The sequence below is a fragment of the Erpetoichthys calabaricus genome, chromosome 2 (assembly GCF_900747795.2).
Source record: "Erpetoichthys calabaricus chromosome 2, fErpCal1.3, whole genome shotgun sequence".
In the NCBI taxonomy this organism is placed as follows: Eukaryota; Metazoa; Chordata; class Cladistia; order Polypteriformes; family Polypteridae; genus Erpetoichthys; species Erpetoichthys calabaricus.
The window spans coordinates 40,616,212-40,688,300 of record NC_041395.2 but is presented as its reverse complement, the minus strand read 5'-3'; the positions used below and the strand labels follow the sequence as shown (position 1 = coordinate 40,688,300).

Below are 72,089 nucleotides of genomic sequence, written 5' to 3'. Positions count from 1 at the left end.
AAATGTTTAACTCTACCAACTAACATTGTGCTGAACGTCTGCTGCTTGTCTCACCCTCTTGATATTTTCTGGTGTTCTTGAAGCCCTCAGTGGTCTAACAAACATGTCGTTCACACTACCAGTAGATTCACATTTATCAAACTACTTTAAAATTGTGTAACAAGATGGACTTTTTCCTTACCAAGACATGTTAATGTCTTCTTTGTACCTCAGTTGCAGTTTTAGACGTAATGTATGTCGTGAGGGTGAACACACAATGAAGGACCAGCCAGATGTCCATGACCACTGAAGCTTCATTTAATATAAAACATTTCCACAGCACTCTGTAGTCTCATCCTTCACAAAACCCCAAAAGTCATCACATGCTTGTGTCACATCAGCTATTTTCATGTTGACATTTCAAAATAGCACCACGGTCGCTTCACCTCACCAGCCCGTCTGTCATTTCTGCCTCTCTCCACCTTCCTTTGCTGCCAGTCGTCTCAGTCTGATTGTTTCACTGTTGCTGAGATGGGAGGTGGAAATGCTTATTTGATTTTAGTGCCACAGAAATGAAAACTCTCCCTGATGCTTTAACGGCATTTTCTCACATACTGCACTGTGGCAAATAAGGATAAATAGCACAGAATGTGCACTTGGACAAACCACACCAGCCATCACACACATACTCTAGAGTCACGCAATGACCTGGACACTTCACAGCTACTTCAAGAATAATACAGTAATGAGCACCAAGACAGAAATACTGAGACACTCTCAATGAGTGTTAAGCCTGATAACAGACGTGTTTATTTAACAAAAAATAATTCACAGCCATGCTTCAGAAGAATCACCTTCCTGTTGTTAAGACCGTATAAAACACCTTGTAACATAACAGTTACTGAAACTAGCCACTGCTACTCTGGTGCTCTTTCTGAAGTTGTGTTCACTCTCCCAGTGTTCCCAATCGTCTTCCAGAGTCACATGCCATGTCTTTCTCTATATTTCCCTCTTATTGTCTGCAATGCTCAGTTAATCCAATGCCATGGGAATCTCCGCTTGCCTTCTTGAACATTCCTGGGTTTGTAAGGTGTAACATGAATATTCCTGGGAATTGTGGAATGAAAAGCTCAGGGTACCTGTGTGACATTTCACTATCAAATTACCCATCCAGCCCCATCTATCTTTACGGTAATATACTGGATACTACAATACAGTTGTATCCATAACCAGCTGTGTGTTGTTACTGTGATCTCGCTTGCAGTTCCCATAAGCATGTTCATCCACAATTGGGGAAACAATCTTTATGTGCATACTGTCACACCAACAACTCAAGGAAAACCAGTTATCTGCATGAATGCAGCTTGTTTTATTGTTATCTCACGTTGAGTTGTGGGGAAATGTATAAATCTGCTTATTATCTCACACAGTTTGAGAAATAGTAGGCTGTGACATACCCAAATCATTAAAATTACTAAGCTATTGCATTTCCCATGGGCAAAAAATGTAACGTTACCAACAACTTCCATTTTGGCTGATAGAGCAAGGCTTATAAATGTGGATGGAGCAATCACATGGCGTACAAGATTTGTTAAGAATATTATTCTATCTCTGTCAAATCCATAACTTTTTATTAGTTCGACATTGGCCAGCATTTGCAAAACATTCTGCCTTTCCCAGGATGTGTATGCCAATCTCTGACTAAATGCCATCTTCTGGCAGCTCCTTGCCAGTTAGGGCAGCTCTTGAGGTCTCCCAAGTCCTGGTGGAGTTAACAGTAGTTTCTTAAACTTGGAAAATCGATATAATGTTCTTATTCCTACTCCTAAAGGTACTGTATATCCAAATCTGCATCACTCTTTAGCCAGTTAGAACCATTTTTGATATTTTGATAAACTAGGGGGCTTCGCTCACCAACCCCCCTGCCTGCGCTAAGCGCCAGCCACTTCGCATCTCTGACACTCATTTATGTGGATTTCACGTTCACCAAACAACAAATCTTTTAATTCTCGCAGATACACCTCTTCATTGGGAAGAAACACTACTTTTCCCTTACAGCAACACAAATCAGACGATCTACAAGTCTCTGACTTAAAGTTTAAAGCCAAACAATATCTACATACAGTACAGTTAGGTCCATAAATATTTGGGCAGAGACAACTTTTTTCTAATTTTGGTTCTGTACATTACCACAATGAATTTTAAATGAAACAACTCAGATGCAGTTGAAGTGCAGACTTTCAGCTTTAATTCAGTGGGGTGAACAAAACGATTGCATAAAAATGTGAGACAGCTAAAGCATTTTTTGAACACAATCCCTTCATTTCAGGGGCTCAAAAGTAATTGGACAATTGACTCAAAGGCTAATTCATGGGCAGGTGTGGGCAAGTCCGTCATTATGTCATTATCAATTAAGCTGATAAAAGGCCTGGAGTTGATTTGAGGTGTGGTGCTTGCATGTGGAAGATTTTGCTGTGAACAGACAACATGCGGTCAAAGGAGCTCTCCATGTAGGTGAAAGAAGCCATCCTTAAGCTGCGAAAACAGAAAAAAACCCATCCGAGAAATTGATACAATATTACGAGTGGCAAAATCTACAGTTTGATACATCCTGAGAAACAATGCAAGCACTGGTGAACTCAGCAACGCAAAAAGACCTGGATGTCCACGGAAGACAACAGTGGTGGATGATCGCAGAATCATTTCCATGGTGAAGAGAAACCCCTTCACAACAGCCAACCAAGTGAACAACACTCTCCAGGGGGTAGGCATATCGATATCCAAGTCTACCATAAAGAGAAGACTGCATGAAAGTAAATACAGAGGGTGCACTGCAAGGTGCAAGCCACTCATAAGCCTCAAGAATAGAAAGGCTAGATTGGACTTTGCTAAAGAACATCTAAAAAAGCCAGCACAGTTCTGGAAAAACATTCTTTGGACAGATGAAACCAAGATCAACCTCACCAGAATGATGGCAAGAAAAAAGTATGGAGAAGGCGTGGAACAGCTCATTATCCAAAGCATACCACATCATCTGTAAAACACGGTGGAGGCAGTGTGATGGCTTAGGTGTGCATGGTTGCCAGTGGCACTGGGACACTAGTGTTTATTGATGATGTGACACAGGACAGAAGCAGCCGAATGAATTCTGAGGTGTTCAGAGACATACTGTCTGCTCAAATCCAGCTAAATACAGTCAAATTGATTGGGCGGCGTTTCATGATACAGATGGACAATGGCCCAAAACATACAGCCAAAGCAACCCAGGAGTTTATTAACGCAAAGAACTGGAAAATTCTTGAATGGCCAAGTCAGTCACCTGATCTTAACACAATTGAGCATCCATTTCACTTGTTGAAGACTAAACTTCAGACAGAAAGGCCCACAAACAAACAGCAACTGAAAGCCGCTGCAGTAAAGGCCTGGCAGAGCATTAAAAAGGAGGAAACCCAGCATCTGGTGATGTCCATGAGTTCAAGACTTCAGGCTGTCATTGCCAGCAAAGGGTTTTCAACCTAGTATTAGAAATGAACATTTTATTTCCAGTTATTTAATTTGTCCAATTACTTTTGAGCCCCTGAAATGAAGGGATTGTGTTAAAAAAATGCTTTAGTTGCCTCACATTTTTATGCAATCGTTTTGTTCACCCCACTGAATTAAAGCTGAAAGTCTGCACTAAAATTCATTCTGGTAATGTACAGAATCAAAATTAGAAAAAGTTGTCTCTGTCCAAATATTTATGGACCTAACTGTACTTCTGTCATATGTCCCTATATTCGATCTCTTTTCCCTGTTCTGTTATTTAACTGAGTAATAATTTCCATTTGTTAGCACTAATGCGATCAGTTTTTAGAGACTTTCGAATTTTAGTAATTTCATTATCTCTAACCTGCTCTCCATGTGTTTCGCGCCGTTTTCGAACCTCTTTACAACGTTCTACTTTGTCTTCTACTCTGTCTTTTATTTCTGACCCCGCCTGGAGCTGAGAGCGCAGGAACTGTGTCTGACAATAGCATTCACACGAGTGAGAAGTGATTGGACTGTGGGCGTGATTGTAAATGTTTGAGAGGTGGACGGGACTTGTCAAAAAGTCTCGTCTCGCGGGACCTGAAATTATCTCTGTGAAAGTCTCGTCCCAGGATTTCCTTTTATAATAGAGAGATATGGTGGTTTAATCTTCAGGTTTTTCCTAGATCTGTGTCAGTTTGGTTTGGGATCTCTGATTTTCTCCAGCATCCCAAAATTGAGTGTGGTAGTAAGTTCTACCTCCATATATTTTTGGGCTTAGCTCACTTGTGTGTTCGTTCTGGAGTCAAGTCAAGGTGATGGAGCTACTACCTCCCCAATGACATGAATGATCCATTATCATGCACCTTCTCTTTAGGATGGTGGCCATACTCTCCTGGCACACTGTTTGAAACAGTTTTTGGCCAAAGGATGCACATAATAGTCCTTGGGCCTTTTGTGTGGAATATTGACAGCTTATGCAGGAATGTTGATCTGCTTAGTTTCCCAAAACATTTGAACGGCGCTCTTAGAAAAGAGAAAATCAACAATTTTGGAAATGTCTGCTGTTACACAAAGAGAGCAGCAACAAGCCATGGAATTAAAGTTTAATTAACGACAAGACTCTGTACTTAATTAAGCAACTGGTTGGAATGAAAATGGTTGGAGTTGAAGGCCCTGACTTAGTTGGTCTTCTGTTGGCTCACTCACTTCACATTTCATTTCTGTTTGAGTGCGATTTAAGGAAAGAAATGAAGAATTCAAAGGAACTATGAAGAAATTCAGGGGAACAAATCTTAAAAAACAAGTCAATTAAAATCAATTTCAAAATAAGCTAATTAGCAGCAAAAACAGGTCGCTAATTAAGAAAAGGGTTAGAATGAAAACCTGTAGCCACTGGGGCCCTGCAGGACTGTACTTGGGGACCCTTAAGCCATATTAAAGTGCTGAGCTTCATTTTGGTGTAGGTGCTATGCTGTGATGACCTCCAAACATTGTTGAGTGTCCCAAAATAATTTCCTGCTTTGTTTAATCTGATCTGGATGTCATTGCTTGCTCGTTTACATTTCCTGACTAGACTTACAGGGGTTGTGAAACTGTTATGGAAAGGTCCACCCCATTGATTTTAACTCATTCTGGACTGAAGATATTAAGGGTCATGATTTTAGTTACTGTTTGACTGATTTCCAGTCCTACTTGCCACTGAAAGATGTTAAGAGAGTTGGTCTTACCCTGCACGTGTTAATACCTGTGTGAAAGCAGCATGTGGTCACTGGCAAAGTCAGAGTCCTAAATGTGTATCTGATGCCTCTTGGTTCATCTTCAGTTGTTCACTGCACTACCCAGTCAATGACCAGGCAGAAGAGCAACGTGGACATCACACATCCTTGTCTTACTCCAGTCTTCACTTTAAACCAAAGGTTGCTTTTTCTTACACTGCAAGTGAAGTTGGTATACAAACTCTTGATGAGTAGAGTGAATGAACTCTTGTGGTATTCCATTAGCTTGTAAAATCTACCACTCACTTTCCATGTGAATGCTGCTGAATGCCTTTTGTAAGTCAATGAAGTTTATGTACAGTTGTCTTTGTCACTCTGTATATTGCTCAATAATGTTGCCCAGTGCTAAAGTCTTATCAGAACATTTTCTTCCTTTGCAGAATCCAGCTTGTTCTTTGCTGAACTGCTTGTTGACTGCATTAGAAATATGCTAAGTAATGATCTTTGCAATTATCTTGCTTGAAATGGAGAAAACCAAAAGGGTAGTGGAACAGAAGTGAATCTTTAGTTGGGATCTGGAGGTGATAAAGAAAGTGAACTTTAGTGTTACGGGTCACAACAGAGTGCTACATGAAAATTGGATGATTGTCCAGTTTCCAGTTGTCTAAAGGGATAAGACATGCAGCCAGGAATAGGATTTTGTGCCTTGGTTCATGCTTTATAGCAGGGGTCTCCAACTCCAGTCCTGGACAGCTACTGTGGCTGCAGGTTTTCACTCTAACCCTTTTCTTAATTAGTGACCAGATTTTTGCTGCTAATTAACTCTTTGCCTTAATTTTAATTGATGCACAACTTAAGGCCCCTTCATTATTTCTTTTTTCCTTAATTAGCAACCAAACAATATTAAGACACAAAATGTACCAATATATAAACAACAACCTGCAATGCAACCATCACACAATAACTAAAAATAAAGAAAGGTGAAGGTCTCAGTAATGTTGATCTGCTCAGGTCCACAAAACATTTTGACAGCGCTCTTACAAAAGAAAATAAACAGTTTTGGAAATGTCTGCCATGGCAGAATGGGTGCCATGGAATTAAATAACGGATTTATTCAGCAATGAGAATTGACTTCAAATTAAGAAACTGAATGAACTGAAGATGGTTGGAGTTTGAGGCCCCAGCTTATTTGGTCATCTGCTGGCTCACTTCACATTAAATTTATGTTTAGGTGCTGTTTAAGGGAAAAAAGAATCAATTCAGCGGTCCGAGTCTCATAGAGTAAAAGTCAATTAAAATAAAGGGAAATAGTTAATTAGCAGCAAAAACTGGTCACTAATTAAAAAAAGACTTAGAATGAAAACTTGTAGCAACAGCAGCTCTCCAGGACAGGAGTTGGAGACCCCTGCTTTATAGGATGATCTGAAATGAGAAGGAAGCGATGCCAGCTGATGGGTTTGTTGGTCATAATGTGCAGTCTAATGCAAACCTTCATACCCACTGGTATTGTTTCTTACAAGAAGAACTTTGAGGCAAGAGCTGTGGCAGACCATACAATCTGAATTAAGGTGTTGCAGAGAACAGTGTGAACAGGCCAGACATTTGAAGTGTTAGGGGGTGCCACTGGGGGTAAAAGTACGAGTTTAATCCTAGTGATTGTAACTGTCACACTCCATCAGAGTCCCGACCTGATCCATACTAGTTAGACAACACTCAATGGCACCTTTAGATCAAAAGCGTGTAGGGCCCAATGATCCAGGACAGCATGGCTGGCTTTACACAGTCATTTGTTATTTTGTCAGCCTCTCTGGTGTTTTGGTAAATTCCTTCTTAATTTCCACATTTTAATTTTATGCAATCAAAGATTAACCACCCCACCCTTTCTGTCCTTTACCAAATCTTAACGTTTTACATTTTTTGCCTAACTACACCCATAGAAACCACAATTGCCCCCCTTACCTTCTTATAGACAGGCAGGTGCCTTTCCTAATCATGTCCAGTCAACTGAATTGACCATAGGTGGTCTCCAAACAAACTGTAGAAAAATCTCAACACTGATCAATAGAGTGGGCTTGACTGCAGCCAAAAATCAAGTGCAAAGCAAAGGGTATGAATACTTGTTCTTATGTGAATGTGATATATCAGTTTTTTATTTTTAATAAATTTCCAAAAATGTATAAAATCCTGTTTACGCTGTATAACTCTGGTGAACTGATTGTTGCTTGGAGAGAGGAAATTAATTTAAATGATTTTAGCATAAGGCTGCAACGTAGCAAAATGTGAAAGAGTATGAATACTTTCTGAATGCACCGCACCCACTCCGCGCTTCCTGCAGCACAGAAACACTACAACAGTGCACCCTAAACCCGGTCTCTGCACTCTACACGCTTCACCACTGCTTCCCCTTACTTTTAGACCCTGGCCCCCTTGATAGCTTACATCAGTCCAATACCTGAACTTACTGCTCAAGTGCCCTCTCACTCGTATCCTTCCATCCCCTACTTCACAAGCACCTTTCACCACTGTATTGTCACACCAGCACCCTTGGACCACTTTTAGCATTGCATCCCCTCACACTTCTGCATAATCACAACTCTGCTCAGCTACACTTCTCCACACTACAGTATACTCATTCACTCTCATTTCATTACTGCTTCCTGGATGATCTACACCTTATCATCGTTTCCGCTCTAAAATAAGTCACCAATGACTCCTGCTTTCGACATCAAGGCGTTAGAAATGGCCACTTTCTCTTCTTTAATCCGGTGCTATCCTCCAATTGGCTGGTCTTCCTCAGGAGCATCACTGAACGTAGATGCTGTCTCACACAACAGACCGCAACTTTTGTAACTGTATTCAACGTGGGTGTCTCAGCCTCCGCTCCATTCCTGCCTTGGACCCCTGGTTACCTTCAGCTTCCTTTTCTTCCAGTGGTGACAGAAGCCTAAATGTATTAGATTCCTTGATGCTGACTCACAAATACCCCAAGATCAACATTTACTTTTCTCAACAGAATGCAGGGTGGGTACGGAAAGGAGAAAATCACACCGACTGCGCGAAGCCGGGTGAGGTCTGAATGGGTGACCTGCTCTCGGAGGTTAGCACCAGGTCATGTGCCTAACTGGAGATTACGTCACTCGCTCTCTCACTCACACACACACTCCCGCCTCGTGATGTCATAATGGGCGCGACGTCAACTAACGGAAGAGAGGTGGGTGCCGCCCGCTTAATGTGAGCGCAGGCAGGTAGGTACAAGCCAGAGAAGAAATTATGACAGCATGAAAAGAAAAGAAGAAAAAAAGTTCGAACGTCCTGTTACTATGGAAACAAGAAGCGCTACAAACAAAAACAGCAGAGCCGACAATAAAACTGACGCAGAGAGCAGCAAGTGTGCAGTTAATCACAGGGACAGAACGCCGCAGCAAACTGTCACGTAACAGGTGAAGTTGATTTTTTATTTCAGGAGGTGAAAAATTAGCGCTCAGGAAATGCCGATCCATGCCCATCCCAATATGGGTCTTCTTTATTGGGCTTCCTTTTTCTCATGTGGAGTTTTCCACAGTACAATCTGAGGTGACGAGACCTGCGATTTACAGTGAGAATTTGTAAAACTGCACGTCTACTCCACTTTTGTTTGCATTTCTTATTAGTAGCATCCTAAACTCGGCCAAATATATATATTTTTAATTTTCAGTAATAGTGCAGTGTCCCGAAGCCTGCCCTGACAAACACTTTTGAGAATGTAGAGAGTTTTTAAAAAGGCAGTGTAATCTGGTGTTAAAGGAGATGGACTGTAAAAATGTCACTAAGCTGCCGCTATGGCCATTTGCAATCCACTTAACCCGCCTTATTTTAATTTTAAAAGATATGCAAAATCAATGGTAACCAGCTCAGTTGTAAATCACCTCGAACTGTGCAAAGGGACTATATAAAATACAGCAAAATTGTTAATTTGTAAAAAAATGGCCTAGATCAAATACATGAGAGGGTGGATAGATATTAACAGTATTTTACAATTCTTAGAATACATTTCCTGAAACTTTTCACCCTTTGTTCTCACTAACCACAAAACCAAATCTTCACACTACATTCACAAAACCTCTGACTGGTCTGACAAAATGAATGGACTCAAAAACCCATTATCTCTGCTCAACACCAAACACAGCTTTCAGATCCCACCCAAACCTGAGAAATATTTAAATGCTACTGAGTGAGCGTTCACTACACACCAAAATTTTTTTTAAAAATGCCGTTCCAAAGAGTTTATGGGCATAGAGGAAAAATGTTGATTATGGATATGACCTTTTACAAGTTAAGTTACAGTACAGGAAACCAACTGCCATAAAAGTCTAAATCAAAGAAAATGTATTGTTTAGCAATAATATTTGTTCACAACTCAAAAAACTACGCATAATTACTGTATGCATAGCAGGGGTGTCAAACTTCGGGCTTGGAGGGCTGCAATGGCTGCAGGTTTTCATTCTCACCCTTTTCCTAATCACTGACCACTTTTCACTGCTGTTTAATTTCTTTTGACTTCATTTATTGGCCCTGTTTTTAAGGACTCAGTCCTCTGAATTGATTCTTTTCTTCATTAAATGGCAGCCAAACAGAAATGAGATGTGAAACGAGCCAAAAGATGACCAGCTAAATAGGGGCTTCAGATTCCAACCAATTTCACTCCAACCAGCTTCTTAATTAGAAGCTGATTCTTGCTGTTAATTAAACTTGTTATTTAATTCCATGGCTTGTTGCTGCTCTCATTCTGCCACGGCAGACATTTCCAAAACTGTTGATTTTCTGATTTTTCTAACAACACCGACAAAATGTTTTGGTGACCTGAGAGATCAACCTTACCGAGACCTTCATCTTTCTTTATTTGCAGCTATTGTGTGATGAGGATAGGATAGCTGGTTATGTGTTTGCTTGTTTTGTGTTTCATTATTGCTAGGCTGCTAATTAAGGAAAAAAAAACAACTAAGGGGCCTGAGTCTCGTTAAATAAAACTAAAGCAATAGAAGTTAATTAGCAAAAATGGTTCACTAATTAAAAAGACGGTTAGAATGAAAACCTGCAGCCAATGCGGCCCTCCAGGACTGGATTTTGACACCCCTGCTGTATAGCATTTGCAGTTTTCTGCACTACAAAAAATTTCACAAAGAGAAAAAAATCCAACCTTAAGATATATTATAGTGGAAACGCTGTACAACAATAAAGTTTTGCCAAGTCAATACCCCACCCAAACGTTATTTTTATGTGTTATTTACCCCATTTAGTTTGTAGTGATGGGCAAGGAGAAATTGTAATCTCATGTTTTCATGAAGCTTTTTTGATAGCATAGAAGCCATTAGTGACTAATGCTGCACAATGGCAAAGAATGTGAAAAATGAAAAAAAAAAAATCTCACATTACTTGAGTTACATAATCCACATGTCAGTTATCCAGTCGTGTGTGCAAAACACACAAAATACAAGCTAGTTTTCTAAAATATTGTTAAATAAACAGTATACCCCTGGAAAAATCAGCATGCATCATAAACAGGAAACTAAAACCTCACAGAGTTGACTTTTTGAATTGAAGACCCACCTCTCCCCTTCATTCATTGGTCAAGAGTCCTGTCTTCATTTCAAAACCTAAATCCCATGAGGCATTAATTTCCTGTTTATGATATGTGCTGAATAATGTGCAACAACATAGTCAAGGTGATAGATAGATAGATAGATAGATAGATAGATAGATAGATAGATAGATAGATAGATAGATAGATAGATAGATAGATAGATAGATAGAAAAGGCACTATATACAACAAATAGATATGAATGGCACTGTACAATAGGTCTGAAAATCTCAATGCATGCTCAATAATCCAGGTAAGGAAATCGGGGAAACCAAACAACCACTGGTGAAGCGGATGGCACAACACAGAAGAGCTACCTCGTCAGGCCAGGACTCTGCAGTCTATTTACACCTACAGGACAGTGGTCACTCTTTCAGTGATGAAGATGTGCACATCCTGGACAGGGAGGAATGCTGGTTTGAGTGAAGATTCAAGGAGGCCATTTACGTGAAAAAAGAACGACCATCTCTGAACCGACGAGGGGGCCTAAGGGTACATCTTTCACCATCTTACAATGCTGTGATTGCAGCCATTCCCCAATTCTCTGTGAATGGTACTCATGGCCATTGATCAATGGACAATTTGCATATCACTGATCACACGGCCCATTGTTAGTCAATGATGCTAGTTTCGGTCATTGTGCAAAGGTACTGTTTATAAGGTTGGAGAAACCTGCAGTCAACTGAGACTGAGGAAGTCACTTGGATGAGTCATATAATGTACAGTGTCTCCCTGGAAAAGAACTATGTCCAGATGAACTGAATCAACTTTCTAGAATAGGTCCGAAAGACACTCTATAATTAATAGATAGATAGATTTCATAATCTAATTAAAATTAATGCATTTCAATGGCAGAAAAATATAGTCTAACCAAACGTTATGTTTTAATACCTAAAGGAAGGAGGTTAAAAAGACCAACAGTAGTACTGCTTTGAGCACCTCCATAAAATCAGCCTTTTGCTGAAGGTACTCTGTAGGTTGACCAGGATTTCGTGCGGAGTATATGAGGCCAACATCTTTCTGTCTGCTGCTGCATCCACAGAGTCCAGGTAGGTTCTCAGAACAGAGTGATCTAACTTGGCATCTCTTGTTCTACTACACAGACACATTTTTAAATATTTGTAAATCTGCACAAGCACTCTAGGTCAGTCTTAGAGAACAGTTACGTATATTGCATTGAACAAGCAGACTCCACAGAGAAGAGGCACTAGTTAGGAATCATACCAGGGTCCTAATGTTGCCCGAATCCCTATTTTGTACGTGAATCAACATGGTTGATTATGGAAATGTGATTTTAATGCATAAGATAGTAATAATTCAAAGATGCAGTCCTGTGAAAAAATTAGTCTTTCAGTTCCATCAAAAGATCAACGTGCCCTAATAGTGCTGAAAGATTACATTTGTAATTATTTATTTAATTAAAGAAATACCAGAAAAACTGATTGCAACTGGCTCAGGTATGCGGTGGTGTTTGCGTCGTCAGAAGAAAACTCATCTCAGCTTTTCCTCTGTCTGCCACTCAGTCACTGGGCAGTAATTATCTGTGAGTATATCAGTAAAGTTTCAATCTGGACTTTGACTTTGATTGTCCATTTCTTCTCCTTGAACCTTCCAGTTGTTGTTTCCCCTGCATTTTCAATTATTGCCCTGCTGCCGCAAAAATTCTCAGACTCATCTCACAGGAAAAACAGTGTGTGTCCAGCCATAGAGATAAGAAAATTCTTGATTTGCTCATGGGAGAGGATTTTCATTCCATTTAATTGAGAGGATGATGCTACTTCAGTTATAATAACTGACAATATTAACTGTATTTTATATTGCAGTACTGTATTCAGATTAAATATGAAGTCTAGCAAATGTTATTTAGTAATACTAAAATTATTATACATGTGCTAAAAGTATTTCACTTCCCACAGTGGAATTTATTAAATACTTTATTAATATTATATATAGAATTGTTTCTTGGTTTTGTTATAACTGGCAGAATTCTAGTGCCATCATGTATTAAAAGTACTAGTTATAATGAGCAAACTGTACTGTATTTTTAGTTTCTCAGAAAAATTAAGAGCTATTGTAGCATTTATAGTGTTATTTTTAATGTGGAAAATTACAAGCCTTAATTGTTATTTTAGCAGCATTACAGTTATCAGTATTTTAGTTAATAATTTAATAACATAACAACAGTAATATAAACCGTGTTATTACATAATGGTAATGATTTAGTACAGTTCTGTAGCAAAGTCTTGTGAATGTTATTGATAGTATATTCTTATTCATATATTCTGTCATTTTACTCCGTCCTGGGTATGACGTTAATCTGCATTCAGTCCTTCAAGCAGCTTCTCCAAGTTACAGGGAAAACTTGGGGGTTGATGGCAGGATTGGCACTCCAGCCACTATAAAATACCTCACACTGTCTCAGTGTGGTGCGGAGTTGTCACCCGTTGCATGGCTGCACTTGGATCTCAATCCGTGTGGTTCGCCCGTGTCGTGTGGTGGGTGCAGCAACACTCTGTAATGAGCGTATGCTCTCAAGCTGTCTTAGCTCAACCAAGTGTCTTATTCATCGATAAATTGGCCAATGCCCTTCTTTTCCCTTTTTAGGTTAATTCTGGCTGATATTATTAACATAAATATAATTTTTAGGGTTAGTACTCAGGCTGATTGACTGTAGATTTTTTTCTAAATGTGAGGAAAATTAATAATTCTGTATGTAACTGTAGACTGTAGTAATATCATAATATCATCAAGATTATTAGCTACATTAACATTGCTTTTCTTGATGGCTCCTATATTATTACTATTAGCCTTGTTCTATAACAAAGTATGAGTACATACAAGACTACATATAATATCAGTAATATTGAAGTGTGATCATTTTTTTTAGCTATATTGTGTTACTTTTGATTGTTGTACTAGATTTTTATTTTATTGTCAGAAGGAGACTGTTCGTGTGGTTTGCTGTGTGGTGTGTCCTGTTTCTGAATTGCTGGAACTTATCCTCATTTAGAGTTCTGGGGGGAGTGATATGGAGCAGAGCTGTTCTCATTTTATTTCTTCCTTATCCTCTGTTACTGAGACACATTACTGGTTACCCTTCACACTTTTCAACAGTTAAATATAGGCTGGACACAAATACAGCCTTCTAAGGAAAACTCAAAACCTAAAAATGAAATTACTAATAAACGTGAAATATAAAAACTAAAGACAGGGAGACTGTGATTATTCATTAAATATTTCAATTATCAATCACATATTAAAAAGAAAAAAAAAGTTTTCACACCTTAAGTTTTATTGAAGTCATACCAACCTAGGCTACAGAAGGGCGGGTTGGAAAGGTTCAGTACTTCATTACAGTTATGGAAATAAGACGAGAGGAGTAGGGATTTTTAATTCATAAAGCAATTCTGTGGTCTTTGAGGTAATTTGTGAGTCAGAAAAGCACTATATTACAGTAGTGGGAAACTGCATGACACTATAGACTAATTTCAGCTAACCTGTCATGATAATGAATTTATAGCCAGTGTTCTTTCTTTAGTTCTCAGTATGTGTAATCACAGAGTGTTACCTATTACAAGAACACTGCTTTAGATTACTCATCTACTCAACAGCAATAACATCATCTCAATAATTTTACATTTTTTAAAGGATCATAAACTATGTGAACCATGGAAACTGACAATATTTACAAAGGTGGAGAATATTTAAGCTGAAAGAGAGTATTGTTTAAGGACCAGGAGATGAGAGAGGGCTCACCTTCAAAAATTATTCACAATTTGAAATTGAGAGTTAAAATTATGTGTTATGAAAGCCAAATTACTAACCAAAAAACCAAGTCAAAGTACACAAAAATTCCTAACTCTCTGAAAAGTTTATTGACTAATTGTCACGCAAGGTTCACGTTTTACAATTTGTGACTGTGTACCACCATCTTAAGTAGGTGACAGCACGTGATATCATGACATGACGACTTTCAGTCACGTGGAAGCAAAACACAAAGTAGCAGTAACCAACATGGCTGCAGCCAAGAAAAATCACACAAAATGATAATAAACTTAATAGCAAGTTCAAAATGAAAATAAAATAAAATGTATAATGAAATTAAAATTCTTTACGGATAAAAAACTCAAATCACAACAGAAATATAGTACTAAAATTTTGACTCAATGCCAGCTTTCGGACCTCAGTGCCGGTACCACCAAAATTTCTCCAAAGCAAATAACAGATGACTGCCACAATCCCTTAATATCAAATTTTATTCCAGCCTCCCTGGTGCAACGCCCCATCATGCTTCACTGTGCAATGCTTGCCTCATGATCGCATAAAATGGGCATCAAAGCAATAGAATGGTACTGGGATACGCCCTGTGAAGTCTCAATCACGTCAAAGCATTTGTGGAGGGGTTTGGGTGGTGTCCATGAAGTCTCAATCGTGTCGAAGCACGTGGCTTTGTGAAGTCTCGAGCACACATGAGCAGGCTTTTCTTTGACTGCTCTGGTGGGAAGGGGTTTATGTGAAAAGCTGACATTTAATTCTGGCACCGTAAGTATCAAAATGCTGGTACCGCAGCATTTTAAAGTTTGGATTTTTCAGTACCGGTATACCGCGTGACCCTATATAGCATATCAGAGTTTTTCACTACATAATCTAGTCTTGTAATAATGCCATTTATTTCGCAGTAGTATTTTGCAATTAGTGATTTAATCCATTTGAAGTGTAATGTATTGTGCTAACCAGTTTGTTGTCCTGGGCACAGTGCTGGTCAGTGGTTGACATTCTGGATTATGTGCATTGGTGTAGACTTTAAACTTTTATTAAGACCGGACTCTAACTGAAAATAGTAATTTGGAAAAGAATGAAAAACAGCTTGGATCTTCAAAGGACAGCATCTATAAATGATGGTAAGCAACTGTTGAACAGCTAGAAACATTTGTTTTAACTAATAAGAGTTAGGAAAACATATTGAATTGAAATTTTTCTGGTGAATTTTGTATAAAGTAGACTGCCCAGGAAGCTAAAGCACACTCACAGTGCCTTTAGTCACCACACTTTCAGTCAACATGCCTGAGACAAGATCCTCCAAGTGGCTAAGTACCACAAATTCAAAAGCCAAGGGCAGGACATGCCATCATCTAACCATGGGATACATCAGGTTAAATGATTTATGCTTTATATTAAATAAATAAAGTTCTGCATTTTAGAACATCTTTCATTGTCATGGACCTGAATAGTGGCAGTGTAATGCATATTTGTATGTACTACTAATACTACCACAACTACTACTACTACTACTACTGCTGCTGCTCTTCACTGATAACTGAAAATGTTAGGTGTGCCAAGTGACAATCTTCCTACACTATATCCTTAGTACAATATGCTTTTTCTCAGAGAGCAGAGAGAAGGGCCTCTATCAAGGAGACTGCAAGAATAGGGTATATGGACCCCCCTGCAGAGTGCAACATTATCATTAGCAGATGAGAATTTATCAAATCGATATTAACACAGACTGGCCTTTTTCTTGAAAAAACATATCTCCAAAGATACAGGACAAAACATTTTGGAAACCCCAAAAATAATTTGTAAACTGGAAAGTCCACAGAATTAGTCAAATCGTCAAAATGATGATGACTATGCAAGATCACTCACTACTGAGGTCTATAAAAACTATGGCATCGCATAGAGTATTAATTTTATTTAATTTAATTGAATGCTAGAGAAACAGAACAACTTTTACTAAGAATATATCATTCTTGTCATGGACACAAAGAAAGGCTAATAAAACACTAGCCAATCAAATTTTTAAAAACTGTGTAGGAAAAGTTATTGGAAAATCAACAATGCATTTGGAACCCTTTATTAAAACCATCTATTGTCTCACACGTTTTACAGTGGATTTGTTAAAGACAGGCAGTTGCTATCATATCTTCACAATATATTCAATAATTTCTAAGATATATAATCCAACACCAACAAAGATTTTTGAGATCTTGCAGTGTTTGAATGCAGAAAAAGCATTTTATTAGATTTGAACTGAGTTAGCCATTTACTGCATTACACAAACTTATTATTCTGACCCAGAATATATGTAAGGATTAAACTATTATATTCCAGCCAAAAAGTTTAATTCAGGTTAATCATACCAATTCTGATTATTTTTTAAATGTGAAACCAAATAGGGTTGCCCTTTTCTCACTGATTTCATTTGGAATCATTAGAACATTAGCACAATCTAGACAGGAACAGGCCATTCAGCTCATCAAAGCTCACCAGCCCTATCCACTTAATTCTTCTTAAATAAAATCAAGTCGAGTTTTGAAAGTCCCACTGTCTACCACACTACTTGGTAGCTTATCTCAAGTGTCAGTACTTCTTTGTGTAAAGATAAAAATTCCTAATGTTTGTGCAAAATTAAACCTTAACAAATTTCTAACTGCATCCCCGTGTTTTTGATGAACTCATTTCAAAATAACTGTCTCGATCCACTGGACTAATTCCCTTCATAATTTAAACACTTCGATCATTTCTCCTTTTAATCTTCTTTTGCTTAAACTGAAAAGGCTCAGCTCTTTTAACCTTTCTCATAATTCTTCCCTTGTAGCCCTGGAATCAGGCCGGTTGCTCTTCCCTGGGCATTTTCTAGTGCTGCTATGTCCTTTTTGTAGCCTGGAGACCTAGTAGGGGAGGCGCTAGTAGGGTTGGGGGAAATTGGTATGCGAGCGAAGTTCAGATAACACAGCATGACAGCGGCAGCAAGCCAGCAGCTGATCGAGCAAAGAGGAGTTAAAAAAATGTATTTGTTTCCCATTGTATCACCGTTTAAGCGTGGTTTCAGAGGAGCAGACACATCTCCTTGGGGTGCGTTCAGCCCCCCTCTTCACAACGGCACAAAGGGAAAGGGGTTGGCGATTCAAGCGAGCAGGGGGCAAAGGCCCTTAGTATCTCATATGAATAGACTTGTATGTCATCTTAAGTTTGATTTTACTTAAAAAAGACAAAAAAAAAAAAAAACTAAGCAAGTTCCCAAATATTCCCTCAAGTTATACCTATGCTTTCTAGTTTTCATAAAGATACTTTTATTATCTCCAAATTATACTATGGCTATTTAAAAAGTGAACTTCTGTATTAACTGAGGCAGGTTTGGGACTGTGAACTTTCATTTAGATTCCCAAATAATGCAATAATATCTGCCATCCATAAGATACTCCTTTTCAATTTGTGTGAATCTAATCACGAGCAACACTGTCAGACACCTTCCTTTACTAGGTCACATGTTTAGGAAACATCCCTTGCTCAGATCTTATTGAAATAAAAGTAATTTCTTATGTATCAAACAGTTTTGGACTCAAGTAATCCCAAACTCTCCAGTAGGTCTGTTTGGAGTAACACCCAAGGGGGCATTACATATTAAGAATAATCTAATGTTTTAACGTATAGTGCATTGCTTGCACGTCATCTTATCTGGAATAATTAACAGGAATAATTCTAACCCACCTAACACGGTGGAAATCCGGTTTTACTTAACATTACAAATTGACTGCGGTGGGTTGGCACCCTGCCCGGGATTGGTTCCTGCCTTGTGCCCTGTGTTGGCTGGGATTGGCTCCAGCAGACCCCCGTGACCCTGTGTTCGGATTCAGCGGGTTGGAAAATGGATGGATGGATTACGAGTAACAGTCCAAAAGTGATTTAGAAATTGGCAGACATTTGCATGTGTTGTCCTCAAATAATTAAACGTGCAGAATGTCTGCTAAACTTTTGGATATTACAGATTCTTTGAGTAATTACTTCATATTAAATATTTTTCATTTACCGCAGTCTACCAAGAGAGGGTAACTTACATGATTTGAATATGATGCAGCGCTGTATGTCTTACTGATGGGTAATTTATTCATTGTAATGTAATCCTAAATTCTATTATATTAGATAAAAAAGAAAGTAAGACATTGAATATGTATTTTGCTACAAGTACCTATGGACTTAACTTTAGCCAAGATAAACTGACAGCCGTTTTGAAGTATTTGAGTAGGATGTTCCACACCTGAACTCCAAACAGCCTACTGGAACCATTTACTTTCTTTCAGACACATAATAAGACTGCACATAATTAGACTTACCTGTCTCTGTCTTCTCCCTCCTTCAATTCATCCATTCTTTTCCTATTTTACACATCAGGGCTTAACAAGTTTACAACTTTCACTGGAATTTCTTTTATCAAAGTCATACACAGATGCCAGTGTTGTCACTTCCTAATGAGATAATGGTAATACAATCAAATACACTTTTCCCTTATGATTAATTTGCTTAAAAACTTTTTTCTTTATCCTGAACAATGAAAACTTGTTACACCACACATGAAACAAAGTGAGAAAGTTTGCTAAAATTAACTAAATTTAGATAAAATAATCTTTAACAGGCAGGACAAGGCTGGCATTAATTGATTGCAGAGCATTTTCCCCCATCTAGTGGTGATTAGACAGACTGCAGCCTGGTTCTCATCTCTCATATATTATAGGTAAGCTTTCAAATATTCAATCATCCTACTGTTATAATACGGAATCAGCAAATGATGCTTAAGCAGGAACAGACAACTATGCATGAGGTTTTTATTAAATATTGGCAGCAGGACAATATTGTTAGTGTCTCTTCTTGCAGCAATAAATAATATCGTTAAAAAAACATAGTTGATGGTGTTGAAGGACCAAGAACACATTTTGAGAGGTCAATATTGTAGATCTTCAGTATTACCAGAAAGATTTGAGATTTTTTAAGTCACATACATGTGGCTGTTCGTAACTAGTAAGACTGGTACCATACTATGTCCCCGCAACAGGCTACAGGGCTGTGGTATTCACTGTCTCTCTTCATAAAAGAAAATTTCAATTGAACAGACTGCTATAAGATAAATGATCATTCTGTCCAGTTTGGCAGAGCAGATACCTCTCATTGCAGGGACTACAGGTCCCTGGTAATATGAGCACTGATGGGGAGCCTGACAAATTGATGAAAAGTGAGTGACACACCAGTTCTGGAGTATCTAGGCACAGCTGGGTGAACTGCAGCTGTCAGGTCTACAAATGGCAAAATACAGAACAAACACTAAGCTGCCAAGAGACTGATGGCCACATGACATCCTGCACTTGGAGAACCTTGTATGATGAGAGTGTGTTATGTGCCAGGTCTATTGATATGAGTGGTTAGTCATTCTGATCCATCACACAATAAGGTCCTTGAGGCTTGGCAGCAGCTCTGACAGCTCTGACTGGAAGTCTGGAACTTCAGTGATGGGATTGCCTTTAAGATTAAGCAGTATAAGTGAAGGGCAAGATGCTAGTGGGCGGAGGTCGCAGATCTTGGAAATCCCTGGAAAGAAATATTTGTTAAGGAAACAATACTGATTCAATAAAATAAATCAATTAATTGCAATTAATTCTGTTTACTACCTGGTAAAGTTTCTAAAAGCCCTCTGGCTTTCAAAAGCTCCTAACACCCTGACAGTAATCATAAATAATAATTCAGTATGGTCTTATCTACAATTTCCTTTATGCTGATATGAAAATTACCAACTTCACATTCCTGCTCCTAACTAGCAGGTCTGGGAGCAGGCCGCAGATATGGCCATCTAAAGAGCAGTGACATGAGTCTATGCACCTCTTTGATTCAACTACTGTCACTGCTTGGTTTACTAAAGACACATGTTTATATTCTCATTGTGCTTTTAGTCTTAACCAGAGCACTCACATCTGTGGTTGTGAATGTGGTTGCAAATCCATATTGTTGTAGAATACAGAAATGGGAGATGGCTAGCAGACCATGTCGGGGAACACATCTGAACCGTTAAAATTAAAAACTTTATAAAACCTACTATAGTGATCATAGCCACAGTAATTTCCCTGTTTGTGTTCTTTTACTGGGCTTCAGAGACACTTTTCAAAGAAAAACAGAAGAAGCTAACCTCATTCTCAATCTGGGGTCACACATTTCTCCACATCTTAATGATTGACTAACTTTTTAATCTCTCAATTGTCTCTTATGGCAGCCTTTTTTCACGCCTACTCTCTCCTTTTCTACTTTCATCTGCCCTGGCTTTGTTCTCTCCTTCTCCTCCTATATGTGTTTTCTGCTTTTTTCCTTTCAGTATGAAAATAACCTTTAACCATATTTTCCCCTTTACAGAAATGAAGTTGCACAATAACACTGTACATCTGAAACATCATCCTTAGTTATCCACAATGGAGACATTTAGTGCTTCAATCTATGGAAGTATGAAGCAGTCTATTAGACAGCACTTTGGATTACCACATTCTGTCATTTCATCCTTTTTAAGCAGAAGCCACTACCATTTACATCTTTAGTTTTTCAACCACCAATTTTCTAAGCATGTGTTTTTGGGTAAGGAAAAAAGAAAAATGGAACCTAACCCTGCAAACATTCAAACAATGTAGTAACATGATCCAGAAGAGATGCTTATCAGTCTAAACCAGGGTTTGAAATATTTGAAAACACCCAACAACATATGTTTCTAAACACCAAAATACACCTGAAACATACTACTGTAATTGACACTGTATGCTAAAATCTGTGTGTAACAATAATGTGTTCCCACTTTGCAAAGCACCCAGACACATTATTTCCCAGCCCAATCTACAGGTTTCCTTTAGGAGCTCAGTCAGAATAAAACAAGTGCATTTTATATATCATTCAGCATTGAGGTAAGCCTAATTAAAAAGTTAAATCTTTATAGATACCAACTTGTGCAATGTTAAACTAATGTACATTCTTGTACACCTAAACACAGCCCAGAGAGATGGTCACATAAGTACCCAAGGAAACATTATTGCAAATTTAATATCTGATCACAGGTATCTTTATTTAAATGTAATGACTACTCTTTTTTATACAACTGATTCAACAACTGGTGTGAAAACTTTGTTGGTTTAGATACTTTTTTCATTACTGAAGTCAATATAGTACCAATAAATAATGTACAAAACTTCAAAAAAATTCAACAGTTGTACTCAAGTGAAGAATGCAAAAAAAAAAAAGAAAGAACCTGTTAAACAAGTCATATTTTGTGCACCCAGACTCCATAGGTACTCTGTAGAGATTCTGGATTATGAAGCACGGCTGAAGTGTGTTGCCCAAGGATGACCCTCTTTAGAAAAAATTACTTTGCAGAGTTTCAACTGTTGTTACATTTGTTGCAGAGTCCTGAGTTAACAATTATACTAGTGTTAGTGTTGCACTTTTGTTATTGAACAACTTGAAAACTGTACTGCTGGTCAACAAAGTAGCAGAGCAGCATGGAAAATAATTTGGGTCCTCTTGGGGGGATTAGGCAAATCAGTACTGGGAATTGAATATCAGATTAAAATATTATTTTACTTGAAGCATACTAGATAAATTATATAATCTGTTTTACATACAGTGGGGCAAAAAAGTATTTAGTCAGCCACCAATTGTGCAAGTTCTCCCACTTAAAAAGATGAGAGGGGCCTGTAATTTTCATCATAGGTATACCTCAACTATGAGAGACAAAATGAGAAAAAAAAATCCAGAAAATCACATTGTCTGATTTTTGAAGAATTTATTTGCAAATTATGGTGGAAAAAAAGTATTTGGTCAATAACAAAAGTTCATCTTAATACTTTGTTATATACCCTTTGTTGGCAATGACAGAGGTCAAACGTTTTCTGTAAGTCTTCACAAGGTTTTCACACACTGTCGCTGGTATTTTGGCCCATTCCTACATGCAGATCTCCTCTAGAGCAGTGATGTTTTGGGGCTGTCGCTGGGCAACACGGACTTTCAACTCCCTCCAAAGATTTTCTATGGGGTTGAGATCTGGAGACTGGCTAGGCCACTCCAGGACCTTGAAATGCTTCTTATGAAGCCACTCCTTCGTTACCCGGGTGGTGTGTTTGGGATCATTGTCATGCTGAAAGACCCAGCCACGTTTCATCTTCAATGCCCTTGCTGATGGAAGGAGGTTTTCACTCAAAATCTGACGATACATGGCCCCATTCATTCTTTCCTTTACACGGATCAGTCGTCCTGGTCTCTTTGCAGAAAAACATCCCCAAAGCATTATGTTTCCACCCCCATGCTTTACAGTAGGTATGGTGTTCTTTGGATGCAACTCATCATTCTTTCTCCTCCAAATACGACAAGTAGAGTTTTTACCAAAAAGTTCTACTTTGGTTTCATCTGACCATATGACATTCTCCCAATCCTCTTCTGGATCATCCAAATGCTCTCTAGAAAACTTCAGACGGGCCTGCACATGTACTGGCTTAAGCAGAGGGACATGTCTGGCACTGCAGGATTTGAGTCCCTGGCGGCGTAGTGTGTTACTGATGGTAGCCTTTGTTACTTTGGTCCCAGCTCTCTGCAGGTCATTCACTAGGTCCCCCCGTGTGGTTCTGGGATTTTTGCTCACCGTTCTTGTGATCATTTTGACCCCACGGGGTGAGATCTTGCGTGGAGCCCCAGATCGAGGGAGATTATCAGTGGTCTTGTATGTCTTCCATTTTCTAATAATTGATCCCACAGTTGATTTCTTCACACCAAGCTGCTTACCTATTGCAGATTCAGTCTTCCCAGCCTGGTGCAGGTCTACAATTTTGGTTCTGGTGTCTCCTTTGACAGCTCTTTGGTCTTGGCCATAGTGGAATTTGGAGTGTGACTGTTTGAGGTTGTGGACAGGTGTCTTTTATATTGATAACGAGTTCAAACAGGTGCCATTAATACAGGTAACGAGTGGAGGACAGAGGAGCCTCTTACAGAAGAAGTTACAGGTCTGTGAGAGCCAGAAATCTTGCTTGTTTGTAGGTGACCAAATACTTATTTTCCACCATAATTTGCAAATAAATTCTTTAAAATCAGACAATGTGATTTTCTGGATTTTTTTTCTCATTTTGTCTCTCACAGTTGATGTATACATATGATGAAAATTACAGGCTTCTCTCATCTTTTTAAGTGGGAGAACTTGCACAATTGGTGGCTGACTAAATACTTTTTTGCCCCACTGTACATATAGGCTAGACTGGCCTAATCACATAGCCTAATGTGAAATAACATTACTGGAACACATTATATTAGGTTTGTGACAGTAAATAAAAAGAGCACATACCACCAGCAACAGTTGCCATCTTACCAATAGTAGGGTTGGTCAATAGGCAGATCACAATTTTTGAGGCCATAGAGCTATGTGTCAGAACAAGTACTTTGCAACAGTCATCACAAAAGACTAGCACTGTTCCTGTTCACTCAATGCACATTAGAGCCCAAGTACAGTTCTGAGATGCCTGCATTAAATTTCCAAATGACTGTACAGTCCTGGGATGTATAAGTGGTGAAAAGGAAGAAGAGTAAGGAAGAGTAAAGAGACCTTATAGATCACTGTGTGTTGTTAGTGTGGATTGAAACACCTGCAGTTCAATGTTAGCCAAACCAAGGAGATGTTTTTTGTTTCCAGGAAAAGGAATGTTTCCCTGGCTCTCATCTTATGTTTCGGGAGTAAACGTTTAGATTGTTCAAGTATAAAAGTTCCTTGGGGGGCACCTGGACAGTAATGTGGATTGGTTCATAAACACTGAAAACATATTTAAAAAGACCTAGAGTCAACTGTGTCCCCTGAGGACAAAAACTCACTTACCTAGAAACAAATTAAAGAGGAAAGAAAGTATGTAAGTGTCTCTCTGCGACCATGTAGTGAACAAAAATTTACTTAGTATTGAAGTTACACAAAAAACAACCTCACAGCCATATTATCTGCACACTGTACTGAATTGACAGTTCTCTGACTATAATTTATTTGCAAAACTCAAGACCTGCTCACCATCAGGGTCAACAATTTACCATGAGCTCTTAACCAATTTTAACTCTTTGTATTTCTTTGAAAAAAAATTATGTATAAGAAATTTGAACTTCAAGTAGTCACATACTGCACCTTCCATGACCAATAAAGCACATTAAACAATGTCATTTTTAAATCATGTGACATGGACTTTGCTGTCAATGAAAGCTATTGAGCCACTACAAGCCTCTTTGGGTTACATTTTTAACTACATGACATCATAAAGTACTGTTAAAAAGTATGTATGTAATGTAGTCTACTGATACACGGAATTCTATTTTCAGTTATTTTTGAATATGACTCACAGTTACACAAATATTTAATAAAAAAGTAATAACTAACTCTTTGATAAAGTAAAGAAAAATTGTAAACCTTCAAATCAGTTAACAAAGTCCCTAAACACACCTGAATGTTACGCAATGAGTACATTTCCTAAATTATTTAGCAACTTTTATTACCTATATGAACAATATAATTATTTATGTACAGTACCTATTTATCTTTCTTACTGTTTCAGCTCGTGTATTCTGTGTGCTATTTATGTATTAATGCTGAAATTTCCCTTCTAGTATCAATAATGTATTTATGTACTGTAAGTGTACCCACCAACATTCTGTGTTTATCTTACATAGAACCTTTCCAACATATCTGTCTATTTATGAGATGGGTCTTAGTGCATGTGTGTTCCACTGAAGCACTGCATGATGGTTGTTAGACATATTGCAGTTTCTTTTAAAAGTAAAAATACAAGTATTTTCAATTCTAGATCACAAAAATAACCAAAATACTTTCTTTGGGCTCATAGAAAGTATGTGTACAAGCAGCTAGAAGGAGGGAGACTGCTGATAACAAAAGGCTTTTTCATTCAAGTGTCACCAACACAAAAAGAATCTGTGCAACTATCACAGTCTGAGAATTCACTCTATGGTGTTGCAGCTAAGTGCTCCCTGCCAGTAGCCTAGTCGATCAGAGACCTTTGGATTACAAAAAAGTTCTCTCATCTCAGTGAGTGGTAAAAGGCAATCCAGCCAGGAGCTCAGCCTGAGGTCACACACAGTTCTCTGGTTGTAGCTGAGCTTTTGCCAAGAAACCCACTCCCACATTAGTGCATCAACTATCTAAAACATATACTGAACACAACATTATACTTGTCAGTTGATATTCTCCAGAAAAAAGGCTACCTGTTCTTGAATGAGCACTTTGAATAAATGTTCTGCCTAAATGGCAATGATGCCTATGTGCTTAGTGATCTCACCAACTTTTCTTCCTATAGATTCTCACACACTGGGTTTACTTTTGGCTGATCTTTACATTAAAAATAAGCCAGCAGTGGTTACAGCCATCAATATGATTGGAGGGATCAAAATATTCCTTTGCACCAGGGCTCATAAAAGCCTACCTATGTTCTTAGTAAGTATGCACCTTTTCAAATTTCACAGAAAAACTAAACCTTTATGGTTCTATTGCCAAGACAGTTTATTAAAGATGGCAACTGATACCTATTTCAGAGAATGACTGGACAATGATTTTGGTAAGCACAAGGTTTAATCATAAGAACCGAGCTGTGAACCTTTGCTTTTAACTGTATGTAGAACCAAAAATGTTGCTGAAAACATAATTTCAGTATCTTTGTCCTCTTACCTTTTCTTCTATCAGTTCTCCTCACAAAAGTAGAAAATAAAAAAACTAGCCATGTAATAAAATCCTATCAGGTTTTTAGAAAAAGCATCTTGCTTTAGTCTCTTCATTACTGAAAAAAGCTCTACACCATAAGGCTTCTACCTAAATATACTTAAATTACCACGTCACTATACATCTCTAATAAAAAAGAAGAAAAGAACAACACAGATGATATCAAGCAGAGTAAGGATACGGTTGTTTTGCAAGGAAATCTCCTGCAGCCGAGGTAGCTGCACCAGCCCTTCCAGACATTCAATCTCGTTATCACTGGCCTCTAGAACCTATTGAGGGATAAAACAAACATGAACATTTTGTTTGTTGCAATAACAGAAACACCAAAGGCATTTTTCCTATAGAGTAGGGAGTACAGGGCCATGCCCACCCCACCCAAAAGCTTAGAGTGATGATGTTGTATTCTTCAAAGCTGACAGCAGATCTCCCTAGAAGAAGTATTGCCTTGTTCATGAACTAACTGAGATGACATCATTAACTATTTTTGAGGGAGGACACGAATTTCATAAACACATAAGAAACATTCAAGACCTTTAAAAATGTGTAGTGGAGTGGCACAGGTCACAGAAAAAAACAAACTCAGACTGAGTAGATTGAAGGATGCGACAGAACAAACAAGCTCAACCAGACAGTGAGGCCAAAAATTACAAGCAAATGTCTGTCTGCTCATCACAATCTCTAGCGTGTGCAAAACCATAAGAAGCACTGATCACAAACACAGCCTGGCGTTTGCTGTAGCTACATTGGGGAGTCTTTCAAAAAAGACGTCTCTCAGATATGGGGTAATGAAAAAAAGAACAGAGGACCAGTGGGTGAAATATAGAGTAGCTAAGGAAAAGCCAAGCTATAGGAATACAAGCTGATGACTCTGTTAACCTTGTCAGTTAAGGTAGCTCTGCTCTGTTTTCAGCAATGAAATATCTTATCTAGTCAAACCAACATTTTGTGCTAACAATGCCTCTAACAACTGGGCTGCTAAGGACTGCTATGTAGTGGAAACGTTGATAATATGCTGTATTATTTTGCTTAATGTATTATTATTCACTATTTGCATTGTATTCTTGCTGATGGACCTATTTGTGAAGGGTGTCATGAATGTTCCCTTTGGAAAGTCCTTCCTATGAAAGGTACTGTATTAAATAAAGAGGGGTTAAAAAGATTTAAAGAAACAGCCCTAAGAATTTTTGAACTTAAGTAATTAATCAGAAAATCAAAATGGTCCATGGATACCAACCTACACTTTTTCTTGATAAACTGGGGAAATAGCTGTCTGACTGGCTAAAACTTATCCAATCAAAAAAAATTGCAAAAAATAAACCTGTTTGGTTAGTCCTTCCTTCCTATAATCTGTAGCCAGTATGGGTACAACACTTTCCAAGCTTTCAGGGGATGTGTTCTAGCAAATTCATTTTATGAGGAGAATCACAGAATGTATAGGAAGGGGAACTGTTGGAAATATAGAGTATAAAAAATGAAGGGAAGTGTAGAGTGTAGACAGCTTGCTTTTTTGATCCTTTCCATTAGTAACAAAAATGAATACATATGAAGCTTAAATAACTTTTAATTAACATATTGAGTGCTAAAAATGTAACTAAAACGCAGGAAGGTGTGCACTCCAGAAAACCATCTCAGATCATCAAGTCCAGCCCCACTTACTTCTAGGCACTGCATCATAGACAGATGGATGGGCAGGCTTTTCAGACGGTTACTTGTCAGGTTCATGTGTGTAACCAGCTGCATCTGGTCTAAGTGACAGAGGTTTGTCAAATTCTAGAACAGAACAAAGAACATCAGTCACATGTGGATGAATAATAACTTGAGCTTTAAAAGAATTCAAACATAAAAGTTATTTAGTGAAAACTGGGCCAGAGAGAACTTGCTTTTTTGGACAAGTCAACAACACGAGATTCTGCATACTCCATCTTCAGTATACTGTTCTCAATAATAAACTTGCTCAGTAGGTCATCAAAATATGCAGTACGCATTGGGTCAGTTGCCTAAATCAAAAAAGGAACATGCACAGGATTAATGATCATTGTCCAAAAAACAAGCATTTGCGTTATAAAATGCAGGAAATTATAACTGGCAACTAACAGCATCATTTGAATTATGAACTCATGACTAAATATTGCATTTAAATGACATTACTATAACCTGTAAATACACAAATAAATCTTTCCCGAAGGTTGAAACAATATGCAAGTACAGTAAGTCAACATGCAAGGCAGAGTTTGTGTAAAATGTCATCTTTGACAGCAAGCTCTGCTAACTCTGTGCCAGACTATGTAAGGGCATGTTCACAGTTCACTTGGGACTACTTACTTAATGGCTGTGAGAAAGTTGGTTCATTTAAATATTTGCCATCTGTGAACATTGTTTCTTGTATGCCAGTGGTGTTTGCTGTAGTGCCATTCATTTGATTAACATGTCACATTTAATATGTAATTAACTTTTTTTTTTATTGAATTTGTTTTTTCAACAATTTTGGTTAAAAAACTGTACTAGGATATACAAGTAAACAAATATGCACATGAGGCCATATACAAATAGGATTATTCATTTATGAAACTGAAAGTCCAGTGTACCTATCCAGGGTTCACATCCCGGGTCATCCCTGCATGGTTTTTGCATGTTCTCCTGTGTCTGCATGGGTTTCCTCCAGGTGCTCCAGTTTCCTCCCACAGTCCAAAAAATGCTGGTTAGGTTGTTTAGAAAATAGGTTAGGTGAATTGGCAATCCTAAATTGGCCCCAGTGTGTGTTTAGGGTGTGTGTGTGCACCCTCCATTTGACTGGCACCCTGTCCAGGGTTTTTTCCCCCAGTGCTAGCTGGGATAAGATTCAGCAGACCCCCCACGACCATGTTCAGGACAAAAGCGGGTTAGAAAATGACGGACTGACAGTGTACCTATTTACGTGAATCACAATACCTCACTTAATGACACATTAACCAGGGATTTCAAGTTCTACCTGTTTGCACACCTGTGGCTTCTAGATTTGGTCTATAAATGCATCCAAATTGGACATGTTGTCTTTTGATTTATTCACTGTAACAAAACAGACTTTTTAATTTAATGATTAAAATTATGTTCTCGTATATTTTTCAAAATGTGAATTAATGTGTACAACTGCAGCCCAGTAATGAACATTCTGTTTGTTATCATCAGTGAATTAGCGGCTCCTGTTTCATTTATATTTTTGGATACTTTATGTTAAGTGATATTTTAAATTAAACTAATTACAAGTAGTTTGGGGAACTTAAAGTGAATTCTTAAAACAAAAAAATAAGCATAAAGCAGGTCTTGTGTGATTTTCTCCCTGATTCATTAATTTATTTTCTTTACCTTTGTATCCTAAACCTCACTTTTAAGATTTTATAAAAAGTTTTTCAATATAGTTTACGATTTTGACTGTGTTCAAGAAGTATGGGAACAAGATGTCTAGCTTAAGAAAAACATAAGTTAAAGGATTTAACTTCTGAAAATTACACTGGATGAAACCAAAACCAGGTGGGAATGCCAGAAGTCCCTTGGAGATTCTCTGGCAAACAGTATGTGAACATTGTATTAGCAGAAATGTTTTATACATTTTTATACTGTTCCAAAGTTTCCTTTCATAATTTTGAAAACTTCATTCATGTCCTCTCTTAATCTCTGTTTGCTTAAACTGAAAAGGTTAAACTCATTTAATCTTTCTTCATAAGTCATAACCTGCAGTCCTAGAACCAACCTAGTCATTCTTCTCTGGACATTTTATAGTGCTGTTATGTCTTCTCTCTAGCCCAGAGACCAAAACTGGACACATTACTCCAGGTGAGGCCTCACCAGCATGTTATAAAGCTTACATATAACCGTTTTTGACTTGTACCTAAACTACTTCTGTACATCTGTCTAGATGTTGATAGTGGCGAGCCCACTACAACTCCTATGTCCTTCTCATGAGGAGTACTTTAAATCTAACATTTCTACAAATCTGTCCAAGTCCACTGATTCTAGATTATCTGCCATCCCACCTAGCTTGGCATCATTTGCCAACTTAACCAGCTTGTTGCTTATAGTCCTACCAGGTTTATGTATATATTAAAAATAGCTGCAGCATTAAAACTGAGCACTGCGAGACAACACTTTTAAAAAATCAGCTAATTCTGATAAAGTTACTCAAACCATAAACCTATGCTACCATAACCAATTTTCCACCCATCTACACACTGCACCCTGATTTCCCACTTATCTGAGGTTTACAGCTAGCCTATCATGTGGGACTTTATCAAATACCTTTTAAAAAACAAGGTAAATAACATAATATGCACCTCTTTGATTGTATCCTTTTGTTGCTTCCTCACTGAATCCCAGCATATTAGTAAAACACAACCTCCCTATCTGAAACTATGTTGATTATTTGCAAACACTACTGTTCATGCTATGTGCTGCTCAATCTTTGACTTAATAATTCCTTTCATTAATTTACCCACAATACATGTTAAGCTTACTCACCTACACTTACGTGGATCTGCACAATTGTCCTTTTTACAGGCAGTCCCCGGGTTACGTATGAGATAGGGACTATAGGTTTGTACTTAAGTTGAATTTGTATGTAAGTCGGAACAGGTACATAAATTCAATAAATGCTATTGTTGACCAACTGTAACTAAGTGCTCTGCCAATGAATGATGGAGTTTCACCTCTCTCTGACCTTTTTATTATTTCTACTTTATTTTCAATGATGACGGTTTTTCTCTTCTTTACTGTATCACCAGCACTTGCATCAGATTTGTGTTTCAGAGACATGGTTGAAGGGTGAAGACAAAAGGTTAAGATGAGCTCTTCTGCACTGCACTGTACACGCTATCACAGCAGGAAGGCACCCGTCAACACGTCTGATGTACTGACAAGAGACAACTTCCTGGTATGTGCATAACAGTCTGAGCAGGCTTGCTATTGAGAATGAATGGGGGCATCGACGGGCGGTTCATCACCAGGCCACTTCACAGTCACCTCCACTACAGTATGCTGCTTGCAGCGTCCGCCCACCTAGAACGAACACGGTGCGGCCAAAGGCAGGTAGTGAATCGCCCCCATTCAATAGGCAGCCATCCGAAGCACACTACAATGCTACCCCCCGCCGCCCTGTTCACCCACGATGGCCTCGGTTCAGCCGCAACTGGATCACTGCTTGCAGCATTACCAGCTGCCCACCAAGAACGAACAGGGCAGCCATGTGTGGTGGGCAGGCAGTGAAACCACTTGCCACCGGGAGCCACCCGAGGGACACTACACTGCGCGAGCAGTGAAACCGGCCCCCCTCCAGCCTCCGTCCAGCCACCGCTTACAGCATCCCCAGGCTGAAGATGACGGAGCGGCAGTTACTGAGGCACATGCGTCGCAGCTGCGGCCTGTTCGTAAGTCGTAGGTCGGATGTCCGTAACCTGGGGACTATCTGCATATGATATTTGCTTTTTGTCCAGTCCTTAGAATTTCCCCATTCTGCAGTGACTTTCTAAAAAATATGTGTCAAGTGTATATGTATGTACCTACTAACCTCCTTAAACACTCTGGCATAATTTTTTTCTTGTCATCGTGATTGTTAGACTTCAGCATATTTAATCTAAACAGCATTTCTCCCTCTACAATTTCTAAATCACTCAGTACCTTCTTAGTAGTCCCTGTTAATGCTTGGACATTATCCACTACTTCACATGTGAAAATTTAAAAAAAAATTCCAGTTTACATCATTCCCTAATATCACTGTCACAGTCAGTCAGTCACTGTCCAACCCGCTATATTCTAACACAGGGTCACGGGGGTCTGCTGGAGCCAATCCCAGCCAGCACAGGGCGCAAGGCAGGAACAAACCTGGGCAGGGCACCAGCCCACCAATGGGCACACACACATACACACCAAGCACAAACTAGGGACAATTTAGGATCGCTAATGCACCTAACCTGCATGTCTTTGGACTGTGGGAGGAAACTGGAGCACCCGGAGGAAACCCATGCAGACACGGGGAGTACATGCAAACAAAACGCAGGGAGGACCCAGGAAGCGAACCCAGGTCTCCTTACTGCGAGGCAGAAGTGCTACCACTGCACCACCGTGCCACCCTTTAATATCACTGTGTACTTCTGAATACTTTTGCAAGGCACTACAAGTTGTTGCCATCTAGTGGAAAAATCTGAGAAATCAGTATCTACGGTCATCATACATATATACATGTTGATTCAACATGGGCTCACTATTAATGGTTATGAGCGTGGGTCCACTGACATGGTGCTGGGATGCTGCCAAGATGTATACTTTAAGTGTGTCATGGTGTATGCCCAAACAAAAAAGGCAGAATAAAAGTAGCTGTTTTTTGTATGTTGTGAGCTGAATAATAAAACTGACAGTGGGAGGCTGCAGGAGTGCAAACATCCATAAGATAATAGGGAAAGAATATGTTAATTCACACCTTACAGGACAAACCTTACAAGTGGACTAGAAAGACCTCAACTTGTAAAAATAATGTGCAGTTAATTTACTAAACTTCCCAAAGGTCATGCAAAAAGATAGTTTCCCCTTGGGGATTAATAAAGTATACCAAATAAAAAACAAAAAAAAAGTGATTGACAAGAGTCTGCCATATCCAAAATTATAATGACAGTGGTTTCTTCAATTACTTTACAATGAATCCTATGACATTTGAAAAACAAAAACAAACTGATTACCTTCAATGTCTGGAAGCACTGTAACATTTCTTTTTCATAACCAAGGGGGTCTAATGCCCTCATGAGGAGGATAATGGTTAGTGCACACCCTGTAACAAAGATGAAACAAAAATATTTTTAGAAAGCATGCCAAAACTTACAGCCACTGTCTAAAAGTTATTTATTCTATATTCTGTATATATTATAAAAATAAACTTTGAGCTTATCAACAAAACCTAGTGATTTGTAAAGAACAAGTGTAGCTGTTGCACACTGTACTGTATATACAGCCTACATGAAGGTGAGTAATTGGATATTCAGTCATACATTACTTTTTCCAGAAGCAATATTCAGGTAGAAATCTGAATACTGTTTAAGAGCTCTATTAACATTTTTGGGGCTCCCAAAAACTTCACTGGACATGAAGTGCACATGCATACAAATATTTGCAACGTGGATGGTTGTCACTTCATATTATGTTTCCAAGTCAGTAGCTGCCAAAGGTTTGGTGTATTACAACTGCTCCACAGCATCTTCTCCAGTGTAGATATGAGTGTGTTTTATCTCCTTCTTCTTGAAGTCTATGACCAAATCCTTGATTTTGTTGGTATCAAGTGAGAGATTGATGTCTTGGAACCATTATGTTAGAGGGCAAGACTCATCTCTTTAAGGTGTCCCATTATTGTTGGTGATGAGGCCTTCAATGGTGAAGTCATCAGGAAATCTAATGAAGGAGTTGGGGCTGTGCTTGGTCATGCAGTCATCGGTGAAGGAGGAGCAACACTATCCTGTGGGATGCCTGTGGTCAAGATCAGCATGGCAGAAGTAGTGTCAATCTGCACACACTAGGGTCTCAAAGTTAGTAAGTCCAAAATCCTGTGACAGAGTATCATTACGTCTAGGAGCTTGGTGGTTAGCTTTGATGGAACAATAGTGTTAAATGCCGAGATGCTGCTTATAAACAGTACTCTAGTACAGCAGTTTGTATTTTTAAAGTGTGTCAGGATGGTACAAAGTGTATGGGACATGGCTTCACTTGTTGCCATTTATAATGAAATGTAAACAGTAATGAGTTATTATTATTATTATTATTATTATAATGTGTCCCAGCACTGGTCTTAATAAATGTAGCAGCAGGTGAGGACGCTGAGGAGATGGTGAAAGGCTTTAAATTTCTTTTACTTATCATCAGTTTGACATCTTAAAGTGGGCAAAACTGATTACAACTATGGGCAAGAAAGCTCACCACACACTGGTGTCTGTAAATATATGGATATATCCTACTGGTCAAAAGTTTGAGAACACCTCAGTTTTCCAGTTTTTCTTCAAATTTAATCAGCTGAAATACTATGAATTACCTAAAATGGTGGAAAGATATGCAGTAAATTGCCAGAGGTTTAAATTTAAAGATTAGGTTAGCAAAAACTGAAAAATGCAAATTTCAAAATGTTACCAATGGGCCTTCTTCAGGGATCAACTAATAGGTTACAACCTACAGATATTCTGCAGTAATTAAAGTAAATTAAGCCTTACAAATTGAAGCCAACAATATGCACAGGTGTACCAAATTCTACTGATTACTTCAAAACACTCTGTCTGTCTTAAAGCAAAGTTGGAACAGACTGTGTTACTACACCCTTTGAAGTACTTCTTGGACAATATTACACTGTAGAAAGTTGTAAATTCCGGTGATAATGGCTAGAAAATAGCAATTAACAAATGAAATGAGAGAGAGCATTATTGCCCATAGAAGTGTAAGCCTTTCACTTGGAAAAATTCAAAAAAATCAATGTCGGTGAGTATGGTGTCCTGCATAATCCAAAGGCAATTAGAAACAGAAAGAGATCTGGCCGACCCAAAGTCACAACCCAATCAGAAGACAAGTTTCTGAGGGTCACCAGCTTGCATGACAGGCACTTCACAGCACAAAAGCACAGCTTAACAGTGGTGAAAAAAAACAAGTCTCAGTTTCTACTGTGAAAATAGAGTTTGTGCTGCAGGTTTGACATGGCAAGTGGCAGTAAGAAAGCCATTCCTTTAAGGACAAAACAAGAAAGCAAGGCTTGCCTGGGCTATGAAATACCAGCTATGGACTACTGAAGACTGGAAGAAAGTCTTACGGACCAATGAATCAAAATCTGAAATCTTCGGTTCATCATGCAGAGTGTTTGTATGACATAAGGTTGGTGAAAGGATGGTTCCTCAGTGTCAAACATGAAGGAGGAAGTGTGATGGTCTGGACTTCTTTTGCAGGAGGCACAGTTGGTGACTGGAATTCTGAATTGAATGGGTTACCCCAGAATATTGCAGCACCACACACAATACCTTCCGTCTAGTAGGTCAGGGGTTCATCCTACATTGAGACAATGATCCAAAACATACCTCCAGCCTATGTCAGAACTACATTAAAAGAACAAGAGGGTACACTTCAAAAAATGGACTAGCCAGCACAGTCTCCAGATTTAAACCCCATTGAGTTAGTTGGAATGAACTGGATAGAAGGGTGAAATGAAAGCAACCTACAAGAGCAACACATTTGTGGGAACTTCTGCAACAGTGTTGGGATGATCTTTCTGACTAATATTTGAATTTCCTTATAGAAAGAATGCCACATACATTTAACAGCAAAAGGTGGCTACTTTGATGAATCAAAAATTTGAATAAAATTTTGTACATGTAACGATTCCTTGACTTATTTTTGATATTTATTTGTTCTATGCCTCAATTTCAGGAAACATTAAGACATTAAACTGCATGCATTTCCATAAAAAATGAGGTGTTCTAAAACATTTGACTGGTAGCGTGCCTCTATACACAAATTGTATTTCAGTGCAGAGCAGGGTATTTTTGTGCTTTACTGCATATGATTGTGTGTTTTTTTTTAAACTAAACCATACTAGAAAATGTATACTATAAACTTGCTTGAATTGGAGCCTGTCCACTATTAGCAATGCTATTTGCTTAAAACAGTAAGGATACAGATTGAGGAAGCCCTCCTACGTAAGTGGAGGCTGAGACCAGTGCTAACTTACACTTGTTGTCTGGCTCCAGCTCTTGCAGCTGGGTACAGGAATTCAGTTCTGACTGAAGAACAGTAGTCTTCTCCACTGAAAGATCACACCTGAAAGAGTGCACATACAAAAAATAACTCACTGTTAATACAATTTTTCTTTCTTCCTTGAGCCACTCACTTCATAGCTCATAAGCACAAAGACAGTTAATATTTAATTTACAACCTGAAGAGTTGCTGATCCGTAGCACTGTCTCGGCACCAACTCTCAGAGCGACCTGCAGAACAGAACCATGTAGATGAAGCAAAAAAGACAAGTGATGAAGAAAACACTTAAGCTACTTTCACATTAGCTCTCCAACTCAGACTGTAATTATGTCTAGTGTGAAATTTCCTATGTGGGTTAGAAATGATAAATTTAGATCATAAGAAGAAGATCACATGGCATCTAAACTGATGCAGTGCAAATATTCAGCTTTATGAAATGGAAAGACTTTAATTTACATTTATTGGGCACCTCTACTTCCAATTAATCAACCTATTACAAGTAGCACACCGAGGACAGTGCTTATAATAATTCAGTGAATATATCCGCAGCTGGTCATTTTAATCTTCTGAAGCTTATTTATGTCACACAATCTACATGCATTTTTCCAACTTGCATGTTTTTTGGCAGCATATTAGTTACAACTTCAGTATTGTATGTCTACCTACAAATGTAGTGTTAAATAAAACACCAACCTGGTGTCTGACTAGTAAGAGTAATGTCCAACAACACCTCTCTAAAAGTAAGGGTGAGGGACAAAGAGAGAAACAGCACTCCTCTAGCATATGCAGAGGTCGAGGGTGGTAAACCCTGTGCATATATTGGGTATACAGAACTGAACAGTCAGGGAGAGAAAGGGCATTGTAAATTGGAAGTTAATGTAACAATATTCTTCAAGGAGACTAGACATGAGATAACCAGATATTAAGATAGCAGGACTAGTGAGAGGCCATAAAACCTCCAGGTTAACAGGTGGCAATGGGTCACTAAGCTGGGAGAAAGGAGTCATTTTGCCAATTCTAGGGCAAGTTCAGGGATTGGAAGGAAGGCAGTACTCCCCTCTTAACCACTACAGAGTAATACACAGTCATTCTTTTAGGGGATGGGCAACATTGAAGCCATTTAATAAAAATGGCCCTTAAAACCAGCTGAAGAGTCAGAGGTACAGGTACACCAAGAGCTTCTAGAGAGTGTTCCATGTAGCAAATGAAGATTCAAAAGCTGGAACAAGAAGCAACTTGGGGCTTAGCTTGATATGACTCACCCCGTAGGGGTTTTAAGCTACTAGAACCAGGACCAGTGAATATGGAGTCAAGAGGACCATTTCATGAAAAGACTCACTGGCAGGAGAAAGATACTAGGGTTATTGGGGGAGTGGGCATGAGGTTGTGAGGCAAGAGGAGTGCTTTGTGGTATTTTTAAAGGTAAGCAAGTGCACAGGTAGACTGTGATTGAACGGCCATAAAGACAGGCTCTGCAAAAGTCTCTGGTATAGAGTTTAAAGCTTTGGACCTCAAACCTTAAGTTGTGGGTTCAAATCCTGCTACTGACACTGAGTGACCATGAGCAAGTCATTTGACCTGCTTGTACTCCAGTTGGAAAACCAAAAGAAATAGAACCAATTTTATCGTAAATGTAATTTGTCTTGGGTAAAGGTCTCAGCCAAATAATTAAATGTAAATGATGCAGCAGTGTTTTGTTAGCTTCTGTTTACTTCCTACTTTTGTGTCTCACTGCACTTGTATTTTCCATGGGTGATATATCAATATACCATTCCATATACATTTGGAGTCCTTGGCATCATCACTGGTGTGGAGAGATGTCACCAGGGCCCCTTCTCACATAAAATAAAGGTAGTTCATGAGAGCACTGAATTTCTATTGAATACCAAAATTTTGTGTCAGTTTGGTGAACTTTATTAGATATATCAAGGTCAGTTTATTCTATATGCTGAATTTAGGGCAACATTACATTTATATCCTCCTAAAACCAGGAAAATTATACCTCCCACTAGGAAAAAAAAATGCTAAGGGACTAAGCTCACATCAAAGTGAGGCAGTCCATCCTTTTTGAATCCCCCAGGGCACTTGCTGTGATCAGGCTTCTAACTCTTAGCAGTGATAGAAAAAAATTAATAAGGACACATCCATGGGCAACATAGCTAGAATGTTTTTTTCTTTTCAACATGGTGATAACTTTAACATTTTTGCCTTTAGTATCTAGGGGCAGATATGCATAGCAGTTCTGGCTAGTTATGAGCTCAATGATTGGCGTGTTCTGGGGGCCCACTTACCTTTATATAGAATACACTCTCGTTGGATCCTGCCATCTTGCCAGTGAACCTTAAAATTATGTTCTGAGCAGGCAGCATTAATAGTGTTAGGGGGCAGTTCACAGATCATAGAAGAGGTTAAGGACAATTGCTTACTCCATTCAGTACATTTTTATTAATAACATTTAGGCAGTAAGTTACGGTTAACTTAAAACAGTGCATTTATTATGATGGTTAGTTAAAGAATATATTGATTACTGAAAGTATTATTTTGACATCTCATTGGACCTCAGTTCAATAAACTGACTTTATGTTGGACAGCATATTCTCTTTTAGCATGGCAGTCCCCAGTAAATACTTGTTTGCTCCCAGTGTAAAGTTGGCTGAAAACACTAAAGTGCCAGGTATGTATGAGAGGAGCTGTGTGTATGACCTATAAAGGGAAGTGCCCTGTCCAAAGCTGGTTCTTGACTTGAATTTGCTGCTTCAGGAACAGGAGCCAACTTCCTGCAAATCTAAATAGGAAACACAAGAAACTGAAAATTGTCATGCATTGCATATTCAAGCCTGTAAAATTCCCATGTCAGATCACATTATGCTACAATTGCTCTGCTGTTCAAAATAAGTTCAAGTTTTCTGATATCTGGCAAAGATCTTCTCTGGATAGCTTCTACTGCTGCTTTTCTTGTGCCCAGAACAACATCCAGGACGACATATCTAGCCTAACTTGTGGATTGTACATTCTTTTCATACCATCTCTTTATTTTCACGTTTTCACAGAAAAATATTTTACTTGCCTTTTTAAATGCTTCTGCAGATTGCTTAGATGTTGAAAGTGCTGCTTCAAAGTAAACCCTTAAAACCTTTTCAGGTGCTGCTTCCTGTAGTTTTTCACCTTGCTTGTTACAATATACAGTAAATATTTTTCACTTTATCTGCATGTGGGATATTAACTTTAAACTATGGAAACTCTAACTTTAAGATTATTTATCCTAGTTTAGCAGTAATGTTCCCAACTCTAAAAGCTGTCTGAAAACCTGAAGGTCATTCCTGCATTTCAAGGTAAGTCTTGACTGGCTGACACTCACACTGCATGTTTACATATAAGACTTGGTAATGTTCACAGGTTTATCAATCTGACAGACCAGTAGTTTGAAACACTGCAACATGGTCTTAGTGCTCACATGGCACATGCAATGACGCAGGTGTTTTTAACCTTTCACACAGAAGGATTTAATTTGAAATTTTTTGTAAAATGGTATATGATAAGCACCTAAGATTTTATTCTCCCAGATGGTCTTCTTTTCAGGCATACAAAATATAAGTCTGTGCTGTACCACCCCATAATGCACTTGCATTAAAGTTAGATGTGTACCTTTATTTGAAACTACTACATTTTTCAATGACATGCAGGTAATGATAACTCACAGATGGGAGAAGACTCAGGATTTACAGCTTTGTAGTTCTGCAGTCTTAAATACTACAATTATCTTTTCAAACATTCACATTCCCTTTGTATGTTACACGAGTCCCGCTTTTATTAACTTTGCAAAAGGATACCCAGATTGCACTGCGTTTTAACTGAGGATGAGGGCTCTTCCAGGTAACACGAAGAGGCAACCCATCCACAAACAGGATCAGCTCATCTTTTGGCAGCAACACCTACATCAAAGAAGAGAACAGCAACTGGTCAACCACATACAGTGTTAACTATATTTATGCAGTCTTTTTTTCCAGTGTTCATGCCAGACATTCCTAATTCTTGATGTGTAATTATAAATATGGCTAACAATTTTAATTATGCATTTCTTTATCAACAAAGCATACATTGTACGACACATACAAATAAACACAGTGCAAACCTTTTAAAAAGCTGAAAAATCTGTGACATGTTCATAAGGTATTTATTAAGAAGATACAAGGCTAACATGCTTAACAAGTTTACAAGTGAAATACACAAAGTCTGCTGTCAAGCTAACAGGGCTATTGTTTACTAAGCAGAAATTTCAAATTCTTCGTCATCTTTTTTTTTTTCTAATTGAAATTGTAAGCTGCAGTATTAAACACAAGCTCACTTACCGTCCAAACTCAGCCATGCAGTGTTCATTTTAATTAAAAGACAAAATAAAAAGGTCTGAATTCCTTCAAGTAACTTTTTTTGCCATTTGTGTAACTGCACAGAATAGCTCCTCCGATTCCTTTTTCTCAGTTTATTACTTCACTTTATTTAATGTAAATGCTAATATTCTGGTCTTTTCTCTCTCTCTCTCTCTGGTAAAGTCTGCTCTTCCTGCTCTTGGTTTACAGGACGTTCACAGCAAACAGACGTGTGCTCACTTAACTACCCTAACACTTTGCATAAAGGAACACTGCAATTAAATTACAATAAAGCTTGGAAAAGCAGATGCTGAAAAAATCGTTATTTGTGATCAACCAATTTACCAATTACTGATTGAGTCTTTTTTAGTGAAAATCAGCCAATTAAGATCAGTGGTCGATTAAGCAGAGCATCACTACTAGAAAGAGAAGACATTAGGAAGGTGGTATACACTTTCTCATAGTACCTTACACTGTAGAATACAATGGTTCATTTAGAAGTTCAGCATAAGAAAAAAAAAACAACATTTTGTACTTCCATACTCACATTGACAGGATGAGAAAAAGAAACAATTAAACGTTGCCCTTCTCTGCTAATGTACAGGCAGCTTACAGTCTCTTCCCGGTCCGCTGTTTAGGGAAGAAAGATGGAAAAAAATATATATATAATTTGGAATTATTGGGGAGACAGCTGTAAAGCAAAACTCATACATATAATAATAAATATGGTAGTTTGTCAGTGCTCTCCAGTGAGTCCAGTTAAATTGTAAGCCTAATAACTGTTTAGGCAGTTCTTTGTTAGGAAAATAGGACCCTCAACAATTTCTTTTAGAAGCAACCGTATTATTGCCAGAAATCAGGAGGCATTGTACCAGTTTTATAAGTAAGAATGTAGAAGTCACAGGAAAAAAAAAAAAGAAAAATCAAAGGTTGGCATCAAGATCAGAAGCAAAAGGAAGGAAAATGAAGTGGAAACCAACAAACTGGTATCTATGTTGGTAATTGGTATATTACTTGTCATCTGACAATTTGTACTTGAAGATATTGGAGATAACTAGGAAAATTATTTATACCCAGGTTAGAGAGAACTGGAGAGACGTAAATGTTTCCTTTTTTGAAGACCGTGCTGACTGATTAAGTTTATTCCATGCCAACACAGTCAGCTGTTAACAGAAATAACATCTGAGAACAGTTTACCCGCAAGTAAATTGTGGTGTACTTGATGTTTAAATGTACAGTATATGTACCATGTATTTGTTAAATGTAAAGTGTCACTAAAACATTACGGAATTGGTTTCTTGGGATTGAGTATATATAAGGAATGAAAGCTGTATGGTAGCAGGGTTTCTGTTTTATCCAAGGAACCACCTGTTAGAAGTAAAACTCCTTTTCTGTGAGCTCATAACTAATATTAATGACAGTCAAATAAGAAGACTAAGAAACAAAGCCCAACAAAAAAGAAAAATATTTTAGGTAGAAGACCTAAACAGCAGGTACTGACCTCTCCCCAGTAGCCAGCGATAGTAGAACCAGGCACTCTGATCATTAGGATCAGTAAACAAGGCATTCTGAACCAGTTCATATTCTGCAAAACAGCATATAAAAATTTAAGATGAAACCATCTTTCCTTCTTCACAAATTACTCATAATTGACACTTACCAGTCAATAACGCCTCCTCATCAGCACGTCCCACCCGACATTCAGTATCAGGGTAAACAAGTGGCAACAGGGTGCTGCGGTAGTGCCAACTGGAGTAATTGGAAAAGTTGGTGCCAATCAGTTTATGGGTAAATTCCAGTTCTTCCTGAGGAGAGACTTCAGCACGTTGCACCACTAGACGACGATAATCCCAGCAGTGGACTAGAAAGAAAGTTAAGTAAGTTAAAACTGGAAAGAACAGCAGGAAGAGGATGAACAAACAGATGACCCAGCCAGGCCTTCAGGAGGAGGTTAGTGCACAAATCTGAAGGAAAGCAGAGTACTCAAATGACTATGTTGGGAATGTCCCGCTAGACACCCTGCTATCTCAAAAGGATTCTGCTTTGGAGAGCAGAATACATATTCAAGACCTAGACTCCCAAACATTTGGAAGAGACAGTTGTTAGACTCAGTTGCTGGACAGCTTCGTATGTGTTTTATTTATTTTTTGTTGTAGTCAATTATTTAGCCAGCATCTCATTTCTTCTCTCTTAATTTAATCCAAGTTTATATGGGTTTCTTACATCTCTACTGAAGACCCCCTTTTCACATCAGCATACCACTCTGGGTAGTAAAAATTTTTTAACACATTGAATAAACAGTGTATGAGTTCTGTTTCATACAATTTTTTAAAGTGTTGATAGTAGTAGTTATTCAAAATAAAGCTGCAAAATAAACTATAAGCAAATGCCTGTCTGCACATGCAAGTTACACAATCATACATGCAGATCTGAATGTTATATGAGTGTCTCCACCTCCCCTCCATTACACATGTTAATCCACACTGTGAAATAAGTAGGCTTCATCTTGAAATAACTCTTTTCTAACCTGGTTGGATATGCAGTTACAATCCTGGAATGTTACTGTGAAAAGCATTTATTAGAATTTTAAAAAGAATTCTACTGTTCCAGAGTGCTCACTAAGTGACTGAACACCTTATTTTACTGTATATAAAATACTAATTTCCTTTATATTGCTACCATGTCGAATTTTGTACTCATATGAAAGAAATCTACCCTGCCTAAAAGATTACAATAGTAGAATGACATATCATTCACGGTAAAATTGGAAAAAATAAATAAATGTTATGGGGAACAATTCAAACATTTAAAAACTTGGAAATCCCTATCAATGCAATATTTAAGTCTTTGTTAAAGCAATCATCAGTGCATTTGAAGGTAACAATGATTCTTTTTCAATTCACTCTGCTGTCAAAAAAGCGAATCAAGCAGATCAATTAAGTAAGCATGTCAGTTACAGGCTTGAAACAGTATCTAGTTAAGTGGGTGAAATACACAGTCACTGTTACCCTTCAGGCACTAGAATTAAATCTAGTTTAATTCAAAAGAACCTTACAGTTCCTCTCGTCAAACTGCAGAAATTTGCTACACAGCTCCAGTTCAACTTTCCAGTCGGGACTTGGTGAGTGATCCAGCACCCAGCCCCGATGGTGCCAAGTCCCATATGACTTTGGATTGACACGTAAGCAGGTCTCAAGGAAGGACAGCTCCTTCTCAAAAAGTGTCTGAAGCTCCTCTGGGGTTCTGCAAAAGACAGAAGAGAGAAAGAGATCAGATTAAAAAACAGTATGGGGATGAGTAAATGTGTATGCTGATTAAACAAAGTAAAACACCTCACCCAGCTTGGATAGACCCTCTTTATCTAAGTGACCTTGCCCCAACTTACTTCTCTTCCTTTAAATGCAAGAAGATCTCCCTTCTAAAATTCCACAGAGTCGCGAAGTCAGGGTTTGCAGCAAGCAACTGGCCACTTAGAATTAGGCCCTCTTCATCCAGGATTCCTGCTTTCCTCTAGGAAGGAAAAACTCTAAGTGAAACAAAATCTTTTCCATTTTTGTTAAAACCTAACAATTACCTCTCTTAGTTAATCTACTTGACTTAAAAGATACACATCTCCATATAGATTGCATCACTATCTCTGATTTAGTGTCTGTAGCAATGACTCCAGCTTAGATACTCATTGGCAAATAAATTTAAGTAAAATGATAGCTTGCTATGATTCCTTGTATTGAACTGCTGTGCCATCCATGATTGATTCCTGTCTCGTGGCTGTTGTTGCTAAAGCAGGCTTCAGTTCCACAATAACCTCACTATGTAAAAATAAGGTTAGAAAAATTGATGAATTACAATATTCAGCTAACAAAAACTGTTTTGTTTCTGTGCCTGATTTTATAATCCTATATATATTTTTACGAATATTCTTTTACTTTAACTTGCATGACCTCTTCATGAAAATATGTTAATTCTTGATTACAGCCTTGACAGTTATGACCTGCTGTTACTAATCCCTTTTCTCTTCTTCTTGGCCTTGAAATATAGTGTCAAAATAGGGGGTAGCAACAGTGAAACTGCCTCATGTCAAACCATTAGATATACTATAGAGTCCACTCCTCAATCACAAGATGCAGGCTATCTTAGAATTCAAATACATAAAATCACTGAATGTAGGAGAGCCTTAAGCTACATAGCCCTCAAAATCTAGAATGATCCGTTAATATATGACAGGTTCTATCAAGGCTGAAGATCCATTAGTATTGTATACTGTACTTTTCTTGGAACTAATGGCATTTCTTCTAATATTATTGTCTATGGCAATTATAAAGCCTTTCTCTTCTACTTATCAGTGTTATGAGATAGCACTTGGTAATAACCATTACTCCTTATAGTTTTATAGTAGAATTTTAGATTAAATGTGAGACAATGGCATCACTGGGGAATGAGTCAGTACATGAGTTATATGCACATACAAAACTGGAATAAGTAAGTTAAGGTTTCTTAAAAATAAGGGTTTACATGGGCAAGTTCGCTTCTGGAGTTCTGCTTTTGCAAAATGCTCCAATGTAATTAAACTGCTCAAAAAACAGTTAAATGTTGTCATCGGCCACCATAAATCCAAAAACAAGAATGAAGCCTTTGATAATTGTCTTATGTTTTATAAATAATTTATGTCCTTCATACTGTATGCTGTGAGGTAAATAACTTCCAACCCCTTTTTATATCCTTTGCAGTACAAACACTAACCACTGAGTCACCTGATTACATTGCTTCAACATATATTTATAGTTTTCTGTTTGCAGATTGCATGCAGCACACTCTGTTCTACTTGGCTGTGCAACTGAACCTTGCAAAGGAGTGGAATAAGGGTACATGTGATTTTGTCTTACACTCACTGTTACTGGGATAATATTAAAACAAGTATTTTTACTTCAATAAAATAAGAAATGCTTTATATTACTTGGTGAAGAAATAAAGTGATCAGCCAAGCATGTGACTGAGGAAATTTATCTTTGTGTACTTGTGGCTGGTGAAAGTGTATGTGAAGTTAAGACATGCACAGACAAAAGAGTGTAACAGACATGCACAGACCACAAAATCCTTAAGTTACTCATGGAAAAGTCTACATCTGTTAACTTGGTTTCTCAGGGAACAACAATCCAGTTTCTCTAATCGGAATAAGGGTTCACATAGCATTTTAGAAACCACTTTTCTGTGAATAACCAAATTATTAAAAGCATATGAAAACACACTGAATGTAAAAATCACCATGTTATTTCAACAAAATAAAATCTAATACGCTCTAATATAAAATCCTGTAGTGAAATGGATTTAAAATTTTATATTTCACTTTTTATTTTATATTTTATTTTTTGCCCACAAAAAGATTAACTTAGAAGGAGGTAATTAACATCAAAGCACCTGCTCTTCCTGGAGTTTACTTCACTTTTAAAACATCAGTGCAAACAAAGTAGAAGACCAGGATGATACCACAAGCTATACTGATTACTTTATAACTTGAAAACAGATGGGCACCCTTGGGATTAGAAATTGCCAAATTGGTTTACAGTTTGGGAAAGGAAGAAATGCTGGACATACTTAACAGGGTAAAGGCTTTAAGCCAAGTCATTTATTATGGTGACAGCCAGCCAATTAAATGTGTGTAACATCACATTTTCCAGAATCCCGCATAGAATTTTAAAATAAATATGCCTTGTCCAAGAGAAACATCAAAAGAAGAAACAGCGACAACCACAGAGCAACATCAGGAAAGGGCAAAGCGATGTCAGGAGAGGGCAAGACACGTGCAACCGTTTTCATCTGATCATCAGCTAAAGCATCTCATGAACAGTATCAATTGCTAGATTAAAAGCCACTCAAGGACATTCATCTTTTGACACTTTTTGTAAGCTTTTCTGAAGACTCTATATATCTAGACTTTGCTATCTACATTTTCTTTTATACTATCCTCTACTGGTATTGTTGTTCTTTAATAAATACCAAGTTGCTTTTTAACTTCAATACTTTGTCTTTATATCTAGAGTGAATGAAGCAATAAGGCAAATATTCAGAGTAACTGGACCAGTAAAAAGTGCCATATGATTCGAACTGAGAGGTTTTGCCAGGCTGAGGATTAGAACTCTATCAAATGGTGAACTATGCTATGTTATATGGGCTGGAGAAGGTGGCACTGACCAAAAAACAGGAGACAGAGCTGGAGGTGGCAGAGTTAAATATGCTACGATTTGCACTGGGTGTGACGAGGATGGATAGGATTAGAAATGAGTACATTAGAGGGTCAGCTCAAGTTGGACGGTTGGGAGACAAAGTCAGAGAGGTGAGATTGTGTTGGTTTGGACATGTGAAGAGGAGAGATGCTGAGTATATTGGGAGAAGGATGCTAAGGATAGAGCTGCCAGGAAAACGAAAAGTGGAAGGCCTAAGAGAAGGTTTATGGATGTGGTGAGAGAGGACATGAAGGTGGTGGGTGTAACAGAGCAAGATGTATAGGACAGAAAGACATGGAAAAAGATGATCCGCTGTGGCAACCCCTAACGGGAGCAGCCGAAAGAAGAAGAAGATTTCTGTTCATCCTGATATCCATTCTGCCTTTCCATTATTGACTAATTAGTGGGTCTAATGCTGAAGCAGCTGCAGCCTTTTATCATTTAGTGTTGTTCGCCCAGGTGTCTGCTTTGCTTGTTTTTAATTGTCACTAAGGAGCAGACTACACGAAATAAGGGAAAAATAATAGGAAAAAAAGAGTTAAGCATTTAAAGCTACTGCAAACACTAGAAATATTTCTAAATGTCTTATAATGTAAAATCACACTGATGTACTTTTCTGAAGGCAGAATAAGAAAAGAGAAAAAAAGACCAGCTAAATAAATTAGATTATTATCATTTATTGAGAATCTGGTTGGACTAAAAACCTTTAGCCAAAGGGGGTCCCCAGTACCGAGTTTGGGGACCACTGACTTAGACTAAAATTTGGGGACCTTCAGTAATAAGTGCCCCTTTTAATTTCAGGGCTAATAATTACCAGATCAACAAAAGGAAATAACACTGACATCAATGCAATTAACACCTGAGCGTTAAACAACATACTGACAGAAACATGTGCGTCTTGGTTAGACAATACCAGTTATCAAACCAAAAGGTTGGACCTTTGTGCACTCAAAAAAATCAAAGACAAAGTGTGAACTCCTGCTTCTTTTTATAGACCATTATTATCTGCCCTAGCTCTCAGCTCTTTTCCCAGGATCAGTCAAGCCAGGGTCTGGCTTTTGCTCCAGAAGAGAACAATCTTTTGCCTAAGGTGTGGGCTGTGAAAAAAGTCAGAAAGCTGGCCCATTCTGTTTGCAGTAGGGCACTCTGAAATCCTTCCAAACTCTAGTGCTGAAATCCAACTGTAAGCTCGTGGTTGAGCCCAGCCTGGGAAAACAGAGAAGTACCATTAATTCAAGAATGGATAAACATGCTTGTTGGGCTGAATGTCTAGTTCTTCTCAAAATTGTTCTAATGTTCTGCAAAAGAGAACTTAAGTGCTGACACATTTGTGCTAGAAAGAATCAAAAGAATTTGTAGAGCAAACAATACAGAGTCTACAAGCGAGATGAGGAAGGCAACACTGCACCATGGACACCAAGGGCAACAGGTGAATTTGACTGCAAGCCAAGTTGTACAGTACACTCAAACCCAGAACAATGACGAGCAGGTCCACATAGCATACCATCTTTTAGGCTCAGTATTGTAAAACTGTTTATTTGTGCCTAGCTTTCTGTGAGTTAGAACTCATAGTAACTAGTAAATATCAACTACTTTTTCCTGCTGAATTGTTACTGATTAACTATGCTAGGTAAACATTTAGCTTTTGCAAGGTTTTAAATTTTTAACTAAAGCCACTGTCACATTCCGCAGCTTCTGGTCAGGGGAGGGGGGTTTAGGATACCAATGTAAACAACTGAAAATCTCTGCCCATGTCTACTTTATTGACAGAGTGCTGACTTTACAGCACAGCCATGTTCATCCCTTTTTGTGACAGCCAATAATGTGCTGCCTGACTGAGCCTACGCAATATGAAGTGTTAATAGGTACAGTAAGTTCCACCTCAGTCTCTGCCCTTTTTTCTTTAGGTTCTAAACATACATATTCTTTTTCCTCGTTGCTACATTCTATGCATTGTACCTCCGGATGAGAATTCATTGGTTGTCTGCTCTTATGTACTCAGAGCCTGTCCCAACAACTAAAAACAAAATCAAACTTGTCGGGTATGTCACAATAGGTGACCAGCTTCTTTTTTTTTTTTTTTTTTTAGTAATTTTCAATCTTTTAATCACCATATTCAATTTCTTGTATTAGGAATTTGTAATTTTTCACATACCTAAACTCACTCTCCAGAGAGATTTGGTGTCAGAGTGCCGTGTGAGCTATTTATACAGTATCCCTGGAGCAATTGCAGGTTAAGGGCCTTGCTCAAGAACCCAGCGGAGTAGCATTCCGAATGTCACTGCTGTGATTCGAACCAGCAACATTCAAGTTACCAGCCAAGATCCTTTAGCCACTGACTTCTACACACTAACATTTTATGAATGAAGGCTACAAATGCTGAAAAAGTCTCATTATGTGACATAGCTTTAATCAGAAGACAAAAGAACCTTGAGTTGCTATACAGCAGTTGACCTTTCTCTAGCAGAACTGTGCACTTGAGCGAAGGCAAGCAGATTGTGATGTCACACTAAAATTCCAAAAGTAAATGAAAACTTTTGTAAAATTCAGAAAATCTTTTAAAAAACAAACAGCAGTCAGCCTCTTCTGTCTTATATCCTATGTTTTATGTCAATATGTAAAGTAGCAACCACATTTATCTAATCCTTGTTTTATAAATAGATTTTATTATTCTATTTTTTTAACACTAAAATTCCTGAAGCCTACAAAAATATTCGTAGTGCCAGCCCACCTTAAATTCCCTCGCACCTCCTCAACAGCGTCTTTGTTTTGCAATGTGTCAATCAGCACAAGTAGCAAGCAGCCTGCTACCCCATCCCCACCGAGGCAGCTGAAGTCAAATCAGACATCAAATTCTCAAAGCTGAAGTCTCTGTATCTGGGAGTTAGGTGTCTGGAATTGTACAGGGTGAATAATAGATCATAATTTGGAATACATACATTTCATGTGTGTTCCGTGTTTACAACGATCTTGGTAAATGTAGGATGACAGGAAATGAGTGGCAAGAAATGTTATAGTAATAATGACAAAATGTTGATGTGAAGTATATAATGTGTAAAGACTGAAGTCCAAATATTAAATAAACACTTTCACAAAAGGTATAACAAAAAAGTGTGCTTTTATTCAAGATTATACCTGAAGAAAAATAATTTATTCAATTTACATGTTGCAGAACCATTAATGTGTAAAAACTGAAGTTCAAATATCAATCAACACAAAGTAGACATATCTGCTTGGCACATTTGATTTGAGTCTGTAACACCCGGTGCAAATTTTTACTACTTGTAAAAGTTAACATTTTTTTTAATTCAATTTTATTCTCTCAGTCACATTCATGCTCTGGGTGTTACAGAGTCAAATCAAATTTATGTTTTTATTATATAATAGTAATAATAATAGCAGCTTACTACTTAAAATGGTAAATGTGGGGAAAGACCCAGGCTCAAACCCACAACCTCTAAATTAAGAGACAGCAGTTCTTACCTCTGCACCAGCCAAGTGCAATTGTTTTGTTATAACTTTTGTGAAAGTATTTATTAGATATTTGGAATTCAGTCTTCACACATTATACACATCACATCAACATTTTGTCATTATTAGTGTAACATGAAAAAAGTTTCTGTCTTAATTATGTGTTCAACATATCCTGCCCTGCATTTCCCGTCATCCTATATTTACACATATTGTTGTAGACACGGAACACTCATGAAATGTATGTATTCCAAATAACGATATATTATTAACCCTATACAATTCCAGACACCGAACTACCAGATAAAGAGACTTCAGCTGTGAGAATTTTGCAACTGACTTGACTTCAGCTGCCTTGATGGGGGATGGGATAGCAGGGTGCTTGCTGCTTGTGCTGATTGACACATTTGCAAAACAAAGACATTGCTGAGGAGGGCCTAGGGAATATAAGGTGGCCCAGCATTATGAATATTTTCGTAGGCTTCAGGGATTCTAGTATTAAACAGGTATGCCAACAGAATACATGGATAAATTATCTCTGTGTTCTTCTGGTTGTTCTGTCTCTGTTGTTCTAAAAAGATGGAGCAACACAAACATTTTTAGTAATAAAATACATTGCATTTGTCATTCCAATAGATGGCACATCACAAAACAACTTTTTACAACAAATTTTACAAATCCCATACCAAATGGCATACAAGAGACAAATGCATTGCAAGCATTAACACAGAGGTGTGTGCTGATTACTTAGATTTCGATCCGTCTCAGATGGGTAGTAATTCTAGTGACTGATTAACATCAATTGATCTATTCCTCTCCTCTACTATGACCAACATAACACCACTTCTTCCTCACAGGAACACATATTTGACCTCAGCAGTATTTTCTAGACTGTGATGGAATCTTTTAGTCATTTAGCAGGGATAATCTCTGACACCAAGTACAGCCCACTCTACTCTGTGATGCATCGCTTCAGTGAATGAACAGCAGCACAATATTTGAATGCACATGCCACAGCACACCATCCAGCATGTGTGTGACTCAATGTCATGAAGCAGGGGTGTTGCATGACATTCATGACTCTCACATTTAACTCCATTCTGGATTATGCATACCTACTAATAGCTTCACATACATTTCCTTTAATTATCTAATATTTCCAAGACCTACACCTTTTCTTCTTGTTTTTCCTAGAGCTATTTTTACTTTAGCACTGTCTAGAAAAAAGAAGGGTATATAAGCTGAAATCAGCATTATTCACTGTGACTCATATGCAACAAATATTGCCATTTGCAAAACCATCTTGATAGCTCATATTATTTTCATTGGCATAGCACTACAGTACAGCATGCCAACACAGCTAGTAACAGAAGTCATTTCAAAAAAGCAGCACGACAAGAGTGATTAAACTTACATCACAGAAGCAGCTGTAAAAAAATCTGAACAAACAGGAAGGTACTCTATAAGATACAGGAAGAATGTAAATCTTATCGTGTTGAGGCTCAGGAAAAGAATGTTGTAATAAATCTGAAGAAGGTTACATTAGGCTTTTCAAGACCCTTTTCATTGATTCAAGTAAAATGCATTTAATTGAACACAAGGTTTTTCAGTGTCTAGTAAAATAAAAACAATTCGTCTACTGAGCCTCACCTTCGCAAAACACGCAGATCTTGTGGTGTCATAGAAATGTAATTTCTTAAGCCTTTCTTTCTGCTTCTGTTCAGCCTGTTCTTCTGTTGTCTTCAACTTGATACGTCCATGCTATGAAAGAGAGAAACATTAGCAAAACCTAAAAACCTTATTTTGAGTTAGAGTTGTTAAAGATTATTTAAACAAATTTTATGAAATTAATTAGTCTGAACTCAGCGTTTCAACTAAAGACTATGCTCATGCTGCTCATTTTATGGATGCACTGGTGACTGGTGCTGGATTAAATGGCATAAAGATCAGGGTATATAAAGTATTAAGGTACTTTTAACACATAGAGATAATTATTACCTGGATGCCAATTTCTGGCATCTGGGACAGTGGGATTCTTATTATTTAGGAATAAATGTTGTGTAGGAATGGTCACTTTTCTGTCACGCTTGCTCTTTACTAAAAGCAAATACTAATTTGGGTACCTTGGTCCTGCTAGGAATTGAGACCACAGTACAATTAACTAATCTTTAAAGATTAAAGTTTAAAGTTAAATTCTCCAAACGAAGCATGTTATTATGGAGACTAGTGTAGCAAGATTGAAGCAGAGACAGCCTACTCCTAGTAGAAAATGAAATCATAGTGAGGAGCCTGACTGATCATTACAGAGAGGAATTCCTCTTAAGCTTCACTGGCTAAAAACTACAGGATTCTGCACTGAATCTAGTTGCCTGTGTTCATGTTCTGCAGCTCTGAGTGACGATACGGAACAGAGTATGGATCCAGTTGAGCAAATGTCTGGATGGTGACATCCATATGAATACTTCACATTAGTGAAGTATACTGTATACTTTTTTCATATGCCAAGTACTTAAATGCTTATACAAAGCCATTTTAATGTAGCAAATACGTAGGATGTTAGCAATGTTTGTAGATCAAAGTTCAGCAGAGAAAGGAACTACAGTATATTAAAATTGTAAAAAACATTTAACATAATGGCTGTAAAAATATACATAATACTAACAGCACACAAACAGACCAAAAACAATCCAGAAAGAGGCTATAATTTTCATCCTTACCATGATGTCCAGCAATTGAGATGTTCAGAAGCCTGGTATAGAAAGAAAAAAAACAAGCTTAAGTATTTTAAAATGTCAGCAGGTCAGGTAGATATTTCTTTTCATCAAAGTTACATAGACCTATAAAAATTCACTGGTAGTGATGGTTTATATAGTACTCACAGTTACAAGATAAAATAAATGAAGTACTTTAGTAAACGGGAGTCAAACCATATTGAAAGCAGCTGTTTCTACACACGAGGTTAGTTAATCAGAAACAATCTGTTAAGAACTTTACAGAAAAAAGCACTACATTTAGGTTGTGATGCTATTACCCCATACTACTCCAACAATGTTTTTAAAGTCAGCATCAACTACACAACTCATTCTAAAATTTCCAATCATAACCTTCATTTATATAATCTTAACAAAAACTGCATGCCCATTATTATCAGTTGTGTGGTCACAGCACAAGCACCAGGGGGATCAAAGTCAGAGTTGTGGAATCAGAAGGAATTAATTGGGTTACTGGAGTTGTGGCCAGAGTCAGTAAAAATGTACAGACTCTGACCCAGGCTTTGACGAAATGTAAATTGTAATATAATGTGTAACAATTTCCAAATTCATATATACTAATTCAAATAAACTATTTTCTCTAACCACTTGATAAAAATATAACCTTTTTTAATTTTTTATGTTTTGTCTTTTGTTTAATGATGTTGTTATCCTCTTTTACAGTTGCCTATCTGGGTCTTCCCCTTCTTTTTTCTGTCCTGGTTAGATCCAGTTTGCCCTTTTCTCAAAACAGTAATAAACTACTTTGTATGAAATTTTCAGTTTCTTGGCAATCTGTGACATGGAATAACCTTTATTCTGCAAATAAACAATAGACTGACACATTTCTTAAAGAAGGCATTTTCATTTTGGCCATTTTTTTAATCCAGAACAGAACTTTGGTATACCAGTACCTTGTAAAGCAAGTGAACAGAACAACAGGTTTTATTGATGCTATGCAGTTAGAAAGGTTTCTCTAATAACCAGTTAACATTAACACATGGCTAATTAAAGATAAGCTAAGGGAGTTTATAATTAGGACACTGAAGGAACTGCTGCTGAAAATGGGGCTTTGAATCATATGTGAATAATGAATTAAATATCAGTCATTTCAAGCAGTAATAACCATTAGAAACAATAGTCATGCCTTGGCTGTATTTTTAAATCAATGTGATGGTATCTTGATACAAAGGCCATCAATGAAAAAAACATGAAAATTTCTGGTTTGACCCAAACTTCTGAACGGTACTGTGTATTTTCTTAAATTACAAATAAAAGAGTTGGAGTTTTAGGTACAACGAAATGAGAAGTCAGAGATGGAATCAAGGTTTTGTGTACCGACTTCACATCTCTATTCAGCAGCTCAGTCACCGCAGTCTCTACAGCCCCTACATATCTCTCTACAACTCGGTACGACAAAATCAAACACATTTGATTTTCTCATAGAGTCACAAGTCACTGGAGCATCAATGATTACATCTTGCCTAAAGAAGGTGCCTGAGTTGCATCGAAAGCTTGCATATTGTAATCTTTTTAGTTAGCCAATAAAAGGTGTCATTTTCCTTGGCTTTTCTCTACATCCATAATGGCTAACACGGTACAACACCCTAGTACTACAGAGAATAGAGAGAAAAATATGTATGATATTATAAAGTCTATTGACCAATTCTATACAATGGTAAACAATATGAAAAAGTCCATGGAAAAAAGGAAACAAAATCTCACATTACTTGTGTCATATAATCCACATGTCTCAAAAAATGCTACTCGAGTTCCATTATAGTAATGACAATACATCTTCATATTGACTCACTGAGACTGTTCCCTTACCTGTAGTCAAGCCAGAAGTTTTTTCTTTTTTCTTTTTTATAATTCTTGTGGGTGTTTGAGGGGTGTTGTTATTGTTATCTTTTATAATGTTAATTGAGCTTCTCCAAAAGGCTAAATTTCCCTTTCGGGAAAAATTAATTTAGTTTTATTTGTTGTTTGTTCATTCTACCTCTGTATACATATATCAATCATATTTTCTCTTGAAAAAATGGTTATATTCTACTATACAATTCCAGACACTTTAAGAACCTATTCCAAGGTAAAAGCTGTTCTTTTGCATTAAGACAAATGATGTACTGTATATTATTTTTCTACTACCTATATAATTTAAATACCATATTACATGGAAAAAGTTGCATTTCAAGAACAGACTAATAAACAATTTCCATGCATTATAAATAACCACTTAAAACTGCATTCTTGTAAGCTCTTTACAGCTTAGTACTCCAGCTCAGATATTTAATTTCTTTTCATATGTTATGAAGCCAGGACGACTCACTCTACTGACGCAATAACAACTTATTGTGTAGATTTTACAAGAAATGCAAACCACAAGGACTCATGCTGTGCACCACTCATAAACGTGCGTAAGAGTTTAAAATAAAACATTGCCCCATCATTGTCCATACATTTTTAAAGACTTGACAGTAAGTGTTGCTTAATTAATTAACTTTAAACACAGCTGGAGGTAGCACCAATCCAATGCACTGTATCAGTATTGAGCCAATACTGGCAAAAAATGCTGTAAGAATCTGAACTGCATTTCCAACAAGTCTATTCTGAAAAAATCACGGAAATGCCTGCACCCACACTTAGCACGACATACCGTGAAAGATAAGCAAAATGAGCTGCACGATAACAGAAGATGTGCAGTAGGAAAATTGTTTTTAACACTCATAACTAGCTTATTCATGCCCAGAACACATTCAGGTTAAATTGAATATACAGCCAAAATGTCTACAGCAAGATATGTCATGCAAACAAGTTGGAATAGTACACAGGCTTGGTCTGCAATAGAAGTAAAATCCTGTAGTACTTCTTTATATTCCCTGCTCTGCTCTCCAATAAATGAAAGTTATCGCAAATATACTAATAACCCAATTGTGCTTTACTCACTCAGAATATGGAACCAAATTAGGAAGCATTTTAAGATGGAAAATCTTTTATCAGTGGCACCTCTGCAAGGGAACCACCTCTTTCAACCTTCGCAAGTATATCCAGTTTTTAATACCTGGAAAAGTTTTGGGATTAAAATGCTCAGAGATCTTTATATAGACAACATATTTACATCTTTTGAACAATTACATTCAAAATTTAACCTCCCAGCTACACATTTCTTTTACTATCTTCAAATTTGAAATTTTGTTAAACAGAAATTGCCCGATTTCCCCCACCTTGCACCCTCCACAATGCTGGAAAAAATACTGCTCAATTCCGAGGAAACAAACACTATTTCCGCAATATATAAAATCTTATTAGAGTCCCTACCTTTCAAAGATCCAAGAGGACATTGGGAAGAAGATCTCTTAATCAATATATCAGAAAAGGAGTGGAAGGTAGCAAAGCAGAGAATTCACTCGAGTTCTATATGTGCAAAGCATAGAATTATTCAACTAAAAATTATATATCGAGCTCATCTGTCTCGCTTAAAACTGTCCAAAATGTTTCCAGGCCAGGATCCAACCTGCGAGCGCTGCAACCAAGCTCCAGCCTCACTGGGTCACATGTTCTGGGCCTGCACCAAACTAACATCATTTTGGACAAAAATTTTTAAGTGCCTCTCAGACAGCCTTAGTATCACAATCCCTCCTAACCCACTAACAGCTGTGTTTGGTGTCCTTCCAGATGGACTGGAATTGGAGAAGGACAAACAAACGGTGATTGCATTCACTACACTCTTGGCACGAAGACTTATTTTGTTAAATTGGAAGAATCCTAATTCTCCTCTTATAAGTCAGTGGGAAACTGATGTTTTATATTATTTGAAATTGGAAAAAATCAAATTTTCAGTTAGAGGATCTGTACAAAATTTTTTCAAAACTTGGCAGGATTTAATCAATATTATTTTAGAATAAGAGAATTAACTATTATTGCATTTAACTCCCTTCTCCATCTCTTATTTATATAGATATTTACTTCTCCCCTTCTTTTGTCTAATGTTGCCTTATTAAAAAGCTTAAAGCAATTTTCCTTTAGCTAAGCTCTCCTTCTCAGGGGTGGGGTTTGATTTGTCTTCAAATTTGTTGGGTTATAAATTGATCTGTTTGTATGGAATGATTACAATGAAAATTAATAAAATAAAAATATTAAAAAAAAAAAAGTTGGAATAGTGGACATTATCGGCCTCCTAGCACTGAAACCTTTACAATTTTAGCCCCTTCTGAGAAGCTGCCAAGGGAACCAAGCTCTTCATGTGCATCTACAGCTGACATTATTCCCATGGTTAACATGTCTAAACATCTTCCTACTTGAGAAAGTTAGCTGGTGCAGGAATTAAGAGAATGAAGAGTTCCCTCCTTGCTGCTGTGTGCAAATAGTTTAGCAACATGGAGACTGATCCATCATATTCACTTGTACTGTCCATCTCTGCTTTATATAAATTGAGATATTGGGAGTTTAAATATGCATCGCAAAAGGACAACTGAATGTACTAAGTGCTACATTATAATAATCTGTAAGCACTTCCTCAACATGTCAATCATATGCCAAATGTCTTATTCACAATAACTTACAAAATTTTCTTTAAAAATGAATTTATATAAAAGAGAGATGAGCAACAAATCGCATTACATCCTCTGATATCTAGGAACAAAAAAGAATGATAGTGGAGTTGCATCTAGGCTTCTTATGTGCATTACCATGTAATGCAAAATGTCCTTGGCTGTACGTTCTCTGATCATGAAACTTTGTGCACAAACAGAATCTCATTTTGTGAAGGGCTGTGTTTTTAATTGTCACAGTTTTGTGAGTCTTCATGTGCTCCTTTTAAGCAATAGTTCACAAGTCATATTCACTTTATGCTTTACTAACATAAAGTTAAAATAATAAAGTTAAATATTTTAATCTAATATATAAAGCTGAATGTGTGTTTGTATGTTTGTGTGTATGTTCAGTAGGCAAACTTCTCTCCGCAAAGTTGTACACAGATTCCTCATTTGCACAGAACACCATAGGCTATGTTTTTGTTCCAAAATTTAGCTGGTGCCCCCACTGCTTGCAGCACCAGGTATGCTATAATAGTATAAATATAAAAAAACATGTAAAGTACAAAATTGACCCTCATGAAACAGTGTGTAGACAGAGGGATCTGCAAAAGATAAGCCAATAAATTGTCATTTATGTTTTTACAGTTGTTAAAGGCGAGGGAGATAAATCAGTAATAGTTATACACAGATGTCTTTTTCATAATTATATTGCATTCTTTGTAATAATTTCATGTCAAAGTTATAAAAAGTCAGATATATGTATTTTTTTGTTAATGGTGCAGTATATGGAGATTGTATTATGTTTTTGTTGTGATTCATTTTTGACATTGTGTAAGTATACTAGAATTGCATTTGTTTTACTTAAAATGCTACACTTATGCCAAACTTATACTTTAAGTAATACATTTTCTGTAAGATTTCAGTTGCGCAAGTTTTGTGTAATCATGTAGTTATGTTTCTTCTGGTAGAGTATGATATGACTGTTTTTAGCTTGTTGCTTTTAAATCATCATCATAAACGAAGAGCATTTATTCAAATAAAGTAGCTCATCTAAAGCTTGGTAATTAGCAAAGAAAAAAAAATCAGCTTGGTATTAGCAGAGACTCAACATTTCAATAACTGTATTGGAAAATAAGACATGCCATTGTGTTATCTCTAAGCACAACTATACAGTAAACTGTAAGCCGTTGCTTTAAGTAGGTTAAATATTTGTGCTATCAAACTCTTTGTATCACATCGTTGCCTCCATTTATACACATAATGCTTCTGATCTCAGAACTTTGACTAATTTTCTTCTCTACTAATGTAATTAGGTGCTCTAGCACCTAGCTTAGTACTAGTTCATTACACACAAGAATAACTGTCATTGACAACAGCACCCAAAGAAGCATTGACGCATATGCTAAGGATAAAAGCGTATGTAACCGTTATAAACAGTAGGTGACTTGTGCAAGAAGGTAAAGCAGCACGGATCACAGTTAAGATGAAATATTTAGCAAAGGTGACAATGCTACTTTAAGGACACTGAGACTATATTATAATAAACTGCAAGTCTTATTTAGCCTGTGCACTCACCCAAACCACCATTATTCCAAACAATAGGCAGAGCAAGTAATTTTGAGTTCCTATGTGTATTACCTACATTTACTTACATTAAAACCTGCCATCATCAGATGTTACTTGTCTGAGGCCAACTATATATTTGGTAAGAATTTCTATAAGTTCTTCTATACATACAAAGCACTCTTTTCCTTACCAATTTTATTTTATAATCTGGGTCTTGTATCATTAACAATTTTAGTAACAAAACATAACACAACATTCTCCATCCTGCTTAATCTAAATCAGGGTCATGGGTGAGGCCACAGCCAGGGGGTTGGCAATTTAGAATTTCCAAATAACCTAACCTACCAGTAGAATACTAATTCTTAAACTGAATTCTGGCTTTATTGCTGACTAGTTGTTGCTGGAGGGCGGCACAGTGGGTAGCGCTGCTGCCTCGCAGTTAGGAGACCCTGGTTCACTTCCCGGGACCTCCCTACGTGGAGTATGCATGTTCTCCACATGTCTGCATGGGTTTCCTCCAGGTACTCCCTGAAATGGATTAAGAGTATTTAAAATTTAAGTAGAACAACTGTGCTAAAGTAAGATTTACATAATTTGAAGTCAGTGATATGTTCGTCAGTGCATTTTTCATTGCATCATGCAGGAAAATGCTATTCTACTTATTATGCTTTACTGCTTTATTTATGTTTAAAAAAAACTTCTGTCTTTCTAGCTAAAGCGTTCACCTTCAAAGTAGCTTGATGCCTCTTGTTTTAAGTGCTTTTTATGTGGGTTACCAAGATACACTGAAGAACGTTCCAGAGCTGTGGGTTTGAATCCCACATTATTATCTTTGTAGAATTTGCATATTCTCACTTCTCACATCCAAAAGACACATTAAACTCATTTGCAGCTGTATATTCATCCTGCTTTGGAAAAAATGAATGTACACACACATGTACCCCCACAATAGACTTTGTGCTTGATGCCCCCTGAACTGGACTAACTACAGTTGCTGATTTATGGATGGAACAATGACAGAACACAAACAGATGCAAGGCAATAAACCATAAGCACACAAGCATAAAAAATATTCACTTTTCCTAATGACATTGAGTACCCAACTTTGACTTTAATGGGAAAACATAATCATGAGACCACGTAAATTCCATGTACAACTAGGAATCATTGTACTATGAAGCAACAAAACACCACAATGCTTCCTGATTTATTATTAATGAACAAGTCAAAAGCAGAAATCATTTTCTTTTATCACATAAATCATATATCATATATATACTAAATGGATTGTGACTGGACTAATTAGTTTTTACAATTTTTAGTCAAACATAGCTGTGGTGAATAATAATTTATCTTCAAGTCTGGGATATAATACATTTATTTACTTTTACAAGAAAATTACAATTAAAGAACTAGCCTCAGCACCATAAATTAAGCAGAGAAGATGCTTCTCCATTGATTTATTAATAATTTCAGTATCAAATGAAGATTGTTGCAATGTTAGTAAATAGTTATTTATCAGAGTGGCATCTTTATAATGTTTTCTTCACAAATCAAAGTTCATTAATTTTAAAACCTTCAACTAAGAAAATGCTTCATTGGTTGCAAATTATTTATGTTACAATTGTGTGATGTCAGTTAACAAGTGGAGATTGTGACCAAGGCACTTAACAGTTCTTTAATAATCAGAGAGTGATTTCATTTATATATTAAATACTAATCAGAGAACTTGATGCTGTTGATTAATAACGGCAATCCAGGGACTTGTGACTGCATTATTATGTGAATTATTAATCAAAGCAAGTGATTACGGCTATTAATAATTTAATTACTAAACAGGCTGTGTTCATTATTCATTATAGACTAGTAACGGTTTTTCCATAAACCAATGATCATTAAAATCACACTTCACAACATAAGGCATCTGTATGCATCAATAAATTACCTACAAATATGCTAAATTAAATCTCATTAAAATTCGCAGAACGTACTGGGTTAGCTGATCATTAATATCCTACATTAATAATAAGTTTGATTCATAAGATGTACAACTTGTGCACTTACTTATGAGTTAGTGGAGCATTGTAATGGATAAAAGTGTTTTAAAAATAATCTGATAGGAGTAGGTCTCTTGGTTTAATGCCGATAGCGTGACGCGAGGTTCCTCCCTCGGTCCGATTGCTGATCCACCGCATGGTGCTTTGCAGAAATCGGAATATGAAACGCTGTGGACACGGCATGACACAGCGACAGCACGTATTGGGATTTTTCTAATGCCGACTGTAATATCGCAATACAGTAATTTTAAGTCATCAATGAACAAGATGTAACTGACGAGACTAAAAACTGCTACAATTCGCCGATATACAAAGTTTATAACGCGACACTGCCTTTCTGTAACGTTTGTCATGCCAATAAGAATACCAAATTGATTTACACATAGCCGTCAATAAATTCAACGAAAGAAATTCACGTAATCTTGAACCAACCAGGAAAGGTTTACCTGTGGGCGACGTCGGTGAGTAACAAGACAAGCCTTAGCTTCCTGTCTGACCTGGATCAAACCACTGTGCGTAGAGAGGGTGAAATACTTCGATATTAAAAATAAAATTCACACTTCATTTTAACTAAAGATTGAAATATACATTTCATTAATTGAAACTTTTTAAAAAATATATTGCTTCCGTGTACTTAACTTATATATTAGTTATTTTTTAATGGAACAAACGCTTCCCCGTGTCTCACAATGGTAGTTGCTCAGTTACTTCGTCTATGCCGGCGTTTCCTGATTAAAGGGAAAATGCACTTGTAAAGGGTGACGCTAACGATAACGTGGGGATAACTGCTGTGCTGGCGGCTCAGGGTCCAAAAATATGCTTTCGTGAAGAGTAAATTTATTTAAAGATAGGTGCTGCTTCAATAAGAAGCCAAACCATGAGGCCGGTAGGTGCTGGCGCGTGAGTCAATCGAAAGCACATTACCATTTTTTGGCGTGGTCGAGTTGTCCCTGTCAGAGCCCTCAAGGCAACATATGGCTGTGACCTCCAGTTGGTGGCGCTACGTGCAAACCTCTTTTGCGAGGTCTTTAATCGCAGTAGGAAACGCAAGCACTGTAATCGAAGCTACATTGCACTTAACGGTTAGCACTCCGTGGACTACGCTGGTACGACCCGTCAACAAACTGAATTAAGAGATAGATAGATAGATACTTCCATCCATCCATTTTCCAACCCGCTGAATCCGAACACAGGGTCACGAGGGTCTCCTGGAGCCAATCCCAGCCAACACAGGGCACAAGGCAGGGAACCAATCCTGGGCAGGGTGCCAACCCACAGCAGTAGACAGATACTTTACTCCAGCAGCAGCATACTGATAAAGAAAATATTAACTTAAAGAGTGATTACAATGAAGGTATACAGACAGACAATAACTTTGAATAATGTTAATGTTTACCCCCGGGTGGTATTGAACAGTCGCATAGTCGCATTTTTCCCATTGGGATTAATAAAGTATTATACAAAGTTATTGTCTGTTTTTCACCTGCATTATTATCATTCTTTAATTTAATATTATTTATTGTATCATTATGCTGCTGCTGGAGAATGTGAATTTCCCATTGGGATTAATAAAGTATCTATCTATCTATCTATCTATCTATCTATCTATCTATCTATCTATCTATCTATCTATCTATCTATCTAGTGTCGGGGAGGAATGATCTCCTCAGTCTGTCAGTGGAGCAGGACAGTAACAGCAGTCTGTCGATGAAGCTGCTCCTCTGTCTGGAGATGATACTGTTCAGTGGATTCTCCATGATTGACAGGAGCCTGCTCAGCACCTGTCGCTCTGCCACAGATGTCAAACTGTCCAGCTCCATGCCTACAATAGAGCCTGCCTTCCTCACCAGTTTGTCCAGGCGTGAGGCGTCCCTCTTCTTTATACTGCCTCCCCAGCACACTACCGCATAGAAGAGGGCGCTCGCCACAACCGTTTTATAGAATATCTGTAGCATCTTATTGTAGATGTTGAAGGATGCAAGCCTTCTAAGGAAGTATAGTCGACTCTGTCCTTTCTTACACAGAGCATCAGTATTGGCAGTCTAGTCTAATTTATCATCCAGCTGCACTCCCAGGTATTTATAGATCTGCACCCTCTGCACACAGTCACCTCTGATGATCACGGGGTCCATGAGGGGCCTGGGCCTCCTAAAATCCACCACCAGCTCCTTGGTTTTGCTGGTGTTCAGGTGTGGGTGGTTTGAGTCGCACCATTTAACAAAGTTCTTGATTAGGTCCCTATACTCCTCCTCCTGCCCACTACTGATGTAGCCCACAATAGCAGTGTCGTCGGCGAACTTTTGCACGTGGCTGGACTCCGAGTTGTATTGGAAGTCCAATGTATATAGGCTGAACAGGACCGGAGAAAGTACAGTCCCCTGCGGCGCTGCTGTGTTGCTGACCACAATGTTAGACCTGCAGTTCCCGAGACGCACATACTGAGGTCTGTCTTTAAGATAGTCCAGGATCCATGCTACGAGGTATGAATCTACTCCCATCTCTGTCAGCTTGTCCCTGAGGAGCAGAGGTTGGATGGTGTTGAAGGTGCTAGAGAAGTCCAGAAACATAATTCTTACAGCACCACTGCCTCTGACCAAGTGGGAGAGGGATCAGTGTAGCATATAGATGATGGCATCCTCTGCTCCCACCTTCTCCTGGTATGCGAACTGCAGAGGGTCGAGGGTGTGATGGACCTGTGGCCTCAGGTGGTGAAGCAGCAGCCGCTCCATGGTCTTCATCAAATGCGACATCAGAGCGACAGGCCGGAAGTCATTCAGCTCACTAGGATGTGATACCTTTGGGACTGAGGTGATGCAAGGTGTTTTCCAAAGCCTCGGGACTCTCCCCTGTTCCAGGCTTAGGTTGAAGATACGCTGTAGAGGACTCCCCAGCTCCAATGCACAGGCCTTCAACAGTCATGGCGATACTCCATCTGGACCTGCTGCTTTGCCGGCACAAAGTCTCCTCAGCTCTCTGCTTACCTGGGCTGCTGTAATTGTGGGTTGGGGTAAACTCTCTCCTATGCTGGTATCAGCAGAAGGATGGGTGGATTGAAGAGGTTGAAGAACTAAACTTTGGCCATGGAGGTATGAAGCAACAGCAGTAATCAAGGCGCCAGTCCTCAGCAAGGAGGGATTTAGTCCACATTGGTTTACATTTAACTTTATATTTGACAGGCGTACTGAGTCGTTATTTCATATAACGTCTTTCCTATATCATGCCAGTAGACTGCTTTTTGCTTTCAGTTTACCTGTTGTGTTCAGTCATTACAGTTTAAATTTTTTATTGCCCCACCAGGAAATTTCGGTTTATCAGCAGGATTTATAGACAGACCACAACGTAACAATAAAAGTGCATCAAGAAGAACACAGCCAACAAACATAAACTTAGTACAAATAAATATACCAGTGAACATGATACTTACGGCGAACCTTCAGATCAAACATATTACACGTAAAGATTAAACCAACATTCAGACTTTACTAAAGAATGATGCAAATACTTACTGTTCATCCTAGGATTTAATCCTGTGGTTGTTTTTTAAATATTACTTTAGAAGACTGTTAGCCATTGGCATGAAAGAGAATTTAAACCTGATACCTTTTATCCTTGGAACCTTAAACCTGTAACCTGATGGCAACAACTAAACCAGAGAATGTATTGGATGAGTCCTGTCTAACAGAATACGTGCTGTTTTCCGGAATACAGTACTTGCTTATTAAACAGGTCTGGAAAATTTGACTGTTGAGAGTTAAAGATGTTAAGATTTGCATTGGGTGTGACAAGGATGGACAGGATTAGAAATGAGTACATTAGATGGTCAGCTATGGTTGGACAGTTTGGAGACAAAGTCAGAGTGGCGAGATTGTGTTGGTTTGATTGTGTGCAGAGGAGAGATCCTGGACATATTGGGAGAAGGATGTTAAGGATGGCCAGATAAGAGCAAAAGAGTAAGGCCTAAGAGGAGGTTTATGGATGCAGTGAGAGAGATTTGATTTATTCTGGAAAATGTGACTGTTTAGACTCTTTCTTTCTTTCTTTCTTTCTTTCTTTCTTTTCCTCCATTTTACAATTTGATTTATTCTATTTTTATTGCCGACATCAAGATTACTAAATTAGGCTAGCAGGGTATAAGCAAAGACAGACTCATATATATATATATATATATATATATATATATATATATATATATATATATATATATATATATATATATATATATATATATATATACAGTATGTATATGTGTGTGTGTGTATGTGTGTGTTATTTGTATATATTTTGTTTGACCTTGTTATCTATCTATCTATCTATCTATCTATCTATCTATCTATCTATCTGCTAATTCAATCTATCCTATGTCAGTTATAAATCTTGTAACTTTATTAATCCTGAAGAAAATTACAGGGTTATAGCTGCATACAAAAAAAAGCCACAGATATACATTTAACAATAATTATAATAATCTCAAGTATGCTGATAACATACAAATACATATATAACATGAATTATTTCTATCTATTATAAAAAGAAATCCTGTCCTGGAAAGCAAAAAGCAAGTCTACAATACATGATCTTCTCGTAAGACATTTTAAAGACCTGTGAGACCAAAGATACGCCCTACTTACAATCTACCCGCGAGACCAAAGACACGCCCTATTTACAATCTATCAAATAGGACAATAGGCAGCAAAACATTCAGTCTTGTGAAGGATTTGAGCACACACAGATCCAGGACTCTCACCGTATATAAAGCGTATAAGGAAAGTACGTTATAAATTAAATGTCGACATCTAAGCGAAGAAGAAAGCAGTGTGGAGAAAAGAGACTCAAATGCGTTGGACAGAAAAAAGAGCAAAAAAGAATAATCGAGGTTCAAATTCAGAAAATAAGGAAAGTAATTATCAGCCTGGAACAAGTGGAATTGAAAAAAAAGCATGTCCAATCCGGCTCAGAATTAAAAGACAATGAGTAAAAGACAAAGTAGAACTTCATAAAGACGTTTACAAATGTTGGCGCTAAACACATGCAGAGCAGGTTAGAGACTATGAAACCAGGGAAATTAGAAAGGCTCAACAAAAAAAAAAAACGTTGGTGCTATACACATGTGGAGAAAATAAAAGGATATGAAAGTAGGAAAATTACAAAATATAAAAAAAGAAAGTAAAGATCGCAGTAGCGCAAACAAACAAACTGCCCCATTTAACTATGCACCAGTCTAACTTTGGTTTTGCACAATAATTACTACACTATTGCACCTTAACACTTAATTCTACTTTATTCACATAATTTTACTTATTTATTATGTTCTACTAGATAGATAGATAGATAGATAGATAGATAGATAGATAGATAGATAGATAGATAGATAGATAGATAGATACTTTATTAACTATACTGTTATTTTTCAATCTATGACTTTTTGTTAATCTAACTGATATTCTTCTAACTTTGCACAGTTTTTGATAAGTGGATCAGGATGCATTTCACTGCGTGTTGTCCTGTATAACTATACATGTGACAAATAAAGAATCTTGAGAATTTCAAAAACGGAGTTTACCGCACATGCATTTATTGGTTACTTTGTTAGTGTATATATATTTATCTGTCTGCTTATTTAAAAAGCTAAATTTACCCCAGGAGTCAAAAACGTTCTGTCTAGCCCTTGTACAAAAACCTAGACAAAAGCTGGGGTATCACCTTGGTAACCCCATGTACTTTTGGAACTGTGAGAGGAAAATAGCACAACTTTACAGACAGGAGTCCAATGCAGAACTCTACTTACTTTTTTAAATTATAAAAAAAAATTATTAACTGCTGATGATGTAGATCGTTTTGTCTGTGCTGAAATTCCAAACAGAGAAACCTGTCCTGACCTCATTAAAAAGATTCAGCATATTGGGACTCGCAAGATTACAAAAATTGTTTTTACAGAAGTTCTGAAATAAAAGTGAAACCAATGAAATAGCAACAATTCAAAGAAAAAAAAAATCTTAAAAGTGTGTATCCAGAAAACCAAACACAGGGGTTGGCGAGCGAAGCGAGCAGTGTGCGAAGCCCCCTAGTGTAAGTAAATTAACAAAAGTGTAGGTATTTATAAGTGTAAAGTGATTAGAATTAAACATACTTATTAGTTAAAAGTTTTGCAGTACAGGATGTCATGCATTGGCACAGTATATTGCACATAGTGTTATTGTCTGTTAAGATGCCTGCTAGATCATTTCAGTACCATTCAACAAACAGGAAACAAGACCCCCTCATCCAGGGGTGACTCATTATAGAGCCTGATTGTAGAAATTACTTTACTTGGCGCTCCTTGGAGCAGCACAGTTGTCTCCATCTGTTACTGAATGTGCTCCTCTGTTTAGCCAAAACCTCATTAAAGGGGTGAGAGTCATTGTCCAGGATAGTAAGCAGCTTCCTGAGAGACCTCTGTTACTCTCAAGATTAGACTAGTCTTTTTAATTAGTTTATTTAATATGTTGACATCACCTGCACTAATGCCACTACCCTACCACACTACCACATAGACACATACAGTGGTCACTACAGACAGGTAAAAAAACATATGAGTCATTCCATGTCAAATCAACCAATTGGCCACACACTTTGGACTCAAAAAATACTGGAAAAATTACCAGGTGTACCCCATGTTAACCAGGAGACACCCTGTATTTTTTTTTTTTTTGATGTATGGTCAATACTTTCCAAGATACAGCCAGTTTACCAAGGTGACAGGGATATCGATTTTATCCGGCCTCATTTTTTCATCAAATTTCACAAATCTATAGCTCAAGAACTAAACCACTGAGCAGGCCCAGACTTTGCACACTGGTACACTAATTGGCATTGTATGTGATGAAATTAAAACATTTGGTCCAGATGACCCTGCATGGTCAAATCAGAACCTTGAAATTAACTTAAATTTAATTAGAATTTTTGGCTTATCTATGTTTAGGCATTAGAAATGCATATTTGTAACCAACCCTGACTTTTGATTTTTTTCTTTACTCAGATAACTGTATAGGCTTTTGGAAAAATCAAAAAACAGAAAGGTAACTGTATCAGGGTTTGAACAGCAGACCTCTCAAATCCAAAAAATCATTTTACGTTTCATTTTCATAGCACCCTAACGACATGTGGGAATGTGCAGATAATTTTAAAAATATTTTTCATTAATTCTAAACCTTATTTTTCTTATGCAAATCGTTCATGTTTATTTTTCATCCTAAACATAGACTGAATGTGCCATGTGTCAATAATGGTAATCATTGAGTTTTTAATGATGATGATGTCCTATCTCATGTTGCAGAACAGAGAATATGATTCTCTATGGCTGATAGAGTACCTGGTACTTGAGAATACCACTGTTACATCCCTGCAGAAGATGGCAAATTCAAAGTCAGCCGGGTGTTTGGTGAAGACAGTCTATTGACTCTCTGAATATTCACTACTGAAGCAGCAGCAGAGATCCTCCTGATGGATCAGATGCATCCCTCACATTAGACCAGTGTCCTATTAGAGGCCATGTTGGGTGCATGTGTGATGAAAAATGTTGGATTGGTGTGATTTGTGACAAGAGTGAAGTGGAATCAGACATCCTGATATGTTTCATGTATCCAAAGTATCCTGCACGATCTTTTCATTGGCCACCTAAAGACGTTATTTGTTGGATGCCATTATAATGTGTCATTGCACTGCTTAGTGCACCTACATTGGTCAGTGGGGGGGGGGGGGGGGGATTGGGGGGTTTGTGGGGTTGGTTGGTGCTACAGTACCATCTTGATCTCAAAGACAAGGATGCCCTTCACTCTGCATTTTGATTTTTTGATTGAGCCATAAATGGCTCACATGTATTCCTGCTGTTGCAATACTAAGATGTTAACATTTCATTTGTAACTGGTGTTGTATTTAATGATAAATCAAGCAGCTGCTGTTCATGTCTTGTGCTTAATGATCCTCTGTGATTTTTTTTCCATTAATCCTATACCCAAGTTAGTGATGAAGAACTTGGTGATTATCATTACTGATAAATGGTGAATTTAACCCATACTTAGAATGGAAAATAAAAATGAAAGATTCACATAAGAAAAGTAAGACTTGTTTTTTGAGAAAGAATGGACCATGTAGAATATAGGAAAAATAATTTAAAAAATGTCTGGACATTCCCACAGTTCATTAAGCTGGTCTTAAAATTAGACCCAAAATTATTTTTTCACATTTGAGAGGCTGTTTATAGCCCTTTGTCAGTATCTAAACATGGAAAAAAACTCAGCAGACTGTATCAGTTAGAAGTATGCTTTCTGAAAGCCTAAACATTGCAAACCCAAAGACGCAAAATATTTTTTTTCACTTTTGAAGGTCTGCTCTTATCAAGTGGTGTCATCTAGACCAAACATTTTGATTGTGTTATGTACTACAGTATACCTATAAAAGTACCAGTATGCAAAATGTGATCCTGTTAGGTGGTTTAGTTCTTGAGATATGGTCTTGGGAATTGATGAAAAAATAAAGCTGTGTCAAATTTGACACCCCTCTCCCCTCACAAAATTAGCTTTATCTTGGAGAATATTGATTTTCTATCAAAATAATTTTACAGGGTCTCCTGGATAGCATAGGTACACCTGGTATTTTTTTTCAGTATTTTTTGAGACTGAAGTCCATGGGATTTCTGGAAAATCGGTTGATTTGACATGGAATGACCTATATAAGTGTGGCCTGCATACACCAAATGACCCCGACCTCCTCAGGATATACAGGCAACTCTGACCTTTGTTACATACATCCTTTGTGATGGTACAGTACTTCACTCAAGTCTGTTGTTCAAATGAACTCTAAGATACTTACATGTCCTCACCAACTCCATATCTTCATCATCAATGAGACCTGGGGGCAAAGTGGGCTTGACCATCCTGAAGTCGGCAGTTATTTCCTTTCGGTTACTGATATTGCTAATTCTTATTTGCCGGTGTTTCAATTTACACCATTCAGCAAAGTCCTCCACCAGGGTACTGTATTGATTTTCCTGCCCACCTCTGATACATCCAGCTATGGTTATGTCATTAGCAAATATACTGTATGCAAATGACACAATGTAGTACTGTATCTAAAGTTGTAGAGTTGTAAGGGTAAACAGAAAGGCAGCCAGTACAGTTCTCTATGGGACCCCTGTGCTACTTATGACCATATCAGATTATAATTCTTTAGCCTTACAAACTGTGGTCTGCCATTCAAGTAGTCCATTATCCAGGACACAGTGGTAGTTCAGCTCTCATTAACTGGAGGTTTTCCCCCAGCATTTTGGACTGGGTGGTGTAAAATACACTAGAGAAGTCAAAAAGCAGGATCCTCACCCTGCTGCCATCAAGAAGGGAGTAGGCTCTCTTAGATGATTAGCTCTATTAGATGGTCCTTGTAGGCAAACTGCAGAGGGTCTGGTGTTATTCTGACCAGGGGTTACAAGTGAGCCAGTATTAACCTTTCCAAAATCTTCATAATGTATGAGGTCAGAGTCACTGACCAGTTGTCATTTAAGACATTCAGCTGCACTATCCTGAGGACTGGTACCACACAAGATATTTTCTATACAGCTTGAAAACTTTGTAGGATCAAACTCGATTGAAGATACTCTGAAAAACACAGTTGGCCAGCCACTCCTTCAGTACCTTAGGGTTAACACCATCAAAAGACTCAGTTTCCTTAAACAACATAGGCACTGGTATCCCTTTCTGCAGATGGCTTTTGTATTTTCATTAAAAGCCTATGATTGTTCACAGAATTTTTTAACTATCAAAAATCCCCACTGCCTAGACTTTCATGATTGTTTCTTGTGATGAATGGTGTTTCTTGTAGAATCAATTACTAGTTCTTTAGTTTTTGTAACATTTAGAAGTATAAAAGACTCATCACACCAGTTAACAAAATCATCTACCACTGGACCACAACTGGTTTCATTCTCAGTCAGTAGGCTTACAATCACTGAGTCAAACTGTAAGATGATCCTGTTTTCAAATTTACTGTAACAACCATTGGTTATTCAGGATGTACAAAAGAGGTCAAAAACACCCCCCCCCCCCCCCCCCCCCCCCGATGGGACCCTGTGGATGAGGACAGTATGTCAAATGAACAGCCATTGACTTTCACTCTTTGAGTGCTGTCTGTTAAAAAGTCAATCAGCCACCCAACCATATTTAAGTCCAAATTAAAATCTTTTATAAGCCTTTCTGCAAGAAGGTGCAACTGGATGGTGTTAAAAAGCTGACGAGAAGTCTACAAATAGGTAATGTCTTGTCAAAAGTTGAGCTTGTTTCTAATTATATTATTTTAATTTTAATTGTATGCATTTTTCGTTTTATCATGCTGTAACTGTCATGTGCAAGATTCTTTAAAAATAGGCTCAGACTCTTTACACCCCTGGGATGTGAATAAGCGATTCCCAACCTGGATGGATTTAATCATTGTCTGATAGAAAACATGAAAACGGTCTAAAGAAACAAAACAAAGTGAAGAGTAAGATAAATGCATGATAAGTCACAAGGAAAAACTGACAAAAAAGAAAACTAAATGAACAGAGCAAGTAGCTATTAAGAAGTGATAGTCAACATGAATGAATCTGGTGGTTCTGAAAATATATGGATTCATTTTCAGAAAAAGACTTATTCCAGCACACAGTCACAGGAACTATGGTCAGGTTAGATTGGGGAGCATGTACTGGTGCAGCACATTGCCACACCCACCACACGCCGAAACAACTTGGGTCTTCAACAATGAAGATTGTGCAAGCCGGGTCACCCTCAGGGAATCGCATCACATGGCCATAGTGCTGTAACTGACACTCCCTCACAGTGCAGGTAATGTGCCCCATTCAGGACTCTGTGAGCAACTGCTCATTCAACACAAAGTCAAACCAGCAATACCCAAAGATTCTCTGAAGAGACACAGTAGGAGTTCAGTCTTTGTCTCAGGTCACTGGACAATATCCATGTTTGCAACCATATAGCAAACAGGAAGCACCA

At 37.7% G+C, this 72,089-nt stretch overlaps 1 protein-coding gene across 2 annotated transcripts; it reads right to left on the bottom strand.

Annotated features, from left to right (window-relative positions):
• Positions 1–19,411: 19,411 nt before the first annotated feature.
• On the bottom strand, positions 19,412–61,592 carry rabggta (Rab geranylgeranyltransferase subunit alpha). 2 transcript variants are annotated; one of them, XM_051922303.1, is made up of 17 exons: positions 61,521–61,592; positions 52,884–52,915; positions 51,817–51,927; positions 43,860–43,984; positions 43,530–43,717; positions 42,135–42,335; positions 41,976–42,059; positions 41,022–41,104; positions 39,939–40,039; positions 38,399–38,505; positions 36,286–36,337; positions 36,082–36,170; positions 33,071–33,159; positions 28,250–28,366; positions 28,026–28,139; positions 26,551–26,638; positions 19,412–20,182 (listed from the first exon to the last, which is right to left on the bottom strand). In XM_051922303.1, the coding sequence occupies exons 2-17, from the start codon at positions 52,884–52,886 to the stop codon at positions 20,034–20,036; spliced, it is 1,701 nt and encodes a 566-aa protein (XP_051778263.1). In that variant the 5' UTR covers positions 52,887–52,915; positions 61,521–61,592; the 3' UTR covers positions 19,412–20,033. The 2 variants fall into 2 exon arrangements, with proteins under 2 accessions (XP_051778263.1, XP_051778264.1); XM_051922304.1 differs by having other exon boundaries at positions 61,507–61,530.
• Positions 61,593–72,089: the final 10,497 nt, after the last annotated feature.

Coding starts and splice junctions, on each gene's coding strand:
- rabggta (XM_051922303.1), bottom strand. Junction 28,140..28,249: donor TTGTTGACTTGTCCAAAAAA/GCAAGTTCTCTC, acceptor GTTCTGTTCTAG/AATTTGACAAACCTCTGTCA. Junction 26,639..28,025: donor CTATGATGCAGTGCCTAGAA/GTAAGTGGGGCT, acceptor ATCCCTCAATAG/GTTCTAGAGGCCAGTGATAA.